The sequence below is a fragment of the Phoenix dactylifera genome, chromosome 7 (assembly GCF_051530095.1).
Source record: "Phoenix dactylifera cultivar Ajwa chromosome 7, Ajwa_hap1_PhDact_Kaust_v1.1, whole genome shotgun sequence".
Lineage (NCBI taxonomy): Eukaryota > Viridiplantae > Streptophyta > Magnoliopsida > Arecales > Arecaceae > Phoenix > Phoenix dactylifera.
The window spans coordinates 23,348,848-23,407,897 of NC_143196.1; the positions used below are offsets into that span (position 1 = coordinate 23,348,848).

General features: G+C 37.3%; 2 protein-coding genes across 4 annotated transcripts; one reads left to right on the forward strand and one right to left on the reverse strand.

Annotated features, from left to right (window-relative positions):
* Window positions 1–7,691: 7,691 nt before the first annotated feature.
* Window positions 7,692–34,390, forward strand: LOC103723783 (polyadenylate-binding protein RBP47-like). Of its 3 annotated transcripts, none has more exons than XM_089924338.1 (7): window positions 7,692–7,927; window positions 8,079–10,400; window positions 26,178–26,631; window positions 32,819–32,874; window positions 32,955–33,085; window positions 33,210–33,306; window positions 33,925–34,390. In XM_089924338.1, exons 2-7 carry the CDS (start codon window positions 10,098–10,100, stop codon window positions 34,078–34,080), a joined length of 1,197 nt encoding a protein of 398 aa, XP_089780464.1. In that variant the 5' UTR covers window positions 7,692–7,927; window positions 8,079–10,097; the 3' UTR covers window positions 34,081–34,390. The 3 variants fall into 3 exon arrangements, with proteins under 3 accessions (XP_089780464.1, XP_008813039.3, XP_038975364.2); XM_008814817.6 differs by lacking the exon at window positions 7,692–7,927 and adding an exon at window positions 33,706–33,745 and having other exon boundaries at window positions 9,812–10,400; window positions 33,925–34,063; XM_039119436.3 differs by lacking the exons at window positions 7,692–7,927; window positions 33,925–34,390 and adding an exon at window positions 33,517–33,699 and having other exon boundaries at window positions 9,812–10,400.
* A 3,848-nt stretch (window positions 34,391–38,238) lies between these two features.
* Window positions 38,239–42,073, reverse strand: LOC120106510 (serine carboxypeptidase 1-like). Its single transcript, XM_039119437.3, has 8 exons — window positions 41,618–42,073; window positions 40,957–41,064; window positions 40,429–40,703; window positions 40,107–40,358; window positions 39,259–39,377; window positions 39,071–39,157; window positions 38,853–38,958; window positions 38,239–38,620 (listed from the first exon to the last, which is right to left on the reverse strand). The coding sequence occupies exons 1-8, from the start codon at window positions 41,991–41,993 to the stop codon at window positions 38,477–38,479; spliced, it is 1,467 nt and encodes a 488-aa protein (XP_038975365.3). The 5' UTR covers window positions 41,994–42,073; the 3' UTR covers window positions 38,239–38,476.
* Between the last annotated feature and the right edge of the window lie 16,977 nt (window positions 42,074–59,050).

A 59,050-nucleotide genomic window follows, 5' to 3' on the forward strand; every position in this document is an offset into this window, starting at 1 on the left:
TCAGGAGAATGTCATCTACGTACAGTACGAGAAAAACGACAGCACTCCCACTAACCTTTTTATAAACACATGGTTCCTCCTCGTTTTTGATGAAATCAAACGTTTTGATTGCATCATCGAAACGAGTGTTCCAACTCCGAGAGGCTTGCTTTAGTCCATAGATGGATCTTTGCAGCTTGCAGACCTTGTGATCTCCATCACTGGAAGTGAAACCCAAAGGCTGTTCCATATAGATATCTTCATCAAGATATCCATTCAGGAAAGCAGTTTTCACATCCATCTGCCAGATTTCATAATCATGAAATGCTGCAATGGCAAGCAATGTTCGGATGGATTTTAGCATGGCTACTGGTGAAAAGGTCTCCTGATAGTCAATGCCTTCGCGCTGACTATACCCTTTCGCCACAAGCCTTGCCTTATAGGTCTCTACCTTTCCATCCGAACCTATCTTCCTTTTGTAGATCCATTTGCATCCAATAGGTACAATACCTTCTGGTGGATCTACTAAGGTCCAGACTTGGTTGGAATGCATGGAGTCTATCTCTGACTTCATAGCTTCCAGCCATTTCTCGGAATCGATATCAGATATCGCCTCGTTGTAGGTTTTGGGATCCTGTATGTGATCCCTATCTCCCACTAGGAACATTTCCTCAGTATCCTCTTCAAGTATACCTAAGTATCTATCGGAAGGATGGGAGACTCTACTAGATCTACGAGGTGGTTGAGGGACATCGTGTACTGGCTCCTTATGAATAGGTTCTATAGGATCCATGACTCGTTGCTTTTCAGAGACTTTCTCTTCAAGCTCAATTTTCCTCCCACTGCCTCTATCAAGGATAAACTGATTTTCCAAGAAGATGGCATGACGGCTCACAAACACATTGTGATCCTCTGAGACGTAAAAATTGTATCCTAATGACTCTTTAGGATATCCTATAAAACGAGCGCTTATGGTCCTAGCCTCTAACTTGTTCGCCTGTAGTCGTTTGACGTGGGCCGGACATCCCCAAATCTTGAGATGACCCAGACTTGGTTTCTTACCATGCCATATCTCATACGGTGTGGTAGGAACGGATTTAGAGGGAACTCTATTCAATAAATAAATCGCTGTGAGTAAGGCATCTCCCCAAAGGAACATAGGTAAATCAGTGAAGCTCATCATGGACCTGACCATATCCAATAGGGTCCGATTTCTCCTCTCTGACACCCCGTTGAGTTGAGGTGTACCCGGAGGTGTCCATTGTGAGACTATGCCGTTTTCTTTGAGATAGTCCCGGAATTCCCCACCAAGGTATTCTCCTCCCCGATCTGATCGAAGAGCCTTAAGAGGTTTTCCAGTTTGTTTTTCTACTTCATTTTTGAACTCTTTGAACTTTTCAAAGGATTCAGACTTGTGTCTCATAAGATACATATACCCATACCGTGAATAATCATCGGTAAAGGTAATGAAGTAAGAATAACGTCCCCTGGCTAGCACATCGAATGGGCCACATACATCTGTATGTACTAGGGTAAGTATTTCAGTGGTCCTCTCCCCATGTCCTACAAAGGGTAGTCTGGCCATCTTTCCTTGAAGACAGGACTCGCAAACTGGATATGACTCGGAAGTCAATGAGCCTAAGAGCCCATCTTTATCCATTTTGTTCATTCTATCTTCTCCAATATGGCCAAGTCTGAGGTGCCACAAATATCTTTGGTTTATCTCATCTCTGGATCTTTTGGATCCTTTGGCACTCACATCTTGCTCGGTAACATTCACAGATACATCCATATGTAAATGGTAGAGACTGTCAATCATAAAACCACGTGCGACTATTTTATTTCTCAAATAAATAGAACAGCAGTCTTTGTCAAATGTAAAAACATGACCTTCCTGTGCTAGACATGAAACAGAAATCAAATTTCTGCTAGCAACAGGTACATAATAGCAGTCTCTAAGTATTAAACTAAATCCAGACGGTAGTCGCAGATGGTAGGTGCCCACAGCCACAGCAGCAACTTTTGCCCCGTTGCCAACCCGAAGGGTTACCGCACCTTCCGCCAGCCTTCTACTTTTCTTTAGACCCTGCATGGTAGTGCACAAATGAGCACTAGAACCAGAATCTATAATCCAACTAGAAGTAGAAGAAATCGTTAGATTAGTTTCAATTATGAGCAAGTCTATACCTTCTGAAGGTGTGTCACCTTTCTTGTTCTTCAGGCTCTCGAGGTATGAAGGACAGTTTCTCTTCCAGTGGCCTTCGACATTGCAGTGGAAACATTTTCCTTTGTCGTTAGCCTTTTTCTTTTGAACTTCCTTCTTTGGCTTCTTGTCTTTCTTCTGCTTCTTTGTAGGCTTCCTTTTCTTCCAAGTAGACTTTCTCTTGGAACCAGAAGTCAACTCAGCAGCGAGGACATTGCCCCTTGAACCTTTCAAGGCTCCCTCAGCAGTTACCAACATGTTGATTAGTTCAGTCTTAGTGCATTCAATCTTATTCATGTGGTAGTTTACTATAAACTGACCAAATGAATCAGGAAGTGACTGTAGGATCAAATCCACTTGCAATTCCTTGTGCATGTCCATACCGAGCTTCTCAAGCTCCTCTAGGTCCTTGATCATGGTCAGACCGTGATCATGGACAGACTGCCCTTCGCGCATCTTCGCTTTGAAAAGCCTCTTGGACACTTCAAAACGAGCTGTGCGACTCTGCTCACCATACAACTCTTGTAGGTGTGCCAGTATGTCCCTAGCAGTCTTTATATTTTCATGCTGGCATTGGAGTTCATTAGACATAGATGCCATCATATAGCATTTTACTCTAATGTCATCATCCAACCACTTTTTATGCATCTCACGCTGAACATCAGTGGGACGTGCTGGTAATGTGGGGATATCTGAATCGAGTATATAGCCTATCTTCTCACAGTCCAAAACTATTTTGAGATTTCTAAGCCAGTCCTTGTAATTGGTTCCGGTCAGTCGGTTGGTCTCAAGAATACGGGTCAAAGGGTTTGAAGCCGACATTGTATCTGCAGAGAGTAAAGATTCTAGTTAGACTTTTGTACTTGATCCTAATCTGTCCTAAGGTCTTTTAGAACAAATGTGACTCCCACTATTTTCTCGAATTCCTCACACTCTCCTGGTAGGAAAACGGAAATCCCACACGACTAGGGTTTCTAGTGGGTACTGCGGTCCCACCAATTTACATGCCACCTCACCTAACAGTTATTGGTGACACATAGATGGATGAGTGTACAACTCTTGTACAATGCTTCTCAAGCATGTTGCAGTGCAACTTGGTCTCTAAGCCATGAAGACCTCACCTAACAGTTATTGGTCTCATTTCTTAGTTAAGTCAGACCCACCGTATAACCGTAGGAATAAAGTCGTCATTGGGTCCTCATCTAACAGTTATTGGTGCCCAACCCCACCTTTACCCTACAACATCTCATGTCTATAGAGAGGTCCAGCCCCCCAATGCAACTTGACCACTGTATCCAGCCGAGACAAGTCAACATCAGAAAGGCCTTAGCAGCTCTACTACAGTGGAAGACCTATTGACTTAATATTGGTTAATCAGGTCTTAGTGTTTGCAACTTGAGCCTTTCATAAGAGGTAATCGAACAATTGGCCAGGTAAGTAGGTGGGAGGCTCCCCTTACTCAGAGAGTAAGGTCCTAATTAAGTAACCACCTTTCATGCTTTCCTAGACACCAATTAGATCAATTAATCTAATATGACTTGCTCATGTCGGTTCACTCTCGACTTGATTGAGGAGGTTTTGATTTAGGTCTCAATTGGGTTTGCTACATCACATGTAGACCTATCTACCCGACTCTCATTCACATCACATGCAAACGGCGCATTGCAGGCAGTTATAATCGCGGCAATAATTAAAGCTAAACTTTAACTAGGTGATGATCATGGATTCTAATTAGGTCGTATTACAAGCACATGCACATCAATCGATCAAGTGGTCTTCAACTCTTGAATTGATTCCAAGCTTCCTTGATTCGATCCTTGATCAACTCTTGATCCCATCGCCATCAACCGCTTAGATCACCTTTCATCTCATGCCTTTGCTTCAACTTGATCGTTGATGTACATCACATCACAGAAATACAACCAGATGTAAAATAAAAATAAAAATAATTTACATCTCCTTTTAGGAGGCACGCAGGCCTCTCAAAACATCAAATAAGATGCATGCAAGCATCTGAAAAATTACATGACATCGCAGATCACATCGCAGGTCATTACATTTGATACCAAAAGGGGTTGAATCCTATGATCATCACCGTATGCTACAATTATAATTTTCAGATCTGAAACTTAACTGATTATATCATGACATAGGTCGCTGATCATGCTAATCATGATTCTAAACTTTGTAATCCCATTAACAATGCAATTATAATCATCTTTTTATCACATAAAAATCAGCATGTAAAAATCAGCACCCCTGAAAAATCTGCATGCAGAATTTTTCAGCATGCATGATCATTTAATTTTCAGATCTAATATGCCTTTAGATATTTAATTCTTACCTTAATCTACGAAGCCTTGGCTCTGATACCACTGTTGGGAACCCGCCCATGCCGCTGATATTTCAAAAATTTTTCAGATGGCAGCGGAATCGGCATGCACGGGTTCGACGTTCATCGCATGAACACTTGTTTCGAGACCTTTCGTAATTAGGTAAGAATTAAAGCTTTTAAAACAATAGGAAGATCAAAATCTTCACCTTGCGCGGGTAGATGATCACCGCGAATCTGAATTCGTGGTTTTGGAAGAGGGTTCGTTTGAAGCCGTTCAAACGTCCGGCCTCTACGGGTATCCACACGAAGTAGAGAACCGATCAAAGCTTTCTTGTCTTCCCGGGGTGCTAGCTCCCTTGCAAAGACTCCTTTGATGGCTGATCTCTTCTCTTTCTTTCAACTCTTGAAAGTGCTTGAGAGGAGGAAGAAGAAGAAGGAACGCAAGGAAGAAGAACACAGCTTCTGCAGCCTTCTTTCTTTTCCCTGCGTTGGAAGAAGGATTGGAGGAAGAGGAAGACGCCAACGCTTGGACCTTGCTCTTCCTTTGCTTGCGGCTGAACCAAGAGAGGAGAGGGGAGGGTGGCGGCAGCAAGAGGAGGATGGCTCCAATATCTAGGGCGCCGGCCTCATGGTGCTTCTTATAGCCATCAAGGGCTCCTCCAAAGTAGGAGCCCTAGATGGTTTTCCAAAGAAAGAAAGGGGGGGTGCGCCGGCCCCTCTCTCTCCTTTAATCCGCACCATCCAAGATGAGAGGGGCTGATGCCCCTCTTACTTGGTTAACCTAATCCTCTTCCAAAGAGGATTAGGTGCCTCTTTCATGGTTTAATCCTAATCTAATTAGGATTGGCCAAATTGGGTTCAATCTATACTAGTCCTAATCCAATTAGGACTTGAATGAACCATGACTCAATTGAACTCTTCAATCCTAATCCAATTAGGAGTCATGTTGATTCATTAGATTAATAATTAATTTGGACTTAAGGAATCCTAATCCAATTAGGATTTGTTTAATTTTAGTCCTGATCCAATTAGGACTCTACTTGAATCCGAAGTCCTAATCAAATTAGGATTTCTAGGAATCCTACTCCAAGTAGGAATCCAATTTTTAATTCAAAACTCCTAATCTCATTAGGATTGAGGAATCCTATTCCAAGTAGGAATCCCAGTCCTAATCCAATTAGAACTCTAGGTATCCTACCCGAAGTAGGATTCTTGTTTCAAGTCCAATTAATTAATTCCTTTTTCCTTCTTCAACTTCTTATCAATCAAATTGATTTCTTGTGATTCCTAATCACGATTTCAACTATCGGATCGGTCAATACTTCTAGTGTGTGTGACCCCATAGGTTCTATTCTGACTGGTAGTGAGATATATTGTGATCTCTATCACTATATCATTGAAAACTCCTTTCAATGGGTTGGAACGATTCCAACTCAACTCATTAGGGTTTATCGATCATCAAGATAATCCCTATGAGTCCCACCATCCACCAGTGACACCTAGCAGCATGTAGTGGCTACCCAGCAGAATGGAATGATGAACCTCTAGGTGCAGTTAACATGTGATACAGTCCTACTATCGTGGATCCCTACAGGACGGAGGTCATGGACAACTCGTCAAACCCCATCGTCTGTCATATGTCAAGATTTATTCGACTCGAGTTCGATAGTGAAAAACTCTTTCTCCACTGTGCATACTGCCCCGGCCGAGGTCTTACGAACTCAGTCTTATAAATCACATAGGATCTCTCCTTATCTATCAAGGTCGATAGATTCCATATAGGTGCATACCCTACTCCTATAGTGAACTTACTGCAGCCAATCTACACTGCATGGACCCATATGGCTAGAGACCATGTATGTGTGCAGTCAAACTACAATAACCTCACTGTGAGTAGCCGAAGCGCCGCAGGTCAAAGGACCAGTCACACTACTGCAACATCAAGCAAGTCACTGACGAGTGGATAGACATCCAAGTGACTTCTTGTATTGGTCACGCTCAGTACCCTTGTTCTCTAACAAGCACCTGCACTATCACTTCAGTGTCCCTACACTGTGGACTCAAGTCTCGTCCATCCAGAAGGAGAGTGATCTGTGCACTGATCGGATCGATCACCGTCCTCGTGATGATCCTTTGATCAGGAGCATTTAGAAATTAATCACCAATGATACATGGCTCAAATTCTCAACTCTTGAGAATATGTATCATCATCTTATTAATTTCTTGGACGATTCATAGACACATAAACAATATGAATGAAAAAGATGCCTTTTATTTATTCAATAATAAATAGTCAAGTACAAAATTATGTCCCTAGAATCAACAATGTGTCAGCCAAATTGGCTTCTAGGGCATACATCTAACACTTAGTAGATGCTCTAGACACATGACAGAGGATAAATCATAATTCATCTTTCTTCAAAAAAAAGGAGGGGTGGTCATTTTTGGTGACAACGACATAGAAAAGATTATTGAAATTGATAAAACTAGTATCACCCCCTCTGCTTTTATTGAAAATATTATGTCAGTAGATGGCTGTAAATATAATTTACTTAGTATTAGTCAATTATGTCATAAAGATTTTAAAGTTACTTTTAAATCTTCTATTAAACCTCTCTTTATCCCTATTTGCAAATTGATAGCAAATAAAGTTATAATTTGTTGTAATTCATCACTTCTTTTAGCTTGTTATGTCTCTTACAGGCAGGGGCGGCTCAATACATTCTGGGGCCTAAGGCGAATCCAATGAATGAGGCCTTTTTTTTAATATTAATTTTTTAATAATAATTTTTTTAATAAATATAAAATACTAAAAAAAATATATGAAAATAGATAGCTATCAAGTACACTATTTTAACCATGAATCTAACAAAGATAGACAAGAAGCCTTTTCAATTTAATATAATTCTTGAATGGAAGCACATAAAAGTAATTATTCTCAATGAAGGTCATGAAACTGATTAAATAACTGAGATAATGCTTGGCAATACTGTTTACCATGTCAAGCAAGAGCCGAATAGGAAAAGGTCATCCTATGGCACTTCATGGTCAAGGTAAAGAAAAGGATTTGTCCATAAAGAAACCTCTCAATAAAAGAAAGTAGGGTCATTATGGGAAATTCACTCCATCAAATTAATAAAAGTCCCATCCCACCATCTCCCCTTCAAGTGAGTACCCAAGCAGCAACTGCAACATCACGGCACAGCAGCCATTCAACCCCCTCCCTCCTTTTCTCTCTCCACCACCCAAGAGGGGAGAAGAAACCGAGAGGAGAAAACTAAAAGAATCTCCACCCTCCAAGACATCCATCTCCAATCCCCCTATCTTTCTTCCGGATGGCCCAGCTGGATCAGGAGTAATGTGAGGGAGGGAAAACCAAGACCAAAACCAAAAAAGAGAAGGGATGAAAGGTAAGAGGGGTTTCAGGCGTCTATCAAGCCAACCAAATCCCTCCTCTCTCTCTCTCTCTCTCTCTCTCTCTCTCTCTCTCTCTCTCTCTCTCCCCCCCCTCCCACCCAAAACAAAACTTCTGTCCCCAACTTCCAAATTGCCCCTCTGCAGGCCAGGAAACTCTCCACCGATGGAGGAGGGAGGATTCGTAGCCAGCTCCTGATCCCGTTTATATGGGGCCTTTGCTTCCTTTTGATCAGCCTCCCGGGGCCTTCCATTGGCCTGGGGCCTTAGGCGACCGCCTCAGTCGCCTAAGGCTCGGGCCGGCCCTGCTTACAGGAGTACTAAAATGATAATTAAACCCTTATCAGAGTCCACAATTTTACATTTTTTATCTAGGATTGCATGAATCTTGAAGCTCCCCCTTTTATTTCTTTTTCCCTTTCCCAGTTTAGGTAAAACTCCCAACTTTATCATATCAACATGGAGCTAGAGGCCTTCTTTAGGCTCATCCTTTTGGGCCAACAATAGAGGTACAAGATTTTAGGAGGAAGGTGAATGTATAGTTATCGAGATAAAATGATAAACAATAAGGGAGAGATGGCAGGCCAAAGTAGAAGGTGATGGACATGCGGTGGTGGTGGATGATGGTGTGGATCATAGAGTTATTTAGAATAGGGTCATAGGCAAAGTTCTAGTCAAAGGCATGGCATGCATGGCACACGGAAGTCGTAGTGAAAAGAGTAGGAGGAAATAAGGTAGGTGAGGAGGGAAAGGCTAGCATCAAGGCCATGGTAGAGGGGGAAAGCATGGATTTGGAGGAGGGAGAAGAAAGTGGAAGCGATGGGGGGAGAAGTTGAGAGAATTTGTTGGATAAGGGAAGTAGAGCTTCTCTACTGGAACTAGAGTTTGCCTCTTCTTGGCCCATTCTTATGGCCATCTAATGGGTCATTGAAAAAAAGAATACACCGATAAAGAAGGCTTTTTAGAAGTAAAATTAATGATTGTGACTATGGGTTCCTCTATCCATTTATACTCCTTTTATGATGTGAATGATTGGTTATTGAAAAGAGTTTTCATTGATTTAGGATGGAGCAAGGCGTCAAACAAAGTAAAATTCCAATGAAGTTTCAAGGTAAAATGATAACAACTATTAATTATCTCATTTATTAGACTTAAGATGGATCAGGAAAGCAAAGGGAGATAATAAATTTCATAAATAACTAAATCATTATATAATCAATACTGGATTATTTTTGTTGTATCTCCAATCATCAAGAAGTACTAATTAGACCTTGAATTCACTTCTAGAGGAGGATATGGTAGTCATTAGTTGCTCCAACTTAATGGTGCTCCTTGGTGCCATTCAAGGCTCCTAGCATATGCTAACCAATAAAATTGATCCACATCTTGTCATATATCCAAGTCTCACTTCCATTTACTACTTCAACTTCTGTTTTTTTTTTCTTGAGAAAAAACTACTTCAGCTCCATCAATTAGTAACTTTATTTTACAATCTTAAATTGATACCATTAGGTCATTTTATATGCAACTTTATGCTGGAAAGTGGAAAGTATGATGTTTTGTTTTAACCTTTGACCTTCTCATTCAGTAAAACAATCCATTGGAGAATTTTTAAAATACTAATCTAATCAATAATTTCTCTCTGAATCCACATATTTTGGATAAAAAAGATATAATAATTACTCATCACATTGCTTTCTTTTTCTTTTAATCTAGTTTCCGGCAAATACCTAATCAAAAGAACCTTCAGTAATGAACTAATGTTACCTAGGCTTGAAAGGCCCAGTCAAGTACAGGCCGGCCCAGCTCTCCAATCCCCAATTAATTATCTTCCATTTCATATAATATATTTTTAATTAATTTAAGTCGGAACAGGTGGGACGACGCGTAACCCGGAGAGAGCCGAGCCCAAGAGGAGGCCGACATCAACGTGGATTCGGTCAACCTCATGCTTCCACCCTCGAGCTCTCATCCACGGTCAAGAACTGTTCCACCATCTCGATCCAACGGCCCATATCCCTCCTCGTCTGGAAGCCGCCCCTCATATATCCCCACCCCTGCCCATAACCCTCGTCCCTCTCTCTCTCTCGCCCCTCGGCCGAGTTCTCGCCTCTTCGCCACGCCTTTCCTCCGGCGACGAATCCCTGCGGCGAAACAGCAGCGACGATGCAGCAGGCGGCAGGAGGCGCTGATTCCCAGCAGCAGCAGCAGCAGCAATGGGTGGCGATGCAGTACCCGCCGGCGGCGGCCATGGTGATGCCGCATCAGATGGTGGCGGCGGTGCCGCCGCCACCGCCTCCGCAGTACTCGCAGCACTTTTTGTCGTACCACCAGCCGCCTCCGCCGCAGCACCACCAGCACCAGGCCGGGGCGGCGGGGGGGGAGGAGAACAAGACGATCTGGGTGGGGGACCTGCACTACTGGATGGAAGAGAACTACCTCCACAGCTGCTTCGGCCACACCGGCGAGGTTAGGGTTTTCCTTCCCTTCCTTTCTTTTTTTCTCGATATGCCTTTGCTTAGATCTTATCGAGATTTGCGCTCAATGAGTGGAATAGAGAAAAAATATGTTTTTGTTTTTTAATATCAACCTGAATAGAACTAAGGATTTCGTAAAGAAAGGATTGTAGTTGTTTAAAATCTTGTAAGACGCTTGTTTAAGAGTTTGCTTTAAAATTGTTAGTTGAGGAATACAGATCTTAAAAAATGTTGGTGAGTGTTTGTTTAATTTGCAAGATTATCGATTGTAGATCTAAAAAAATTAAATCTTTATTCATATTTTATGAAAAGATGCAAATTGGGAATGTAAAAGTGGCCCTTTTTATAAGTAAACCATCGGAAAGTCGGGTTTAGAATGCATAAGACATATATGGGATACAATGACTATAGTACAATTGAAATTTAGACAGGATTTTGACCGCTAACTGGCTGTTGTGGTGAAAGATTGGTGGCAAGAAAGTGCGTCTCTGCATTTAGTTTGTATTAGAGCTCTTATTATTTCATCAGTTTGAACTCTTTTCTTAGATATGGGCTGATGATGTGATAAATTGTGGAATAATGATTAGCCCTTTTTCTTTGTTGCGTCTATCTTCGTCCAGTCTATTGAAATTAAAATCATGTTTATAATTGCTTTCAGTTTTCTTTTTCTTTTTATTTCTTTTAGACAGTAGTATTCATTAGACTTCTAAAATTGTTTGAAGTTCAAATTGATCTAAGTTGAGCTGAGACTTGTGCATGCCACCACTTGGCCTTATATCTTTCTTAAAAGTCATGTTGTCTTATGCCATTGTACATGATAGAGTTGTCTAGTGGGTTAAATTCAAACCAATCTAAGCTATTGTAATATTTACGCGTTATATGGCCCATGACCAAATTAGTGATCTCTAAGTGTATATATATATATCCTTTGCATGCTCTGTAGAGTCCAATTTGCTCTATAAGGTATTTTCCTTTCACATGTTTTCTCCACCTTTTCATTGCATCCTGCCATTGTTAGGCCTCAATCTTTTGTGGCTTGTTTACTTGTTACAGAATTATGCAGAAGGTAACATCAGTGATAACTCAACTGCAGTTAAAACGAATACCTAAGACAATCTAAGATTCGTTCTATTCACTGTTTGATTCTTATGCCTATATATCTTGTAGTTCTTACTTCATTATTCAACATATTAGTCAACCTACATTAGATTTAATTTTTTTATTCTTTATAGGATACTGATTTTCTTGAAGAAAGATGGTTGCTGCGTTAGATGGGGTACCGATACCATCACTTTGTTGTGCCTTTAAGTCTCTACACTCATTGATTTATTAGTTAAATAAGTCATCTGAATCCTTTGTTAAATTTAATATATTGCCTTGGTTTTGAGTTTTCAATCACTTCTGACTTTTGACTGAAAAATACAGGCAAGATATGATAGTTTCATGTAATTTAATGAAATAATGCTGTGTGAATAGAGGTTGTTATCCTAACTTCTATGTACATGTGATTTGATCTTGATGGATAGTGCTTGCTTCAATATTTAAAGCACAAAACAACATGTTTCGCAATTCTAGATTGAGTAGGCTTAATGCACTCTTTAGCATATCGAGAGGCTTTGAAGCTTCACTTACCTGTTCATTATAATTCCAAGTGCATATGCATTTAAGCTACTATAGAAACTCATTCTTTGTTTTTTAGTTATATCTCTATGAAGTCTAAGAAATTTTGAAGCTGAGTTGTAATAATGCAGGATGGGTATTTTACTACCATGTCAGGATACATGCATTGGATAAGTATAGACCATACCAATGCTATTGATTGTTGAATTCTTGTAGTTCATTAAAATATAGCCTTGTATTATGTAAACTAAGTCCATTGTTTCATGAATCAAAGTTTTGAAGAATCTGATGCATTCCTTTACTTTTTGTTACCTTTCCTGTACAAGAATTAGCAAAAAAAAAATTATAAGAAACATTCTTGTCTATAACTAAGGTCCTAGACCTGCTAAAAAACCATCCTCTTGCTTCCTTCATCGTCCTTTTCAATCATGCTGTATTTTTACAATTTGTGTCAAAGTCTGTCTTTAATCAATAATTGCATTATCTATTATTTTATAATTTACTAGATCCTTTACCATATATTTCTTATAAATGTTGCAACCAACTGATAATTTGTAACTTTTTTTATGTATTTTGTATAAATATTCACATTCTATTTTTTTTTAGATGTCTTTGCCATCCTTGCTTTTGATTTGAGTTCTCTTTCACATCTGCTTTGGAGGGGAAACCCGCTTAGGTCCACTATAGTAATGAGACATGGATGGTTGAGGATGCATACAGATTGATATTGATGTTCCATGTCTTCCATGAAACATGTATCATTGTTGTTTAATTATGTCACTATGTCACCATCTTCATTTTAATGTCATAGTTCAATGCGATATTGTTCACTGTTATATTTTAATAAGAAATGTACTAACAGTTAATCTTTAATTATTTAATTTGCTATAGGTTAATACATTTATTCACATGGAGATATATAGTTGTATGCAACAAAACATATTAATTAGATTTGCAGAAAGCGTCTTGTCCAAATAAATGCTGGCAGTGAACTGCTAGCAATGCAGCATAGACCTCATTGAAATATTCAAATTCCAGTTTATATACTACAAGGCAGTTAAGTTTTGAATGCCTTGATACCAATCAGTTATATGTGGTCAAGGGCTGATATCATGCATTGCATGAATCTATATGATTTCCTGGCCCTATGGTTAGCTTTCTGGAATGTTGATGGAGCATGTTCTTGAATTGGTGCATTCAAAGGTTCAAAATATAACAGTGTTACAAAAGAATTAGACCCCATAATCCAAATTATGGATTTGCTAGGTCCCTTAGTACTATTATTTATAAAATAGCTTTTCCCCCTTCTATTTTACTATTTAATGGCTCAATCATATATTGTTAAAGAAATAATTGCTTCTTGACAATTTTGAACAGACATCCAAGTACTTCAAGAGTGTTTAATAGATGAAAATAAGATTTATGATCTGAATTGATGCCTTCTCCATCACAATTAATTTGAAGAGACATCTGAAATAGCTAGTTGATGACTTCTGCCTCATTGGAGTATCCAAGAGCGTCAAAGTCCAGATTTGTTGAATGATAAGGGCGTTTTACTTAAACCTCAAGTTCCTATTGGATTTTAGGAAGATCTGTTTTGTTTTACAAGCCTTTGTTTTTGAAATGTTTTCTTTCACCAGCACTGTTCATGCTACAGCATTTTAAATAATGAAAAGTTACTTGGTGAGGATTTCTTTCCTCTTAATATCCATATCAGGAGTCAGATTCTAAAAGAATATGTGACTAGTTAAATGTAGACTAGATAAGCTTAGATTTTGTTTTTTGCCTAAAGGACTCACCTGACCATGCTTTGGGGCCATAAAACTAATCTTTCTAAAAGCCCTATAATTAACCTAGTAATGAATGTCCATGAGTTACTAACTGAAAAGAAGTGAAGGTTTTTTTTTGTTTGGATTCTGCTGTTCCTAGCATAGTACTGGCTTTACAATCTTTTCCCAAGCATCTGGTCATTCTTGCTGCCTTCCATTCCCAACTTTGGTTTCCACCAAGCCAACCAAATCTGCTTGGTCGTTTTCTCTCTCATGTCTTTCTTCCCTTTATCTCTAATATTTCTCCTGTCATATATATATATATACATATATACAAACATACATACATACATGTATATATATACACACACATATACATACTCTCTTGACATTTTTATTTCACATTTTGTTTGTCGTAATTTTATTTCTCTCTGCTGTATCTAATCACTTATATGATCTTAGTACTAAATTACTAAATATTGATGTCTGATTTATCTTTGGGTTAAAAGTCTTGTGCGTTATTATTTCTTCCCTTAGGTAATCTGCCCATAACTTTTATTTTTGCTGGTTTACTGTACCATAATATAAAATCTGCAGTTGCCGCTCAGAAACTGTCAACCTAAAATATAGCCTTTAAATTTGTACCCTGAAGTATCTAACACATTAAAATCTGTAGTTTAGTACTGTTCAAAACTGCATATTTCTCTTGCTGCCATCTATGATTTAATTTAGGGTTAACTAGGAACTAATAAACGGATAACCAAGTGCTTGCTTGGATGGTATTAACTCTTGCCACTTGGCAAGGAAGAAAAGAAGTAAATGAACAAAAGCAAGAAAAAAAGAAGATAAAGAAAGAGCAAAGAAGAATGGTAGAAGGGAAAGGAAAATAAGGATAAATCAGAAAAGGAAAAGGAGGAAAAGGCACAAGAAGATTTTATGGGGAACCCATCCATGGCAAAAAAACATTGGTAATTCTAAAAAACTTTGTGTCCGTACCTCTTTTACATGCATATTTGAAGACCCCAAATGTGACAATGGTGACAATCTTAATGAAGTTATTCGACGAAATGAAAGGTAGGCACTACTATTTCATACGAAGAAGAGGAGCAGGGAGTTGTCTCTTTTTCAACAGGGTAGGAAGAACAGGAGGCTTCCCCAACTCAATGTAACAATTATATTTTCTAAATCAATTTTGATATGGGGATCCCTATCTTTATCTCTATCCACGGAGATACCTATCTATATAGAGAGAGATCTAAACATAGCTAACCTGATACGAAACAGAAACTCTTTATACTATCGTTTCACTTGAAACAGAAATCTGTGATAGTTAAAATTATACAAGGAATCCCAAGTAACTATGACTGTCATCATGCTAAATCTCTATACTTCAATAAATCCAAATTTACTTAAAAGAATTAAATAAGTTCCTAAAACATCTTACTTCTATCAGTTTGCATCAAATCTAACTGGCTATATGATATATTACTATACTTAGGATATTGTGTGGTAATGTTTCCATGTTGGATATCTCAGAGTTTATAAGAATCTTTTGGATGACTTGACATAACTATTTGCATCACATGTCCTTGTGTCATTATTTATTTTTTCTATGGATAATAATTTTATGTTCCAAGTGAAATTTCTTGTTAAATTTAATACATCATACTGGATTTTATCTAACTATAGATGTTTTCTTAATACTGAATTCTTGTAGGTGTTTTGATCTCTACATCTAGGTTCAATAGTTACTAGCATAAAAGTTTTATTATAAATTCAAAGAGGAAAATAGTGGGTAGACAAGAGGGCCACTTCTGTTATTTAGTAGGTTGCAATCTCCAAAACCTAGTACCTTCCTAAACCAATTGAATTTAACTTTAGCAATTGCAGATTGTGGTGTTTTGGACTTCCTCAGCCTCATCCGCTCCAAAATACTGTCAACCAATACTTCACCAGAGCATTAAAATCTAGCAATCATAGAAATTTGAGTAACTATTATCTATATATGCTTCCCCATAGAATTAATCAGCCAAGCCTAGACTCTTGTGCACACCTCCTATAATGTCCTTTTATACTCTCACGTGCAATAAATGTATCTATCAAACCCTATTCATCTCATCTTTAGAACCCAATTTGTTTGCCTTTTCTGTACCCAATTTGCCCTCGCAAGTCCACAACAAGTGTGCAACAACACTACAGATGCTAGTTGATCATTAAGTCTTCTCCATGGCATGTTAGCTTGAGGATTGCAACTAAACTTATTGTTGCCCAAGAAGACAACCCAAGAGGGGGGGGGGTGAATTGGGTTTTAAGTAACTATTACAAATAAAAACTTAATGAGTAACTAATTAAACTTTATTGCAAGCGGATTAATTAGTTTACTAGATGTAGTGAATGAAGGGGATGGGAGAGACAATGAATCAATCACAAACACAAGTGTTTTTATAGTGGTTCGGAGCTAATCCTTGCTCTTACGTCCACTCCCCAAGCTTCACTTGGGAGTTCACTATAATCCCTCGGATTACAGCCGGTTGTTTTACAAGTTCACAACCCAACTTGTTGTTTTACGAGATCACAACGAACTCGGTCGGTTTTTCCAGGCTCACTGACTAAAACCACCCGATTGTTTTTCCGGGATCACAATCGAACCCTTACACTGTTGGTTTTACCCTTGGCTCACCAACTAACCTTAACACGCTTGATTCAATCCCCTGATTGAATCAAGTAAGAGAAACAGTTTGGAAAGAGTACAAGGATAGCTTCTTAAAAAGCAAATATGACAAATATGAATAGAATAGAATTAGAAGCCCTCAAACAGTTTTTGGAAAGGGAAGAAGGGGCTTCTCGAACTCTGAGACTCCTCTTGGAGTGTGTTGAAGATTTGCTGTCAGATGGGGAGCCTTGAATGCGAGGGAAGAGTTCGTAGGATGGAGTTGAATGCACTTCTTTCTTCTTTCTCTTGTATTTACTCTTGAGAGGCTTTGGTAGGTGGAAATCACTTTTGCTTTGAATGGAATCTCTCTCTTGATGTCTATTACTGTTTACTTTGGCTATTTAAACAGTCTCCTTTGAAAACTAGCCGTTAGACACAACTTTAGAGCCGTTCTGCACAATCTGCAACTCCTGACAAAGTGTCCGTTGGGATCAGAGTCGACTCGTTCGATTTGGAGTCGACTCGGCTGTTGTTGGAGTCGACTCATGCTTTACTGGAGACGACTCGCCCACTGTTCAGGATTTGAATTAAAGTGCTGTCCCGTTCTGGAGTCGACTCGGCCAAACTTGGAGTCGACTCGCCAGTATCCGGAGATGACTCGGCCCTCTGGAGACGACTCGTTCTCAGGATTCCAGAGATCTTTCTGTCAGGTTTACTCCCTCGAGTCGACTCGGATTCTCTTGGAGTTGACTCGGCTCTCAGAGACCGAAAAACTGGTCTTCTGTCTTTGGAGTTGAACTGCCTCGGAGTCGACTCGGATTGTCTTGGAGTCGACTCGGCTCTCAGAGCCCGAAATTGGTTCTCTGTCTTTTAGTCTTGCTTTCCTCTGAGAGTCGACTCTTGCTTGTTTAGGAGTCGACTCCCCAACCGTTGGAGTCGACTCGAATTCTTCTGGAGTCGACTCGGTAACAGGATTCAGAAACCACTTCTCTGTCTCTCTGTCTGTTACTCCTTGGAGTCGACTCGGAACTATCGGGGGTCGACTCGGCAATCATCGGAGTCGACTCGAATTCTTCAGGAGTCGACTCGGTGACAGGGTCTGAGATTCATCTTTCTGTCCTGCTGTCTGTTCTCAGTCGGAGTCGACTCGCAGTGTGCCGGAGTCGACTCGAGCCTGTGCCAGAACGTCTGAAACACTTGGAGTCGACTCGAAATCCTCCGGAGTCGACTCGAGTTTCAGCCTTTGACTTAAGTTGATTTCCACATGCACTCAAAAGAGGATTCTTACAAATTTTGCCTGATATACTGGATTGAATTTATTAGTATAACATAAAATATACTCAAATGCTTTGGTCTCATCAAAATCAAATTGGGGTATTATCAATCACTCCACACTTATGCTATGAATTTACAGTATCAATATCTTATTATGTCCCATTATTTTCTGCAATAAATCAATCTGAAAAACTACATCACCAAATTATGTGTTCCTCTTGGGTTACCAAACTTTGTTGCAAAGTGATCAACAATTTCGTTACAATATATATCATAAGGTAAGCAACCGCCCCCATTGATTTATTTTATATTGTAATTGTAATCAAGGAGGCCATAGAAGATTACATTCTTAAACAAGTCACTAAATTGATAGAGAATAATGAGATTAAAATTTAATTTTAATGTTGTCTTTATAAAATAGGAATTTATCATCATGTTGAAAATTGGGAGTGGACTACATCTATCCATCGGAGAGCCATAAATAATGTTTACCCTTTTGAAGGGATGCTGGTGTGTAATCATCATGAAATATTGAACTTCCTAAATAGCTTAAAATCAAGATCCAAGAAAATCTTCACCTTTATCCATAACAAAAGAAAAGAAATAAGCTTCATAATATAACTGGATTGTCGGTGGAGCGAAAAGCTTATAATTTTACTTTTTTCTATATTTTCAAAATTATATCAACATTATTTCTTGGGAAGTCTTTGTGGGTCAATTTGGTTGCTTAAGGCTTAAAGTTAAGGCCTATGGTTTTATCTAAGCAGGCGAAATCTTATATTTCTTTTTTTCAATTAACTTATTATTTCTGTTGGGTAATGAGCCCCACGTCCTTGTGAGTGCACTTAGATCTTTCTTTTAATAATATTTAGATAGATCAGGATCTTTTTCTTAATTACGGATGGATATGATCATGTTGATTGGCCACAAAACCTTTCACAGTTCATTATTTTTTATATTAATTTCTTGATTGTATGTTGTGAATAGAAGTTTTAGTTTCTTTTGTCACAATGCATTATCTTCCTTACTTTGATTATGGGCTCAAAGACAACTCTTTTCTTTGTTTCCTTTTCTTTTTCAAATCGAATTTCAATTTGCATTAGATCGTTGTAGATCAGATTTAAATATCAGTTTTACACTTCCTAAAAAAATTCACAACACTAGTCTAAAAAAAAATTTCAGTAATATATAGAGATTGCATTTGTCTTTCTATTTCATAATTCATAAGTAATCTATTGAGAAATAGCATCATACATCATCCTAAATATTTATTCTATTTTTTCTAACATGTATATTTGCACATTTGAAGTTACAAACTTAGCTCACATTCATTTGCATCTATACATTTTAGATGTTAGACATGTGTTCTTGGTACTCTGGAAGCTCATATGCTATCAAATCTGTGGGTGGCTTGTACACAACTATTATAGACAAGTCGATTAAAAAAAAATCCAAGGATATATTCTGAACTTTTGAAATGATCGCATGCTTTATATTTTGTACAAGTATTGCTTGTACCAAGGTTTGCTATACTGGTGTGTACCGCCCCAGACCAGTGTATCGTATCTTACTAGTATTGAACCGAGACTCAATACAGGGCAAGATCCGCCAAACCAGTACCATGACTCGTACTAATCGGTGGCTGGTTCGGTTCGGTATCGTACCGGTTCAGTACCATACCGAAACTGGCACGCCATTTTTTTCCAATGTTTTTTTGATTTAATTTATTGGTAATCAATTCTTTTAACTTTTTTTATGATTTTTAAGTATAATTTAATGTTTCTTGATTTTTTTTTGATGTTTTTTTGATCTCGATATAACCTAAATGATTCATTTTGATGCTTTTGAGTGATGCAAAATATAAAATAATTAGTGAAATATTGCATGCTACAAGAAGTAGTATGCAATATCTTAAAATGAATTAGTGAGATACAAAATATAAAATGATACAATCAATTACATATATTTAAAATGCAACATACATACTGCTATTTAAAATCTTGTCGAGTGGCGATGCCTCTTGTAAAAATTTAGATCGTTAGCATAATTAAGAGGCACATCAACATATTCCTCTAATCAAGCGGCAACGTACGCTCATTCCATAAGGAACGTGCTGTGGGTTCAACCATTCTCGGATCTCTCATTGAAGCACTGGCTTTGAGAGGTGTCCTCTGGTTGATAATACTGGTGTGGAGGGGCCATCCAAATATGCCGACAGAAAAATTCAACTCGTAAGATGCTCCGGACTGCGTAGGATAGTAGCCACCGGAAGACGATGCTTCAGATGCATAATTTAAATATATGTATCCGTATGGGTCGGAAGCTGCTTGTGGCTATGGATAATAGAATTCAGTATACAACTCGGAATCCGATATGTCTATAAATTCTATTCTACGTGCGAAGTCATCTGCAGTTGCATCGTATCCTTCTGAATAACCTCAAGAAGTTTATCTCTTATATACAATCGTATCTTTGTGGGCTTTATCAGATCGTGCACTGAGGTCTTTATCATATATAACATGTGTAAAGTGAGACTCACTGATGAATCAAAGACCATCCTGCGACTGTCTCATAAATGGTGGTCTCATATCTACTTTTTCTCTGGCCAACATATCTATGACTACCAGAATTGTCATCGCCGCTGCTCTTGGTCTTTGAATTTGAGTGAATTGACTCCGCACTTTTTTATCGGGGCTGCAACTGCCTTTTTTTTTTGCTTTTTTGTTGCACTGAGCAGCTAACTGCTTATTCTTCGTGCCCCTTTTTCCCTGGCTACGTTGGGTGGATGGATGTCGCTCTCCTGACTGAGTCGACTTGGTAGAATGGTGGCCTCGTCTAAGCAACTCTCGATCATATCTATGAGAGGATGTCTCAGACAAGGAGTTATGTGATGATCGGCTTTCCGGTGACCCTTGTGGTTGTGGCTGATTAACTGGAAGGATGCATAAAATATTGCAATTTACCCATTGCCCTGCATCGACCTTAGCTTTGTTGCCTATGAAATTGGCCGATCGTGGGGGCAATTTTGGCTCATCAAGCTCTGCCTCTTGCTGCTGGCTCACAAGCTATCAGATCATAGGATCATTATCATCGTTAACGAAAGCATTATGAATTGGATTCATAGATTTTAGCTCCACTTCCTTCTGAATGAACTTTAGCCTCAACCTCAGATTTTGGTGAACATATACAAGGTCATTGAGGTGCTTCCATGTCAAATGGTTTCTTTGTTTGCTGTAGATGAGGGTGAAGGTGGACCAGTTGTGCTCATAGCCACTTGAAGAGACCATTTGGGAGAGGATTCAGATAGCTAGCCGTTTAAGATTTCTCGCGGACAAACCAAAATGAATCCTCTATTCAGCTGCAAAAATATTGATAATAATTATATATAAGATAGTATCATATTAGTAACCATCTAACGCCAGATAATAGTTATCGTTAATATGTAATATATTTAGATTCATACTTTTCTTACTTACGATAGCTGCTGAGACTTCCTAAATATTTTCATCTGTGAAAAAGAACCTTGTAATATATTAATCATTGAAGATACGAGTTAACTTACGCATGTTACTTAAGTTAATTAATCTCTTCTAAATATAAGGCCATGACTTCTGGATTAGGCTCCATCTTGTAAATCATATTGCGCAGAGATATTTGTCATCTATATCGATTTCATGTACGATGTACTGGAACTTCGGATTTAGGTAGTAAGCTGCAGATAGATCTCGTAATTATTTTAGTAAAATTGTATAAGTATAGGAGCAATCCAAATTTTAATATTTTTGCGTACTTGGTTGATGCAACGCCTTACCCATCTGGTAGTCCCACTATCGCTTAATGATGTCGATGTACTTCTAGGCATGCGTCGAGTCTGTCTTCCTAATCTAATTGTTTGTCCTCTCCATCATATGATACAAGAAGACCATCTAGGGATATCTTCTGCTATCCAGGCTTGAAGCACTTCGTGTAATGGCTTGATAGCCTTCACTATTTTTTCGACCCATTGCCAGAATGTCTGTCTCGTCACCAAGTCCTCCACAATGCTTCTCTCAATGTTAGCCATCGCAAATCTATTTTTTTGCCACTTGATACAGACAAGCATCTCTTTTCCTCTCAATGAGGCTATTAAGTGCAACGTAGTTAGTAGCAAATCGTGTCACACTTGGTCTCAATATCTTTTCTCCTGCATACCTTCTTATCAGTGATAGGATCTATGTATGGTTATAAATATATATCGTGATGGTTTGCAGCCCATATCTTTCCTCAATATCTCCCCAATGACCTTATATTGCGGCCCATGATCAGTGATGACCTGTACGATATTCTTCTCTTCTACCTGATGAATCACTTCCTTCATCAATCTGAGGATGTACATGGCATCATGCACCTGATTGGAAGAATCAACCGGCTTCTTAAAGAAAGTCTTTTATCACAGTATGTCAAGAAGTTGATGATGCTTCGCCTGGTAGGACCGGTTGAACTATCACACATCACCGTCAGTCTATATGTGGTTCACTTGCTCTTGTATGAGAAAATCTACTTCTTTAGCTTATTCTTATTATTATCAAGAAGCTTACCATAGATGTTCTTCGGGATCGGCAGTTTATATGGAGGAAATAATAGACCTATAGTATGTGTTGTCTGTTGCATTCGCTGGGATGTGGCTAAAGTGGTATCAGAATTCAATAGCTCCCACATATTCTTCTTATAGTTCTTTAGTATTGTGTCAACCCTCTGCTGCTTTGAATCATTGCTGGGAAAGACATAGGGATCTAAATCATGGTTGGTGGCTCCTAATAGAATTTTTTTGGAGGATTTTTTTTCTGCCACCAAAAACTTTCAGTATAGATGCAATACAACCACCGCCTCTACTGACGGCCTCCTTAACTAAAGAGGCCTTCCTAAACTTTGGATCTGTGCTGCTGGTCACAGAATCGGAGCCTGACTTGTAATGTGAGGGCCTAAATCGAGCCTTATACCTAGTCACCTTATCCTGCTATCATTGATCATTCGGGCTTGCCTAAATGGCAGCTTGGATCTATGCCTCCTCATCATCTGGAGCGGATGCCTCTTACTCTGGAGTGATAGAAAGGTGCCTCTACTGCTCAGTAGTTCACCTTTATTTTCTTCCTAGAAATTCTTTCCTTCGTTGTTTTGAAATCAGGGAATGCTTCTTCATTAGATGTCAGACCTCTTGTGGGCATTTTCGGCACATAGATATATCAAGATAACCATTAGCTAGGTGCTGCTTCAATCTAGTTGCTTTTTTCTTGGTGTTGCATCAGTTATACCTTTAGTGGAGACAACCCGAGAGCATTTGCCCATGATCTCAATCAATGTCACGCTCCAAGTTCTTTTTTCTCGATGGTTTTATTCCTGCAGGTTTATCAGGTACGCCAGTTTATTAATTATTTAAAAATAACAAAATTTTGTTATAATGAAAAAATATTTTCTATCTCAGAAAATATATTTGACTTATCTAATAAATATTTTTGATTTATTTATATTTTTTAATAATTTTTAAATTTAAAATATATTTAAATATCATAAATTTAGAAAAATATATTTTTTACTTCAAAAATTACTTTTGAAATATGTAATGTGTACTACTAATTTTTTTATAATTTTTTGTATTAATTATATATTTTAATTATTTTTTTAAATATAAATATTTTAGAAAATTAATTTGAGCTCAGCTCCATAGTAGAACCCTACCATAGATTCTACATTTATATTTCGAAGTCCGTGGGCATGTATCAAAGACTATTTATTTCTTTTTTTTAATTTAGGTCCGGGCTAATGTATGCATGATCGCGTTAAAACTTGAATAAATCAACACCAAATTTAGCTAGAGATTAGTTTGCATTCTTCTAAATAAGCTTCTAATTTTACAGTCATTTTTTGAGTTTTATTTTTTTTAAAATTTTTAATTGAAATATATATTTTTAATTTAAAAAATTATATATAATCTGACAATTAAAAATTTAAGTGGTTTGTGTAGATCATCCATATATCTACAACATATTATGAAATCTTGCCAAAATCGAAACTCTTTACATGATCTCTCCTTATTTTGGAAATTTTGAGGCATTGTTTAGTGTTGAAAAAAAGAGGAGGAAATGAGATAGGGGAGGAAAAGCATATCTTATTTTGGGCTAGATCCTCCTTGAGTGTCTTGAATCGTCGTGTTTTTTTTTTTTTTTTCCGAGGGGGGGTGAAGAAAATTTGAGTGAAGGTCTGAGAAGGCTTAGGACCGGTTTGGATTGGTTCTGTGCGATTCAGGGCCGGTTCCGACCAGTTTGAGGTCGGCTTCGACTCCCACAACCGCATTGACTCGGTTCCGTGCCAGGTCGGCTCGGTACGCCGGAACCGGATGAAGCCGACCCGACATGGAAACGGGCGGTTCGGTAGACCATGATACAGGGGGCATATTGAGTCTTGTATGCCAAACCGATTCTCGTATTGAGTGTGTTGATACTGTACTTGTGTTATACTAGTATAGGATCTGATACTGAGATGGCGAACCTTTGCTTATACCATATGAAGCTGTGAACTTGCAATGCTATTAGAAGCTCATATACTATGATCTACCTTGATTTCTACACTTGATATGACGTAGAATATACAGTTTGTTTTATTGTTATGTTAAATCCTCAATTAGGCCCTTAAAAATCTACATGGAAAAAGGAAAAATAATGGGAAAGATTTATTTGTGGTCCTTAACAGAAACAAGGCTGCCAGGAGTGGTCAGGCAATGGCATGAGAAATTAAATATTGGCATATTATATTATACCTTGCATACTGTCAGCAATCTGCACTAGTACAAGCTAATGCACAATGTTGCAGGCCAATGTACAAGATACAGTGGCATGCACTGTTATGTATCAATAACCTACTGCTATAATAGTGTCAGACACTTTGAATGTTTTTGTCCTTCTGGGCATTAATATTGGACTAAAGTAGGTGCTGTCTGAAGAGACTGGAAAATCTGAACCTCAATAAAGGATTTGGGGTTTGTCTGGTATATGTTTAGTGCATAAAGATCAGGCTCTTGTGCATCGGGATGACTTTTTATGCCTATTCCAAATTTCGGAATTTATGAGAATTTCTTTATACAATTTCAATGGAAGGTTTGTTCTGCCATCCTCAGTTGCGCAATGGGATAGATATGTATATAGAAGTTAAAAATGGAAACTAAAATAGGAATATATGATCTTTAAGGCCTACTAGGATAAAGGAGTATAAGCAGGAAGGAGTATGATAGAATTTAAGGTGAAAGGAATGCTTTAGTGTCTTATGCAGTGGAATAGAGGAGTTTTGATGATTGATTTGATATAAAAACTAAAAGAGGCAGGAAGCATATGGAGTGAGGATTATTTTCAGGGTTTGTGGTCCTAAATCTTAGGGTAGAAAACTTTATTATATCTTGCTCATAATAATTCAAGAGATCACCAACCTTTTTTTTAATAAAAAGAGTGGGAGAGTCTAGCTGTTCATAAAAGACCTTTCTTTGAAATTACAAATTTGGATTCCCAACTCCTCTCATGGTGCAAGCATGCTTAGAATTCTTAAACTAAATCCTGGTGACTTTCGAAACTTACCTCACCCAGCCTATATCCATAGGATAATGGTTTGACACTAATGATGCCCAACGTTCCTGCCCAAAGTATGACTTTAAAACTATCCCAAATAATAATCACAAAATTTAACCCAAATTAAAATAAAGAAGAAGCCAAATTGCACCTGATGGAACTTGGACTAAAACAAGGACAATTCTAATAAGTAAAACAATCCCCCTGCATCTCAAATGCAAAGCGGAATCTGTATAAAATAATATGTGCACGTATGGTAATGAGAGTCTGTATGGTAATGAGACTCTGTTTCTAAACTGGTGATCATCTTTAAGACATACATAAGCGTGCTTAATGTAGTACACCTTTTTTAGGTTATAGGTGTAGGTTTATTTATTTTTTTTCTGTGCTTGGATAAGGAACATGCACCTGGTTTGAGAACCCTGCAGATGATGAAATACACTATCTAATATTGATCAAATACGTAAACAACTCAGACAGTCTTGCTCTCATAATTAACTGCCATCCCTGTTCCTAGATCAACTTGATAAATTCAGAGCTTGCTTATCATTCTCTTCCTCTATCTCTTATGCTAAAAAAAAGGTCATGCTTTCCCTGTCTTCAATATCAAGCATCAATATTCGGTATTTTCAATTATGGAAAATAGTTTATCCTACATTCAATACTGCTGCTTTCTTGCACCTCATAGCCAGACGCTTATAGTAGTTTATGGTGATCACTTAATGACTTAATTGGTCTTGATCTTCTTGTCCAACCCATCATTCACCTTGTCAGCTATGATTTTTACCATTCGTTGATTACATGAAGTACATCTTGTTCTTATCATGTTTTCTGTAACCTCCCTTTTAAACATTCTGCAGGTGGTCTCTATTAAAGTTATCCGCAATAAACAAACTGGACAGTCAGAGGGATATGGTTTTGTAGAGTTTTATACACGTGCAGCAGCTGAAAAAGTACTTCAGAACTTTGTTGGTCATATAATGCCCAACACTGATCAGCCTTTTAGGTTAAATTGGGCATCATTTAGCATGGGTGATAGGCGTTCAGATGTTGCTTCTGACCACTCGATATTTGTAGGAGATCTAGCTGCTGATGTTACTGATGCAATGCTGCAAGAAACTTTTGCTAGTAAGTACCCATCTGTAAAAGGTGCAAAAGTTGTTATTGATGCAAATACTGGCCGTTCAAAGGGTTATGGATTTGTAAGATTTGGTAATGATAACGAGAAGACACTTGCCATGACTGAAATGAATGGTGTATACTGCTCTAGTAGGCCCATGCGCATTGGTCCTGCAACCCCCAGAAAGTCATCTGGTAGGTTTCAAGCATACCTAGTTTTGTACACTCATTTATTTTTTGAGATTTCACCTATCTAGTTAAGCACTGCTGCTTGATAGCTAATTAAAACTGTTCTTTGCATTTTATGTTGTCCATAACTCAGGTCACTCTAAAATGTTAATGTAAATCACATAATAGTTTCCTGTTGTGTCAAGTGTTAAGTGAGGTTTAAATGTTTTAGTAGTTGCAATCCCCAATTTTCCTTACTATTAGCATGATCTGGTAGCTGGCACATTAAAAAAACACTTTCTTATGTTTGATCTAATAGAGATGATCTTTTCGTTCATTCATTTAATAATTTGTTCCTTAATATCATTTTGATATCCTCTTATTGCAAAAATCTACCCATTCTAAGAGATACGACTATTTTCTATGTTGTTTTTGTTTATTGCATGTATTGTAATTATACTAGACATTGACAAAACTAGTAGAATTTGTTATAGTGTAACACACAATAAGTTGGCTTAAACAAAGTTTCCATTTGGGGGGAGGGTCACTTTGTGCTTGGGACGACATGCTACAATATGGTATGCATGACATTGTTTTTTTAATATCAGCCATCAGGATCAGGACCTGATGCTGCTGCTTCTGATTGGCAAGTGTATGTGTTGCTTTGGTGGTGGAAGGGGAACATGTCATTCCCATTATAATGCAATATTTATTACTGAAGTTTCTTTATAATTTAAGGTGATTCGAATTAGCATCTTACCATGGCATGGAATAGTCTATCCATGTAATTGTAAGAGCTCTTTATATTTGAAATGGGTGAAAAATAATACGTTTTGAATCAGTAGTCCTCAATAATAGCAATTTGACAGGTGCTGTGAGTTTTATCATTAATGATACTGTAGAATTTGCTTTATCGTGTGAACTCAGGACATCAAAATTAGGATAACTTGACATTTGTTATTGTAATCTTGGTTAATCTAAGAGTATAGACAAAGTGATTTCCAGGTTGGCCTTTTATTCTACTAGTTTTCCTTTCCTCCTGGGTGGAATAAGGCAGATATGGGCTAGTGAATACTGTTTCTATGCAACACATTTTGTGGATCTTCACATAGCAGCATTTATAAGATGCAGACCTTAGAAAGATAATTATTGTTTTATCACACAAGTTTAAGGTTGTGGTATTTTTATCATAGCACTGCTATCATTGTTTACTAGATAGCTGTCGCGCATGTTACTACGTGAATTACACAATCTTTGCTCTCGATGTTGATCTCATTCCATTCCTTGTGGTAGATGCTTGATAGTGCATTATCAAGTTATTCTTCACAAACTTGTGCTTTATCTGGCGTGTACCCTTGAGCAAAATATGCCATTAGTCTCAGGAATACATTACTGTTTCTGGCATGATCAAGCCTTAATATGTATGATAATACCATCTGTCGTGGAGCTTTTACATTGTTTTTTTTCTTATATTTCTTTCTCTCAAATTTTCTAGGTTATTATTTGATATTGTATTTTTCATGGATAGTTCTTAATACTTGATACATTTGCATATTACATTTAAAAGATATAATCTTACCATGAAAATTACCACATGATGGCAAATAAAATACTAGATTTCCTTGTTGTTTTGGAACTTTTGTTTAGGTAATTTGTAGTATAGGTTTTAGAGTACTATTTATAGTACAATTGATTGGTGCGATGATTAAAGGCTTGCGCTGACAAGTGCAATAGTGCGAGGTTCAAGTCCTGAGGCACCACTTTGCTCAAAAGAATGCCAAAGGTTAGATCAGTCCCCATTTTGCCCTTCTCAGAACACCAGATTACCAGGACAGACTGGGTAATAGCCTTATTTGAAGTAGGATTGGTATGCAAGAAATCTACTTTTGGTATAAATTGGTTTGAGAAGTGATGAAATCAGATATGATATTTGGCTGTTTTATGTGTCTTTCTGTATAGGGTTATGTGGTATCCCAATTTTGCATTTTCTTAGGAAAGTTTTGGGCATAAATATTGAGTTCTTGGTTTCCAAGAGTCCAAGTTTGGTTGCACAAGTAGTCATGTGAAGTCTATAAGGGCTCGATGAGAAGAGCATTGCACATTATGTCAGGTTTGGCCTTTCTTTTCTCTCTCAGTCTTCTTCTCTACTGTCTCTTTTTTATCTAACTTTTTTTGTCTAAACCTCTATTGATATTATCTGTTTTTTCTTTTCTAAACCTCACTTTATTATTTTTATCAATAATTATAAAATGTGTGATCAGAATTTCCACTACAGGATGACTATGGACCACCACGAATTTACAAGTTTTCTTTGGAAGCTTCTTCTTTGGACTCGTATCTCATCTAAAGACCTAAAACAGTTTTTCTTTTAACCTTATTGAATTTTCCAATTGCAAAAAAAACAAAAAACATTGCTTCTGCCCTTTATTCAGGATGAGATTTCTTGACCCAAGTCTTTGTTTGATCTCATCCCTCGGTCCACTTACATGTTGTACAGCATTCCCAATTGGTCCTACATCACCATGTCTCCTTAGTTCTGTTTAATCTACCCTCTGTTTGTTCCTGTCATATCCAAAACCAATATGTAGTGAGTAATTCTTGGATTAGAATCTTTGCAAATTGGAGAATTTATCATCCATATTTGTGTCTGGATCTTTGTAGCGATTGTGCATCTCAGCATGCCTCTTGATTTTCTCATTGACTCTGTAGTGGTTATCAGATCTTGTAGTCTGAATATATGTCTTAACAATAATTTATAGATTTTCCTTTTTAAAACTCAAGAAATCTTTATTTATATGTATATGCTTATCCTTTAGGTAAATACATACATGTACGAGATTTATAATTATCCTAGTTAATTATAATTTTTTTCTTCTATTATCCTTATTTTTCAGAAGTTGTCTATATGTTTACATAAAAAAGTACATCATGTAATAACACAGTGTATGCATTTGGGAGAAAGGTATATATAATAATACCAATATTTACCCATCAGGGCATAATTATTAAATACTTGCTGGTTTTTAACTTCCATAAGTTGGTCATTCACTATGAAGTCTAGGTATAGTTAAGTACTCGATGGACTTCAGGAAGGTTTTGGAGTTTCCCCGCTCCCAAGTCTAGTAGTACTCCTGATCATACTTTAGGTAAACACAAATGCTAAATTCTTAAAATCTATATTGCCTAATGATATGATTTTACTAATGGAAAGTGTTGCTTAAGCATCATTAGATTCATCTAAATCCCATATCTAAGGGTAACTTTCCTTGATTATATTTCTTAGAGCAGTATGGGACCTTTGGGACAAAACAAAAATCATGCTATGGACATTTGGGTCGGCAAAGGCTGACTAAAAATAAGAGCAGTATGGGGGTGGTTAAGTCGGTTCAGGCTGATTTTCCCACAAGTTGTTCCTCAGGGGGTGTTGATCACTAGTCCCTGCCCAGAACACGCAACATTTTAAGTCTTGGATTTAACATTTTAATGTGCACTAGATTATTTTTAAATTGGCCGGTATGCCAATCCATAGTGATGTTACCCTGGTTAAAGAGAGAATGTTGATCTCATTTAATTTTAAAGATATTAATTTCCATAACAGTCTTTTGCAGTAAAGTTTCTAATAGTCCTTATTCAATTATTGTGGGAACATACTATCTGTTGATAGTCACTTTTTTTTTTCTTTTTGGTGTCAGACATCTGACAGACATGAGCTCATTTGCTTAGAGAAGTTTGGAATGGAGATGCTGATGGTTTGTAATCAACTTCCAACACAGCAATGAATGAATTCCAAGGTTATCCTAAGAACCTTGGTTGCTTTCTTTCTTTTCCATCTTTCTCCACATAAAAAACTTAATTGTTTTAGGAGCATGGTGAAAACAAATGCAAGGGTATGCTTGATTTAGGGAGACTATCAGTGAAAGAGCATTTGGTAACTAGAACAAGAATGATACAAGGGATACCATTTGCATGGGCAAAGAAAATATGTAATAGGACTAAATGGTTGTTTTATGCCTATATGCTTGGTGGTTGAGTTTCATGAATGGATTCTTTTGAAGACTTGAACTGATCTCCTATAAGTATGTTACTTATTCTACCATTCACCTTAGAGTGATTTCGGATCATAGTTGATGTTGCTAGAGCAAAATCTCCAAATACAAGTTGGTGAAATGAACTCATTGTTTTAAGAAGGTTGTTTTAATATATTAATGTGTTTTATTTTCATGGCTCGCATCATTTTTTGTGAATTTCACCTTCTACCATGTCATTATGGGCATGGAGTTTGAAGAAGTTCAAAAGATATTGATCTTTTAAAGGATAGATTTCTTTTCCCAGGAAAGATTGTATTAGTTCATCCCCTTTTAGACTTCCAGCTTGCTATGTTGATAAAAACTTCTATACTGTCGTTACAGATGCTTCTATAGTCACATAATGAGACGTTGAGATTTGGATAGATATCAAAGTTTTGATAAATGGTTGTGCTGATATTCAGAAAAGAACCATCTCTTTGGATTGGGGGAGGGGATATCATTGCCAATTGTGGGCCTAGATATTTACAAGATTAAATGAACTAAATGGAAATTCTTCAAGTTAGAATGGAACAATTGGTAAGGGAGTAGATTCTTGTGTTAGAAAAGTATAGAAAGTTTGATTTTGGTAGAACTTTTTGATGGGTGTGGTAATTCTTTGACATGTTTCTGCTAATGGAGGTACTGTTTGGAATACGATATTCAGAAGGAACTTTCAGAAGGTGAATGTTGTGACTTGTGAGTTCATAAAATTCCTCTTTTTTCTTAGGAGTTTAAAATTTTTTGCCGAAAGGAATGGCGCTTGAGCTAGGAAGGGTTCTTGGAACTAGATTTTCGTATGTGTGGAGAAACAGGGCTCACACGGGTATGATTTTCTTCTATTGGTGCTGATTCATAACATGATCTTGATATGTAATTATTTATCTTATCTGTTATAATGCAAATGCTTGGAGCCTTGGAGTTGAGGCCCAACTCAAAAGCTTGAAGCCATCTGCTTCAGGATCAAGCAGGAGGGTTAGGTGATCTTGCCTATCCCAGTATGTTTATGCTTGGAGAATCAAGATGGGGGTTGGCAAGAAGGAATAAGAATTCAACCTCTAAAAGTTAGGGAAAGGTAATATGACTTGGCTGATCTCTACTTTCTAGGATTTTAAATATGCGGTCAACAAAATTACTTCCAAGCATCCTATTTAGCGAGAAACTTTGCTTATTGGATTAGAAATATTTATTATATGCCAGTAAAAAATATATAAAGCCCTTCTGCCATCATGAGTCTTATCTCACCTACAGTTTCCTGTGATTTCTCACGGGAGAGTTACGATGACTCCCAGTTATAAGGACTATTAGATTGCGCTATGGTCATAGATCAATGATCGATCAACTCAAGTGCCCCAATTAGGGAAATTTCCTTTCTCACATGCTTTGCATGTGCGAAATTCTGGTAATAGAATAATATAAGGTGCTTAAGTTTGTTCTTCCTCATACTTGCATGATGTGTTGAATTGGCTTTAGTTCAGATAAACAGATTTGACATCATTCTGATTAACACATTGGGGTTCATCTTCTAGTACTACCATGTATTCCTAGGTTTTTTATTGGTTATGACATGAACATTTTCTTTATAGCATTGAATGGCATCTCTTTGGGTGCCTTCGCTGGAAGGGAAGCTTATTCCAATGAGAGGATTTGGGGATCAAGTTGGATAGTCATCAAAGTCTATTTGAAAGTAATCTCAGGGCATGCTGATTATATTCTGGTGATCATGTATTCTGAAGGTTCAGATTTGTGATCGTTTCTTGGACTGATTGGGAGGGAGAGTGAAGGGATTATTGCGAGGGAACAAACAGGCTATCCTGTTCATCATTAGGACAGGTTATGTTAGAATCCACTTCTTAGTTTTGCTTGGCATTATATTTTGAACCCTAGACCAATTATAGCATGAGAAAATGTGATAGCCTGGAATGTTGGTTCAAGCAACAGTGAAGGCTAGAAATTTGTTAATAAGCAAAATGTTAATTTTTATCCCCTAGATTCTATGATGCAAGGAAAATATTTATTTTGTACTTTGGCATTTTGTTGCTACTGATTCTTGAGTCTGCCATTAAAGTATACGTGCTTGTTACATTGCACGTGGAGTCATGGAAGTGGTGGATGTCTTTTTCTGAACTGAACTAGCATTATCATTCTAGGTGGATCTGGAAATAGTGCATCTGGACAATCAGATGGAGATTCAACTAACACAACAGTGAGTACAAATTTTTCCCACGCTGCTTTCTGTAGTCCATATCTGTACTTTTTCCATCATTCTGATGATTCCTCTTGTAGGTTTTTGTTGGAGGACTGGACCCAAATGTCAGTGAAGATGATCTCAGGCAAGCCTTTTCTCAGTATGGTGAGATTGCCTCTGTGAAAATTCCAGTTGGAAAACAATGTGGATTTGTGCAATTTGTTCAGAGGTACAGTTCTAAGTGCTCTATTGTATACTGTGATTGCGGCAGTGCTTGCTGTAGTAACTTTTATTAGTTGCTGCACTAAATTTGTGAGGATTTTATGTGTATTGCACTTTATTGTGTTTGGTAGAAACAATGCTCAAGAAGCATTGCAGGCGTTGAATGGAACAGTTATCGGGAAGCAGCAGGTTCGTCTTTCATGGGGTCGTAACCCTGCAAACAAACAGGTATATCTAGTATAATTAAAATATTACGTTCAATACTAAACCATTTAAAGTGTCTTTTCAGCTTAGGTCACAAACCAAGCAACCAGGTCAGGTTATAGACACCCACCTATTGTTAATTTCACAGAGTTTTAGTGGACTTGGATTATGTTCATGACCCAAAATAAAGTATGGCCTTCCCAGGATGATAAACATGGGAGATATTTACTGCAGGTATTTATGCATAAAGAGAAAAAAAAGGCTTTGTGATGGATGCCCTGCTAAAAGATGAACAGAGTTAACTGAACATTTGATGATGCTCGGGTTGCCCTGCTAAGGGATGACCGATGATTTGCTTTAGAAATCTAATTGCCTGTTTTAATACCACTTCTTTTCAAGTAACATTAGGTCATATTGAATCAGATTGTGTCTTAGAATGCGTTTTATGAGGGAAAGTTAAAAGGTAATGACTGCTAATACCATCCTCGCACTGGAAATTCTATTTCTTGGTTATGTTATTCTGGTGTTTAATGGAAAAGGCATCCAAATAACACTTTCTAGCTGAAATATGAGAATGAAATTCCAGGCTTGATTGTTATTGTTATTATTATTTTTCTAATCTGTTTGTTTTGTTGTTGACAGTTAAGAGGTGATCATGGTAATCAATGGAACAATTTTTACTATGGAGCACCATTCTACAACGGATATGGGTATGCTGCGCCATTTCCAGACCCAACCATGTATGCTGCTGCTTATGGGGCTTATTCCTTCAATGGAAACCAACAACAAGTGAACTGATTTGGATATCACAATCAAAACTGGCTTAATTGCACTGAGTGACTGATAAAAGGTAGATGACTTTAGGAGAGCTAGTAGGTTGACTGGTAATGTAACATAATCCGGATTTAGCACTTCCCTAGTCACCCATTTTCATCTAAGATTTTTGCCATTCTTTTTTATAAATTTTGACTCGGTGATGAAAGTAAACTAGATTTTTTTAAGCCGTGATTATGTGCTTCAATTTTATATGTTGTTTTAAGATGCTTTATATGCACGATAACAAAATTAACTTATAAAATTAAGTTCTTGGATGGTGGTTTTGGGACAATTTTCCATTAGATTGTTGGATTCGGTAGAATTTATGAAGTTATGGCTGTCCCTGTCTAGCATCATCAGGATCCTCAGGCTTGTTTTGGATCAGCCTGTACAGCATATTGGCAGAGTTTCTCCTTGCTGTGTATGTGGGCAGTGTTTATTAAACATGGCATATACTTGGAAGTCTTTTAGAGTAATGCGCCACCGTAGTGGCATAATTGTTGCGAAAGCAGATACAGTATCATGATTTAAGTGTCACAAAACAAGTGTTGATGGACGAAATAAAGTGTCATCGGATAATTTCACATTAGACAGAACTTATAACTTTCCATCAGTGTTTGAAGAATATATAGATGTTATTATAATGTCCAAGGATACTCGGTCAATCTTTCTATTGCCAATTAGTAATGTCTCCTCCATTTATACCAATATATGTGCAATATATGCAGGATAGGCAGAAAATGATAAAAAGGTACAACACATGGAATGAGAAAATTAAAAAATAAATAAGTATTTTAATTTACTGCCATGTAATTTCAATCTTCATTCAAAATTTCATGAGCACTCCCCTTTATAGACTTGTCATTTCATGTTTAGCATTGCAAAGAGTTAAGGCTACTGTTCCTGTTTTGCATAGCTGTATCTATATTGCACTGGTACGGTCTATATAAAGCCAAGTACTAAACGTGCATTAATAGTGAATTACAACTTCATTATCCATGTATTGGATATTAGAACTTCAAAAGTTATAACTATATAAGTTTTATATTACTTAATTACAACTTAATTACAGTAGATTGCTTTCACATGTAGAGTTTTTTATAAGAAAAAACTCATCATAAAAGTCAAAAGCCAACTCCTCTCTCGATAACATCTATTACAATTTATCTTCATCTTAACCTATTCCTCGAGATAAAAGACAAAACTCTTCGCTACTTTTCGGTCAAACACTCTAGTAATAAAAACTCATATCTCTATCAAATATGGACCTTCCACAGATACTGACTATTATGTCCTTCAATATAATACATCAATCAAAATGTATGGCAGGGTATAATATTGCTCTAGAAGCAACAACACCAGCTCTCATAATATGACAACCCTAATTCTAGTAAAGTTGATTGTGCTAAAATTTCTAGAAGCCTTTGTGTAACTGAGATGTCTCTCCCTTAATCTTGTGGGCTTCCTTTTTGGATCCCTCTTTGTGTTCTTTGCCATAATAAATTTGGTTGGAGTAACTCCAATTTTTCTCCCAAAATAAAAAGAACCTAGAAGTCTTCATAACAATAATAGGAGCCTTTATGTAATATGCTTAGAGATACCTTGAATCATAATCTTTATCCCTCAAGTTCCAAGCTGACTTAAAACTGATGAATTTAAAAGAATCTTACACCAAGCATGAGGGGATGAACTGGTCGCTACGGTTATCATACATGGCGAGTTGGTCATGGGCCACCTCATGTTTGACTCAAAATTTGGTTCAAAATTTGACTCGTCCAATTAGCAAATAAGTGGAGCTAGAGCTTAACTTAGCTCATTCAAGCTTAACTCAATTTAGCTTGATATATATATATATATATATATATATATATATATATATATATATATATATATATATATATATATATATATATATATATATATATATATATATATATATATATATATATATATATATATATATATATATATATATATTAATTCAATATTTGAGATAAAAGGAGAATATGTAGCTCAAAATATAGAAACTAAAGTCTAAGTTCTTATCAAATCTCTTAAAGTAGCTGTTCATCAACTGTATATGTTCATCTCAAAACTAAATTATAAGCTAATTTCAGTATGATTACAAAATGAGTCGGGCCTGGGCTAGGCTTAGTCTACTCAAGCCGGGCTTGTTGACAGTCCAGCTTATCATTTCATGCAAGCCCCCACATGAAATAGGTATTTTTGGTTGGTCCTGCATGTCAAATTTATTTTCAAACAAATATTTTGTCTTTTGCCCCTCACATCCATCATTTTCCTGCTGTCTGTGTATTTGGTGAAGCTGTCTTCTTTTCAGGCCGATAAAACTCATTTGCTCCAACCAGCCCCACTAGTTGTCAAATGAGATGATACCTGGTCTTCTATAATTATAGTCTTGCACTACTGATCGTAGAAAGTTAATGGTCAAATGAATGATATATGACATTGATCCTGGTGTTGCCCGAGCTGCACTCTTCTTGACAATAGCAAAAGATATAATATTTGATGGAAGAGATAGCATAGAGTTTTATCCAATGTTCCCCAAAGACTAGATAGAATGTGGCTTGAAAGAATCACAAGGAAGGCCAGCTTTGACGAAGCCTCTTTGTGTGGCTCACATTGAGAGTTTCTAAAAGGGAAGTTAGTTACAATTACACTACTTCATGCAAGTTGGGAAAGTCATGCAGGCCCACGTTCGGTAGTGGGCACCTGGGTATTGGTTGGGTGAAGTGGAGATGGAATGTGCTGAAATTGCCTGAGTTTCTTGCGTGCCACTAGTAACAAGTAATGATTAAGTGGCCGAGAGAACTTCCACAAGGGTTATCATTGAAAACTTTGATGATATGTGGAGCATTCAACTTGCCATGATTCAATTCAAAGACCCAGTCAAGGTGGTGTCTAGCAGTTTGGCCCACTTTTTGCTAGCTTTCTTGGTTGCATGTCTTTATTTAACCAACTCGAGTCTTTGTTTCCGACCAATATTCTGTTGTCATTTGACGAGAGGGCGAAAAAAAAAGGTGCTCAAATGATACCAACTCAAGGTGCCAGCTTTGATTTCAATATATTATTTGTAGATAAATTTGTTGTGACAATAATTGTGAGGATCCACATGGGCATATCTTTACTTCCACATCTATAGGGAAGATCTTTGGTACTTATATTAAATAAAAAAACCAATCATACATTCCAATTAACTTTCTTAGATGAAGTCTTGAATTGTTACATCCTGAATGGTTACAAATGGCGTCAGAATAGACCCAACTCGTAGCTCATGTGGATTAGGAACTACTGCAACATGAGCTTGTTTAGGCCGGACTATGGGCCGATCATGGTATATATGTTTCGATTTTTTTGAATTTGAACTCTTAAATTGATTTGGATGCCAAAAGTGTATGACGATATGTACAAGTGTGTTTAGTCTTATATGGGTTATACGCTGAAGAGATCTTAAGTAAATCTATATGGGTTTTTTTTTTTTCCTGAAAAAAAGAAACATAGCTTGTCATGTCCTATTTTTGAAAATTTTTATTATGGCTTTGAAAATGGTCGAAAAATCTCTTAGAAGAAATTCTGATAAATTTTGCTATAAAAAAAGGTATTGTTAATTTTATCTTATTTTGTGTAAAATGAGATCATGCATTTTGGATTCTAAAACAAATTCATAAGCTAAGGATTTTGAGTTGGGCATGTATCATATGGCTACTTAAACCCCTGACCGAAGATGCATGAGCTGGGTTAACAAGAGCATGACTTTGGTAACATTGAGTGGATTACACTTGTGCATAGTAGTGAATGAGATTATAATTTTAATGTTAAAAGATGCCTTAAATAAAAATTTGTTACAACATGATCACCGTGTGACTTTTTTTATTCATTTTTTTATATTTTTATTTTTTCTGTAAAAAGGGTACTGGAAAAGCAAAAGTATATATATACTATGTATAACATCTTAGCAAACAGCTAGAAGCTAAAACTGGTCACTTCCCAAAGTTGATGGTCATCCAGAGATACAGATCCAAATTATCTTGTGAGTGCAAGAGAATTCTATAAACCAGAAATTTGGCATAAAATCACAGAAAAAGATCTAATTATTATAGTTTCCTCATCATTTTTTGGCAAATCTCTCTTTCAACCAACGCCCTAGCTTCACAGATCGAGTGGATAAATTTTCACTCGCCATGATCCATCATGTGTTCATAAAACTTTGGCATTCAGAGGGGATAACTTTTAGAGTTTGTTTCATAAATTCTACATGTCACAATCTTAGATAAACAGAAATAAGTGAATATTAGTCACAATCTTAGATACATGCCCTCAATCCAAACAAAACATGGTTTTATTTTGGTTGGTGAAGATATCAGGAAGCAGGTGGGAGCTCTCCTTTGAGGAATGAGGAGATCATGGTGAGAGCTCTCTCAGGTTGGTAGCTTGGTACCATGTGCCCAGCTCCCCTAACTGTTACAAATGCCAGTCCTTCATATCCCACAACATAACCTCCAACCTGTCGCATTAATAGATTATATAAGCATAAAAAAAAAAATCATATTCCTCATCAACTATTTCGATTTTAGCCTGACAATAACATTTTAGTCCTTCTAAAGAAACAACACCAAAGTTAGAACCATGGGCTACATAAGGTATCTGCTGCACCCTGCTAAAATTTTCATTGGGCTGTTTCTGAAAACAATTAGAGACATCAAGATAAGCACAAGAGATCAGTGTAGTGTTTATACCTGGCTTTTGGAATACCATGCGCGCCATGAACTCTTGATGGGGAGGTTAAGATTTCTGACTGCATACTTGGTAGCCGTGATAGAAACCACGGTATCAATATCACCACTAAAAGAAAGAAAAATTTCTCAGTTCCATCTAATATGTTTTCTCTTACTGTGAGTCCATTGTGACTACATATCATTGGATTAAATGAGGATGGAAGCAAGAAAGGAATTACCTGAACAACCATAACCTTATTCTGCTAGTAATGAGTTGTTTAATTGTCGGCAGCATGGTTGGAGCCATGTCAACCCATGCCAAATTACTGAATGAAACTCAGGGAAAGAAAGGAGAGTAAGATGGAAAGGAAAAGTTGGCCATGTTAGTGGACGTCTTATTGACTAGGTGAAAAATGTAGTTTGTAACCTGCAACTTTGCCATGGATTTGGAAGTTTTGGAGCTTTTATGTGAAGAGCCTTCTGCACTTCGAGGTTGTTCAGATAAGAGTCGACATAGGAGGTGGAGCAGGGATCGAAGTCTGCCATCTGTTCAGTTGAGGAAAGTACATATTTTCAGCATGCAAAATATTAAATAATGATCGAAGGATGAATCTATTCTCACAGGCAGATCTCAGTTTCCCCTTCAAACTTCTTCACATTTTAAGAAATTAAAAAATGCCATATGTGCTGCACAAGTTGTGGAGTTCAACATCCACAAGCAAAGCCTCAAGCACAACTTTCGAGTTTGCTTTTAATAGCAGAAAAGATATGAACTTGGTATTATATATGACAAGGGAAAGAAATTCATTATCCTGTCTGTTAATTATTTGAAAATGTTTTAGCTAAGAATTTGGCATATATTGCAGACTAGTGTACATTCTAATGGTTGCATTCCTCTGCATCGCAGAAGGCTTTTTCACGTTTGATTCTTCATGTTGTTGTTTCCAGTTGCATGACTTTTGTGATTACAATTATTTTGATGCTGCTCCAATTCTTAATCACCAAATAAACAATCATCAACTATAACTATATTAGCTTGAAACTCTCTGTAATCTCTCAAGAGAACCTTTCTGACAAGTGTAGCACTCCATCCATAAAGAAAAAATCAAAGACATTGTGAAATAATCACTAGCCTCCAAAGCTGAAGCTAATAGGGAATGCATCAACAATGTATATAAACAGTCACCGGACGACAAAATTAAGCTTGAGCTAATAGCGAATGGATCGATAGTATGTACATCAGCTTCACAGGTATGGATGATGAAGATTTCTTACCGCGATGCCGGACATGGATGTGGTATTAGAGTCATCACATTTTGGAGCATAGATATTGTAAGGATCAATGTCGCCAGACTCTACATAAGCATCTTCTGTAGCAGCAGCACAGTCGACGGTGCTCTCTATACCAGAAAAATTGCATGCTTTGCAAAATTTGGCATAGGTCTCATCGGAGATTAGGTTATGATTCCACATAAATTCATAGCCAGCTTTGTCATTCGTCGCGGAATCAACGAAAGCATTGCCAATCTAAAAGCAGAATTTGACCCATCAATTGAATTGAAGCATTTATAAGAGTTCATAGATCTTGCTCACTTACAGCAACTCCTTGAAGATTGATGACAGTCTGGTTGGTCTGTGTGTTGTGGTGAAGTATGGTGGATGCAAGCTGGGGCACGTAATGGCCGGCATAGCTCTCTCCGGTTATGAAGAACTCATGATTTTTGTAATGTGGGAATCTCTCAAACCAATTGACTAGAAATGTATATGAATCTTCTGCAGTTCTTTGATCTCCATTCATATCATAATCTGAACTAGTGTTCGAGTATGAGAATCCTACCCCTGCTGGAGATTCCAAGAAGAGAACATTTGCCACTGACACAATTGCAACAAATAGTTAACAAGAGAACATGATGAGTTGCACTATAACTTTTAGTATGCATAGCTAATAAAGGACCTCCAATCAAGTAAAAAAGATTTCTTTTTTATTTTTTGCTTTCTTTTGGAGAGAGAAAGAGTTGGGTAAGACTACCAAGCCAACAACTTCCAAGAAAATGGGAATAGGATAAGAAAAAGAAAGGTTAGGAGGGTGATTTCATCTTCAAAGTATTAAATTTGGATCTCTCACCATTGTTCCAAGCATACTTGTTTCGTTGAAGTGTTTTTCCATCACTATGCACTCTGAAGGGGCCTAGTTCCTGCATGGCTCCATATCCTAAGGAGGAGCATCCTGGCCCTGAGGATCCCAACATTGATCAAAACAAACCCAATCAGTTCTTTTTCCTTTTCTAAAGGAGAAAGAAGAAAATATAAATTTTAGTGATTGGTGATGGCAGCAACATATATTAAAAAGAACAACAAAACAATATGATTCCCACTTGATTAAACACTCTAATCATCATTAAGGCCACGCCAAGAAATGTAACCAGAAAAATGGTAATAATAAACGGAAGCAACAAATATAGAATAGGACAACATAATTATTTCATTGATTGCTCATCAGCACTGAGGACATTATACAAGTTGCCTTCCTTTTAACATATTACACAAAAAAAATATGGTGTTCATTTAAAAAATTCCTATATGATTCCAAAATCAACAAGCCTACAACCGAGAAAACCACAATGATTGGAGCTTGAAATATGCTTGGGAATCATCAAATATGAATTCTGAATAGAAAACTTTGACATGTCTTGACAAAATGAAGACCAAGATGAGAAGTCATCTTGTTCCAACTCTCATATGGATAACAATAGCATCATTCATGTAAGTAATATTGGACCAGTTACCTCCATTCAGCCACAAGATCAGAGGCTTCGTCGAAGGGTTGTGCTGAGACTCAACAAAGTAATAGAACAGTGCCCTTCCATTTTTTGTGTCCACGGTCACGTAGCCACTATACTGATTAAACTCGACACCTGTGGGTTGCCCAGGCAAAGATTTGATCCTGTCAGCCTCCATTAGTCCATCTTGATTACTAACATAGACTGGCGAAACGGACACGGCGGCATCCAAATCAGCCCATGAATAAGATTGGTGAGGCCATGTTGGTCTCTTAGTTTTGATCAACCTTCTAAGATGATCAGCTTGGTTAGCCTCGTTGTTGTTGGGCAATACAAAGAGGCAACAAGAGATGAGAAGCAGAGAGAAGTATGCAGTCATCATGCTCTTCTTCTTTGGTTCCTTCACTTAGGAATGGCAGGGAGAGATGAGATTTATATAGGCTGGTTATAGGAACTGATGGCCACATTTTTGTACGCATATAAGGAATCTCTTTTATTAAGCATGATACCTCATGGACAAAGCCATTATTGTATCTTTTGGGACCACGTCTCAGTCAAATTAATTTGAGGGTTAGAATAAGGCACCTTACTATTCAGTCGTTGTAGCCAAGTAAAGCTAACCAATTTGCAAATATGGACCAAGGTCTCAATGGAAAATTATAGGCTGCACCTGCCATAAACCATTAGATTACATCAAGCATTCTCCAAAATATCAAAGTCCAATTGGGCGCTGAAAAAAATTTGGGATGATTCTTGCCATCAACGTTCAAAGAGACTCCTTAAAAAAGATTACTTGAATTAAGGATCTCCTTCCCATTTCTCTTATTGTTTATTGCCATCAACCAATCTCCGACACTGCATAATGCGTTTAAAACATTCATATATTTCAGATTTGGAAAGAGTAGAGCTGTCAGAACTTATTTACATCCCTAGCAATTTTTCCTACTTATTTTCTTTTTCTTTTTTTTTCCTTCTAATATTTGAACATCAGTTTAGGTCTTGGATCTTTAAGCAGTAATATAGAATTACACATCTCGAATGTGGTGGAGAAAGAGCAAGAGAATGTGTGAGACTGTTGAATAAAACTTGCATGCTTTGAGGTGTGTGTGTATATATATATATATATATATATATATATATATATATATATATATATATATATATATATATAATAGATGTTATTTTAATATGTTAATCTCTTTTTATCAATATCTGAGTTTTCTAAGGAACAGCTGCAATTTATTTACATCTCTTGCAATTTTTTCCTACTTATTATCTTCCCTTTTTTTTCCTTACATGCTTTTTAGGTCTATATATATAATTTTAATATCTTAATATCTTTTAATCAGTATCTTAGAAAACGTATATGTGGATGTTATTTTAATATGTTAATCTCTTTTAATCAATATCTGAGCTTGCTAAACAAATTCTTTCTGGGAATTGCAACTATCAAAGCTTAGAAGCTGTATAAATCCTCTTGAAGCTGACAACTTCTCTATAGATTTCAAAAGAAAGAGCAATAGAAGGGAACAAGAAGTTAAAATTTCATACCATAACGGAAACATAAAATTTTGAAGGTTGCCATAGAATGGATGCAAGTTTTTCTTGAATGGAAAAATAGCTGTCATATAAAGATATGCTAAAAGGAAACAACCGTTGAGAGAAAGAGACGGTCAAATGATGTGACTAGGGACTCCTCTCCCCCTCTAAAGTAAGGAACACTAAGTTTTTTTCCATAGGCTTCCCGTTTGATGTGGCTAGGCCAGACAAGGGATTGTAGAAGAATGTGTTAGACCAGTGGTTTAAAATGGTTTAAAATAGATCGGAAAACTTTGCTCTGAGGGTGAAAGAAGCAAGTCACATGATATGTATGATGTAAAAATAATGCATATGGTGTGCGTCTCATGATGTTCATAGTTTTTTGAGAACAGGAATTCAGAAATTCTCTTGTAAACCACCTCTCCATGCTATTGCTAGGGAAGCACATGATTTTCAAAGAGAACTGCAGATACAAACGTAGACGAGACAAGTGAGACTTAATTATCTGTGTGAATAAATGAGCAGTAAAGAAATGGCCAATAGTTTCTCTCTCTCACTATGTTTTTTTTAACATATGAAAACTTCTAGAATAATTCCTATGGTTAATTACTTATCCGTTGAATTGGTTTTGCTAAGGATTGCATTGAATTTTATTATGAGAAAAGTGAACAAAGTTATTATTGTCATGTACCTATTCTAATCATCTGCTATAGTTATACTCTACATTGGTATAGCCTCCTTTGCGCTCCCGCCAATCTAGTGGTAGAATGTAGAAGCTTTTCTTCGAAAATTAAACTTTAGTTGGTCCTGGCAACTCCTTAAAGTGCATACTACCATTAGCAAAAAACCGGCTTCTTTGAATTGAAGGACTGGGAGGCCGGTGTTTTGCTAATATATTTGTTCATAGGCTAGATGGCTACTCAAGCTTAAAGCATTTTGGCTGGGCCTCTACATGGATTTTAAGTTCGACAAGTCGGACCAGGCCTAAAATATAAGCATGCCTGTCAAAATGGGTCGGACTTAGGTTTTGCTTGCCGTGGCTGGAGCCTACTCTTCCATCCTCCTCCTCCTCCTCCTCCATCCCTTTGTCCTCCTCCTTCCTCCTCCATCCTCCTCCTCTCACTCCTCCTCCTCCCCTTTCTTTCCTCTTTCCTTCCACATTCAACATTTAAAAAAGAAAAAGGAAGTTTGAAGCCGGCCAAAACCGAGGAAGCTAGCTTGGGCTTGAAGGTCGAGATGGGCCGGGCCTAGGCCTGACTAATTTAGTTATATTTTTAGCTAAGCTTGGCCAAAACCTTGCCTGACCTATCCAATGAATAGTTCTACTCGCTAAGTGGGCATTAGAGCTTAAGCCAACTTTCTCTTTGCTTGATGTTAAAGTGTGCCTACCATAAACATGAGTGACTTGGTTGGATGGATCCTATCCCAACAGGCATTTTGGGAGAAGGATATTCTAAGTTAAGTATTTAAGTATTGGAAGGGTATTATAGAATAAGTTTAGAAAATTTCAAATATCTAAAGATTAATAGAAGCATTCCGAGAAAAGGAGGTATTTTGAAAATAGAAAAGCTTTCATATAGGATAGTGGCACACTTATATAGTTCTTAGGATATATATTTATGGATGCTGAAGTGTTTGCATGTCAATGTGCTGTCCTCTACTTTATCTTTTAAATTTATTTTAATGGTATATGTTCCCATCATAGAGAAACAATATCTCAGCAGCCGTCAATCATTCAAAGTATAAATCTAATTAATGGTGCCATCTAAACTAATATTTTTCAAGAAAGCTATGGTGACTATTCCAAAATGTTATATTCAAATATTCAGTGTGTTATGGATTTAAAATGTTTGCCCTATCCAAGCCCTTACGACACCCTAACTACCTCCTAATAGCCATGCGAAGGACCGATCCAAATAGACCCGGCTTGGAATTAGATGAGATAAGCCATGCTGAGCGCGCATATGACAGCGCTGGGCAACGACTCTTGAAGGGATTTGGATTTTTTCCGTGGACTCCCTTTGCGACTCGGATTTTTTGATGACTCCTAATAGGAATCGATCTTCTGGTATTGCTAAAGTCAGGAGTAAAACTTATTTCCTCTATTTAAAGCCTTTTCTTCTTTGAAGCATCCATTGCCGCTAGCTACAAGCCCTTCTACTTCTTGTTTTCCGAGAGGTTTTCTCACTTATACCCACCGAAAATTAGGGATGTGGCGCTCGTCGAAGCTAACGTCAAGCTTCGATATCCTCTTTGCTTTCCCCATCTTCCTTAAGCCTTAAACCACCATTGTTGGCTTTGATTTCACCAAAAAATGACTAAGAAGAAAGCCCCTATTTCGCTCATATTTCTGGCTAATTTCTTTTCTTTTCTTGATCACCACCACCACCGCTCCTTGTAGACGAACCCCTGATCAAGCCTTGGATCCCTACATGACCTTCCATGGCAGAAACCGTGTTTGCCGATGAGTAGGCTAGCGTCAGACTCAATCAAAGGCCAAAATCTCTAGCTTATTTATTTTATTTTTTTAGCTCTTTTTCAGTCGGTTACCTATCGTTGCCACCTGCCACTGTAGATTCTAGCCTACCGGCCATCGACACCCACTAGTCACCATCCTCTTCCATTATTTCCTCTATTTTGAGGAAGGATCTCTTCCTCTATTTCATCTCTTTCCCTCTTCTTCTTTCTCTCTCTTCTTTCTCTCTTATCTTCTCTCTTTCTCTCTAGCAAATCCATCATCCATGGATCCTAGTAGAGGATCCTATCCCCCTTTTGCTATGGATCCAAGTTGATCCCGATAACGGAGCCTAGAACTATCCTATTAGTTGAGCAGCATGTCGATCCATCACCTTGATCCTTGTTGAGTATCATTAGAACACATCATTGATGATCCTCGCTGAGCAATGTTAGCTTTAATGGAGTCCCTGCTTTATGATCCACCGATCGAGTAGCTTAGATCAAACTTACCCAAAGCCACTGAATACCATCACTTGGCCAACTATCCCTTTGGTTTTCCTTCTTTCTCTTTATTTCTTTATCTCTTTCTTTTCTTTCTATCTTTCTTATCTTTCTTTCTCTTTCTCCCCCATTTTCTTTCTTTCTATCTGTATTTTCACTCTTTTTCTCTTTCTTTCACTCTCTTTCTTCTCTCTTTTCTTGTTGTGCCTCCTACATTATTATGCTACTAAGAAATTGCAAGATTGGAGGGATTTTCTTCAAAACATGAGGCCATCTAGCATGCATCATGTGATGAAGATGTGATTTTTGAACATCTTGCATGAATATGTGAGTGCCAAAGGCGAAACAGAGGTCCATCCCTAGCCATCCTTATCGGAGGGAGAGGGCGACGGTGGAAGATCCACCTTCATCCTTCCCCTCTTTTCCTTTCTTTGTCTTCATGGTTGTCCAATATTATTCCTATCCGATGATCCTATTCGTTATCCACAAACTCCTGCATGAATCTCTTAAATAGCTATTCTAGTATATATATATATATATATATATATATATATATATATATATATATATATATATATATATATATATATATATATATATATATATATATATATATATATATATATATATATATATATAGACATATACATATATATATGTGTGTGTGTGTGTAAGCAAACAATGTGGTATATGATATGCTTGCCTGAGACACTCTGAAGAACATTCATATATTATATACCAAACTGTTCAAACCAAGATTATAAACACAAAATTAACTATGAACTAACTTGTGAGACCCCATTTTTATTTGGGCTTGGATAGGCCTGGATTGAGCTTGGTTGGCCATTGGGCATCCGCGTGCGTGGCACATGGGACAGGAGAGGAAGACGCTCGATGGAAGTCATCTTCTTTTCTCGATTCCAATAAGGAAGAGGAGTTCAAAGGCATACTAGATTCCAATGAGGCCCTAGGACTTGATCTATAAATTTGGCTACCCTCTTTCCTCTAAGCCTCGAGCTCACAAAATCCTGGTCGATCGTTGATGATTAGCATCAATTTCCTCTATTTTTCCATTGAGACCTCTAGCCAAGCTAGCATTGATATCTTGCCGAAATCAAGGTATGGATCTCCGATCCTCTTCCACAACCTTCTTCTAGTTCTAAAGCCATCATCAATGGACTAATTTATGTTGGCTGGTGGCTAGATTTAGCCATGAGGAGGATGCCCTATTTTGAATTTTTCTTTTCCTATTTTGCTATCGATCACCGCTCATATTGGGATGGCCATCGCCGCTCCCCTGAGCGCTTTGTGACACGAGTCACCAACTCGATTGAAGCTAGCTAATCGCTTGATTTCAAGAAGAAAGGGCCTCCTCTGTTTTTTCTTTCTCTTCTTCTTTCCATCCGGAGTCACTACTGCTGCTACCGCTGTTGTCGAGGTCGCCGCCATCAGGTGGGCCGACCATGGCTCTCTCTCTCTCTTTCCCTCTTGTTTTCTCTCTTGCCTTCTCTCTCTTTCTTTCTCTTGTATTCTCTCTCCTTTGTATATCTCTTCATCACTCTCTTTCTCTCTCTTCTTGTTCTCTATTAACATATTTTAGTAGTCTAGTGGTGGGTCCAGAGTTGTCTTGTGGATTCGGGTTGACCTTTAGAGGGGTCTCAGGCCAGCATTGCATGACTAGGGGCTCTGATCTGGTATCAATCCTAGGCCAACACTGTGCAACAAGGGGTTCTGAGTCAGTATTGCGTAACTAAGAATATTAGGTCAGCATTATATGGCTATAGAAGGGGTCCTGGGTCGGCATTATGTGACCGTAGGTGGGGTCCTAAGTTTTTGGACCAATCTTGTTATAATCATCTACCATAATCCATGGATGATTATGATTATTCTAATGATGAGATCTGATTCTATAGAAGAATAATCTTCTGGGCAAAAGGATGTCGAGCAAGATTTTGCACACTCTGGTTTATTGATTGTGGTGTAGATAGGTGACTCGTTTGTTTGGGTTGTTGGCGTGGAGGTAAGAATCTTTATACACCCTCCTGTATGTTTATAGATATTTCTTGCTATATATCAAGATAAGCAAAATGCAAGAATTCTTTTATGATGGTTTTTGTATCGACTTATATTTTGATTATGTATTGATAGAATGATGGATGCATATATAACTTACATTTGCATAATTGGACTAATGGATGTAGTGCTCTAGACTAACTATATTATATAGATTGCCCCATCATAGGCAGAAAATGTGACACTTATTGATTGCCATTTTATGGGCAAAAAATGTGACACCAATTGATTGCTACATCACATGCAGAAAATGTGACCGTGGTTAGTCTAAAGCTAGAAATAAAAAATATTGATTTGTGAATGTAAACTTGATTGAATAAACAAGGACTCTGAGCTAATCTCATTATCATCGATTGTCCCATCATAGGCTAAAAATGTGGCACCATTGATCATCTTATCATGGGAAAGAAATATGACACCAATTGATTGCCCTATCATGGGAAAAAAATATGATCCAGATTTGGCCCAAAGTCGAAAAGATAATTGATCTTGGATCACAATTAGGTTAAAAAGGAACGGAATGATAAGCTACGTAAAAATACTATTGAAGATTTGTGAGATATTGTATGATATGTCACTCTTGAGTGATTGAATTTTTTTATTAATATTTGATGTTCATATGCATATCATTTATTCGAGCATTGTTGATAGTCAGTTTGTGATTTCATGATATTTGTGTAATGGATACTTGGTATTTTCAAACTATATTGTTATGTTAGTGTGGATATATGGAGATTCTTACTAAGCTCTGAAGCTCACATGACCTTTTTTCTTTTTCTTTCAGAATTGCAAGATGCTTGGTACTTAGCTATGGTTGGAATCACAAATGAAAAGACAAATAGATAGATCATCATTGATACTGATCAGATGATTCAATTTTGTAATTATAAAAATTTTATTGTTTATTATGAATTGAGATCATTATTGTTCAGTAATATTGAGGTTGTAATAAATTTTCAGTCCTTGCAAATTCTTTGGAGCCTTGCCCTAAGAAGTATGTGGCCGTGTCATGTAGTCGACTTGGGTATTGGGTTCAGGGCGTGACATAACTACAACTAACTGCTTTAAATGAAATGGACTATGTATTATAATTAATCCAATGATAGCACTACTAAGAATAACTTATTTTTGTAGTATTAAGCATTATGTGGCCATAGAAGGGATCCCAGGTTGGCGTTATGTGACCGTAGGAGGGGTCCCAAGATTTTGGTCCAATCTTGTTATAGTCATCTACCATAATCCATGGATGATTATGATTATTCTAATGATGAGATCTAATTTTATAGAAGAATAATCTTCAGGGCAAAAGGACGTCGAGCAAGATTTTGCACACTCTGGTTTATTGATCGTGGTGTAGATAGGCGACTAGTTTGTTTGGGTTGTTGGCGTAGAGGTAAGAATCTTTATACACCCGCCTGCATGCTTATCGATATTTCTTGCTATATATCAAGATAAACAAAATGCAAGAATTCTTTTATGATGGTTTTTGTCTTGACTTATATTTTGATTATGTATGCTTGTGATTGATAGAATGATGGATGCATATATAACTTACATTTGCAAAATTGAACTAATCGATGTAGTGCTCTAGACTAACTATATTATTTAGAATTTTCCATCATAGGCGAAAAATGTGACACTTATTGATTGCCCCTTCATGAGCAAAAAATGTGACACCATTCGATTGCCTGTCACATGCAGAAACTGTGACCGTGGTTAGTCTAAAGCTAGACATAAAAAATATTGATTTGTGAATGCAAACTTGATTGAATGAATAAGGACTCTAGGCTAATCTCATTATCATCGATTGTCCCGTCATAGGCTAAAAATGTGGCACCATTGATTATCTTATCATGGGAGAGAAATATGACACCAATTGATTGCCCCATCATGGGCAAAAAATGTGACCCAGATTTGGCCTGAAGTCGAATATAATCGATCTTGGATCAGAATTGGGTTAAAAAGGAACAGAATGATAAGCTACTTAAAAATGCTATTAAAGATCTATGAGATATTGTAGGATATGTCACTCTTGAGTGATTGTAATTTTATTAATATTTGATGTTCACATGTATATTGAAGGGTTTTGGTAGGATATTAGGGGGCAGCGGAATCGCGGAATTTCAAAAAAAATTTAATAAAATTTCGTTACATCAAACCCTTATGAGCCAAGATCACCTTAATGGTAACAATCAAATAAATAAATATAAATATAGAATTAAAAGAATACCTGCAACGCTATATCCAATATGCATAATTTCTACTAGGTGCCCAAGTGTTCACCCCCAACGTTGATCCACACAGGAACTTGCTTTAAGATTCTAATTCCGAAAGATCTTGATTCTTGATGTTGAATTCTTCCAAAGAATTCAATTGGCTTGCTTTCCTTACTTTCTAATTTTCTTCCTCTTTCTAAATCTCCTTCTAAGCATCTTGTTCTAAAGAAGATCTCCTTGTCTTGGCTTAGGACAAACTAGGAAAGAGACGTTAGAAAGATTACTTGTAAGAAAGAAGGGATAAGAGAGAGAGAGAGAGTTGGTTTTAGAATTCGGATGGAATGAAAACACCAAGAGCGACTCCTATTTATAGATGGCGTCAGGATGTGAGGATCTTGACGCTTCATTAAGAAAGAGGCGCCTCATCAAGAGGCGCCACCCAATCGGGAAGCAAGAGGCACCTCATCAAGAGGCACCACCTTTCATCACGCCATCCCTTTTTCATTCCTCTCACGCATGAAAAGTAGGAGCCATCCTTATCCATTCATCCAATGGCTGATGATGATCCAAAGGCTATAAAAGGAGGCGCCTCATTTATCTTAGGCATGAGGATAAGAGGAGGAATTTAAATGGATAAGATTCTTTTAACCAAATGGTTACTTCATCGTTATCCATTCCTGGTTCCATGAAACCCAATCCAATTGGGTTCAAATCCAAGGCGCCACATCATGATCTCATTATGTCTTCATCCAATAGCTGATGAAGATCAAATGGTCATGATTAAAGGCTCTATCTAACTCAATCCAATTGGGTTCAAATCAACTCACCATTATATCTTCATCCAACGGTTGATGAAGATCTAATGGTCAAAAATGAATGAGTCATCAAACCTAATCCAATTAGGTTCAAACCAAGCCAATTAGGTGCCAACTCTTGGCCAACCCAAACCAAGATATAATCTAATTAAATTAGATCAATCCAAATTAAGAATCAAATTCGAATCCAATTCAAATTAGGAGCTAGAGTTTGCAATACATGCTAGCATGTTCATTCTGCAAACATGATCTAATCTAATTAGATCCTTAATTAGTTCTCTTGTGTGTGACCCATTGGGTTCCATATCTAGCTAGCAGTAGGTCCAGGTGCAAGTTGATCAGATTTGATTAGAACTCTTCTAATTGATTTAGGTCCAAACGGTGCAAACCCAAGCTTAATAATTAGAACCCTTTCTAATTGGTGATCGAATTAAATTATTTAATTCGATCAAACCTACAAGACAAGATTGACGTCTAGCAACATATCATATCTATCCGAAAAATATGAAATTTGGTGGAAATACCAAATATACCCTTCAGTGGCAAGTTACTGTGCAATTCAATCTTTCAATCAATCTGCATCCCGAATATATATATGAGTATGGATCTATGTCAAACTCAATTATATATTCATGTCTCTCTCAATCTTTTAATGATAATTCGAATAATGAAACATTAGAAACTCTTTCTAATTTTTATTCTGCTTTGATCAAAGACTTTCTGAATTATCATACGATTAGAGTAAATAGGATGCAGTCTTCTCTTACTAGAAGTGATTGATTCTTTGTTGACCTACTTACAACCTTCGTACACAATCCACCATATCTAGAAGATTCCATACACGACATTAGTCATGAATGAGCATAAACCAAAACATGGATTCATGTGCACAATATATCATGGTGGTCTTAGGTCAAAGGATCAGTTGTATAACTTCCACTAAGAGAATCATCTTTTGATATGTAAGTAAGACTTCGTAAGATATTCTCCTGGCAGGTCAATTCAGTGAACTCATTCCTCTAATGAGCACCCATATCTTTGTATTAATGTCTCCACATAAGTGATTGTGAGATCAATCACCTCTGCATCGAGCATACATAAGATGTGCCAGTCTTTCCGGTAGCATTGATCCCCGACTCAATGTACCAACAACTGAAAAAATCTTAGGTTAAGGTTTTAGGATTTTAGATCTCACTGGCATGATCTCATCATAGCCCTAAAACTATTGCCCTAATCTATGGGGTTTATCACAAATATAAGATGCGACAAATGATGAAACATAATGCCTTTTATTTATAATCAAAATGTCATGTACATAATCTGAAAAACAAAAGAAACCCTATCGCAATACAGATTGCGGTTGGCTTTTAGGGCACTATTCTTTCATTCTCTCACTTGTACTAAAGCCAATCGTCCTTAAATTTTAACCCCACACAATTGAGGTACCGATCAAACTGCTGCTGAGGTAAATTCTTAGTGAATGGGTCTGCTAGGTTGTTCTTTGTATCTACTCGTTTAATCATGATATCTTGTCTCTTGACAATATCTCGAACAAGGTGGAAGTGTCTTAGAATGTGCTTGAATTTGTGATGAGACCTTGGTTCCTTCGCTTGAGCAGCAGCTCCATTGTTGTCACAATAAACTGGCACTGATTCAGCAATCACAGAAACCACACCCAAGTCAGTGATAAATTTTTTCATCCAGACCACTTCCTTAGCAGGTTCACTTACAACAATGTATTCTGCCTCAGTGACTGAGTCAGCTACAGTCTGCTGCTTGGAACTCTTCCAACTTACTGCACCACCATATAGGGTAAAGACATACCCTGAAATGGACTTGTTATCATTTGAATCTGACTGAAAACTAGAATCAGAATATCCTTCTAGTTTCAACTCAGATCCTTCATATACTAGAAAAACATCTTTAGTCCTTCTCAAATACTTAAGAATGCTTTTTCACTGCTTTCCAATGATCCTCTCCTGGATCAGCCTGAAACCTGCTTGCTATGCCTAAGGCATAAGCAACATCAGGCCTGATACATAGCATAGCATACATAATTGACCCTACTGCCAAAGCATAGAAGATAGAATTCATTCTATTACTCTCTTCAAATATCTTAGGAGACATCTTCTTAGAGAGACGTATGCCATGACCCATGGGTAAGTAACCTCTTTTACTTCCATCCATGCTGAACCTTTTCAGCACACGATCTATGTAACTAGATTGGGACAAGCCTAGCATCCTTTTAGATCTATCCCTATAGATTTTTATACCAAGTATATAAGATGCTTCACCCAAGTCTTTCATGGAAAACCTTTTTGATAGCCAAGTTTGACCGATTGTAATATTGGAATATCATTTCCAATGATCAGTATGTCATCTACATACAAAATTAAGAAGATAATGGCACTCCCACTTGTCTTCTTATACACACAAGGTTCATCCACATTTTTGATAAAACCAAACTCTTTGACTATCCTATCAAAATCTATGTTCCAACTCCTCGATGTTTGCTTTAATCCATAAATGGATTTCTTAAGCTTACATACTTGATTTGTTCTCCCACTTGAGACAAATCCTTCTAGCTCATGAGTCTTGTAAACCTCTTCCTCAAGATGACCATTAAAGAAGGCGGTTTTAACATCCATTTGCCAGATTTCATAATCATAGTATGCAGCTATTACAAGCAAAATTCGAATAGATTTAAGCATATCAACTGGTGAAAAAATTTCATCATAGTCAATTCTTTGCTTTTGCTTGAAACTTTTTGCCACCAATCTAGCCTTGTAGGTTTCTACTTGGCTATCTACTCCAATCTTTTTCTTATAGATCCACTTGCAACCTATAGAGTTTACATCCATTGGTGCATCAACCAAAGTCCATACTTGGTTGATGTACATTGAGTCTATCTCAAATTTTATGGCCTCTAGCCATTTGTCAGAGTCCCTACTCATGACAGCTTTTGAATAGGTCAGAGGATCATTGTTCTCAACGATGTGGGCTTCATTATTCTCAATGATAAACCCATACCTCTCAAGTGCTCTTCGCACTCTATCTGACCTTCAGAGAGGAGATGTGTGTTATGGTTGTACCTCATCTATGGGTACATTTAGTTGAGAAATATCTTATGTTTTTATTTGTAGCGGTTGTACCTCATCCATAGGTACATCTGGTTGAGGAATATCTTGTGTTCCATTTGTAGGTCTTGAACTTCTTCAAGTTCAATTCTCCTATCTTTGCCCTTTTCTAGGATAAACTCTTTCTCTAAGAAAGTGGCATGCTTACTAATAAAGATCTTTTGTTCAGTAAGATGATAGAAGAGATATCATATACTCTCTTTAGGATAACCTATAAATACACACTTATCTGATCTAGCACTTAGCTTGTGTCCAAAATTTCTTTTGACATAAGCTTGACAGCCCCATATCTTAAGGTACTTAAGATTTGGCTTCTTACTTCTCCATATCTCATATGAAGTGCTAGATACAGGTTTAGACGGTATTCTGTTTAATACATATGCAGCAGTTTCTAGGACAAAATCCTAGAAGAAAATAGAAAGGTCTGTAAAACACATCATGGACCGTATCATATTTAATAAAGTATGATTCCTTCTTTCTGCTATACCATTTAACTGTGGTGTATGCGGAGGTGTCTATTTAGAGAGAATATCCTTTTTTTAAGATGATTTAAAAACTCACTAGAAATGTATTCACCTCCTCGATCAGATTGAAGAATTTTAATATTCTTTCTAGTTTATTTTTCAATCATACTTTGATACTTTTTAAGCTTATCAAAGGCTTCGGATTTATGTTTTATAAGATACACACATTCGAACCTTGATAAATCATCAGTGAATGTGATGAAGTAAGAGTATCCACCTTTAGCTGGAGTTGTTATAGGACCACATACATATGTATGCACAAGTCCTAATAACTCACTTGGCCTTTCTCCATATCCAGTGAATGGAGACTTGGTCATTTTTTCCATAAGACAAGATTCACAAGTTTCTAATGATTCATAATCATAAGGATTAAAGAACTTTTCTTTGTACAACTTGTTTATTCTTGATTCACTTATGTGACCAAGTCTGCAATACCAAAAGAGGGTGTTATTCGCCTCTTCTCTCTTTCTTTTGTTGCTTTTATCAATATGATAGATATTATCATTAAGAGACAGAACTAGAAGACCATTTTTCATAATGCTATTGCAAGAAAATTTATTAGAAAAAGAAATAGAGCAACCATTGCTCTTTACATTAATTTCAAATCCTTCTTTTAATAATAAAGGAATGGAAAATACATTTCTAATAATTGTTGGCATATAACAACGGTCTTTCAACTCCAAGAGCTTTTCCGATGGCAACTCCAATCTGTAGGTTCCACCAGCTTCAACCTGGATGGACTCTTCTCTAGTGCCATCAAACTCGAAGTCACCTTTCTTCAAACTTCTAATTCTCTGTAGTCCATGTAATGACTTGCATATATGAGCACTACAGCCGGTATCCAATATCCATGAATTTGAATTTGAAGAACTTAATAACAAACTAGCATGTAACATAAATATACCTTTTGATGCAACTCTTGCATCAGGCTTTACAGTTACAAAAAAACTCTTGCAATTTCTTTTTCAGTGGCCTTCCTTGCCGCAATGGAAACAGTATTTGATCCGGAGATTTTCTTTCCTTTCTTCCTCTTCATCTTGCAACTTTTAGGGTTCAATCTTTTCTTAGAACCCTTACTGCCTGACCTTCTTTTATCTATAAGAAGGAGTGGACCCTTATCTTTCTTGATATAGGTCTCGGTTGTCTTGAGCATATTCAATAGCTCAGGCAAAGAGGTATTCAGTTTGTTCATGTGATAATTCACAACAAACTTAGAGAAGGATTCAGGGAGTGATTGCAGGATCAAATCCCGACTTAGCTCACCATCCATAGCAAAACCTAATTGACTCAATCTAGTGATCAAGTCAATAACTATAAGAAGATGGTTTTGCACGGATGTCCCTTCATTCATCCTTGCACGGAATAACTGCTTAGATATCTTATATCTAGCAGTTCTACTCTGCTCTCCATACAGCTCATTTATATTAAGAAGTATAGAGAGAGTATCTATGCTATCATGCTGCCTTTGCAATTCATTGCTCATGGAGGCCAGCATGATACATTTGACAGTCAAACTATCATTCTTCCACATCTTGTGTGTGGCAATCTTTTCTTCAGTAACATCATCCCCTATCGATCCAAGATCAGGGGTTTCGAGGATGTAAGAAAATTTTTCCTAAGTGTCAGGATCAAGCGCTACCATTACACCAAAACCCGTAGGTGTTAGTGAAGGCGCAACTTTATTTCCTTAAACTAGCGCAGGGGCCCATAGCGCCACGAGTCGACTCCGACCAAGCCTCGCCCAACTCCGGACTCCGACAGGGCCTCGCCAGTGGGTTCAGGGACCCCCTAGTGGTATAACCCACCCTACTCCTCCAGCGCATCCACGTTGGCAGGCGGCAGGACTGACTCGGCCCTCCAAGCCTTCGCCAACGTTGACTCGGCCCCTCAGGCCTCCGCCAACAATCCCCCCCCAACGTGATGCCTGGGTTTCGAACTCGAGACCTATGGCTCTGATACCAATTGTCAGGATCAAGCGCTACCATTACACCAAAACCCGCAGGTGTTAGTGAAGGCGCAACTTTATTTCCTTAAACTAGCGCAGGGACCCATAGCGCCACGAGTCGACTCCGACCAAGCCTCGCCCAACTTCGGACTCCGACAGGGCCTCGCCAGTGGGTTCAGGGACCCCCTAGTGGTATAACCCACCCTACTCCTCCAGCGCATCCACGTTGGCAGGCGGCAGGATTGACTCGGCCCTCCAGGCCTCCGCCAACGTTGACTCGGCCCCTCAGGCCTCCGCCAACACTAAGTGAGAACAATCTTAAGATTCCTCAACCAGTCACATAGTTTGGACCGGTCAACTTGTTGGCATCCAAGATGCCTCTCAGTGATAGTGAAGAAGCCATTAATTCAGAATTTAATTCTGCATAATCAAAGAACAAAACTAATATAAGCAGATCAATTATTATGACATACATACAATTAGATAAGGACTTTTATCTAATTGTTACTCCCACTATTTTTTTTATATATATATCGAATATCATAGCCCTCTTCTATGATAAACAAGAAAACCCTAATTGATTTTTCTTAGTGGGGTTGAGATCCTAATTCCTCATAAAGGCATTATGTTAGCACAACAAACCTTTATGAATTCAGAGATAGGAAACTTTTTCCAATTGCATCTTATGCAATTCTCAACATAAGATAGAAAACTCTTTCCAATTGCATCTTATGCAATTCTCAACATTACCTTGTCCTCTAGAATACTTATAGCCTTGTGTTAGCACAACAAACTATAATGTTTTAGTTAAGTCAAACCCTTCGTTTCCATACAATCATATTTGAATAATGCTGCCTTTGTGTTAGCACAACAAAGCAATACATTAAAATATGCCAAAAGCATCTTAATGCACCAAGATAATATTATATCAGTCCCTATAGCAAACCTTGTGTTAGCATAACAAACTAGCATGGATCTTGACAAAATAGTATCAAGGCATGAAGGAAGGCTAGAAGTAGTGTTTTTCAACATTAAGCTATCCATAAAAGACAATTAACCAAATTGGCCAGGTAAGTAGGTGGGAGGCTTTCCGTGCTTTTGCAACGGTCCTAATTAAGTAACCAGCTTTGATACCTTCCTAGACACCAATTGATCAATAGATCCAGAATGGGTCAGCTTAAAGTATTTTGCACTACAACTTAATATAATTTTTATGAGTGCTTTCTGGTCTCTTGCATATTCTATAAATGTAACACATATATAAATAGCATTTCTATAGACATACTACAACATATAACATTGCTATCTCTTAGCATATAACAATCATATAATATTGCTATCTCATAGCATATATGAATTCTATATCATGCATGTTCATTTGATTGAACCAATAAAGGTTGGCTCTGATACCACTGAAGGGTTTTGGTATGATATTAGAGGGCAGCGGAAGCGCAGGATTTCAAAAATTTCTTAATAAAATCTCGTTACATCAAACCCTTATGAGCTAAGATCACCTTAATGGTAGCAATCAAATAAATAAATATAAATATAGGATTAAAAGAATACTTGCAATGCTATATCCAATATGCAGAATTTTCACTAGGTGCCCAAGTGTTCACCCTCCAACGTTGATCCACACAGGAACTTGCTTTAAGATTCTAACTCCGAAAGATCTTAATTCTTGATGCTGAATTCTTCTAAAGAATTCAATTGGCTTGTTTTCCTTGCTTTCTAATTTTCTTCCTTTTCTAAATCTCCTTCTAAGCTTCTTGTCCTAAAGAAAACCTCCTTGTCTTGGCTTAGGACAAACTAGGAAAGAGATGTTAGAAAGAAAGATTACTTGTAAGAAAAAAGGGAGAAGAGAGAGAGAGTTGGTTTTGGAATTCGGATGGAATGAAAACATCGGGAGCGACTCCTATTTATAGATGGCGTTGGGATGTGAGGATCTTGACGCTTCATTAAGGAAGAGGCGCCTCATCAAGAGGCGCTATCCAATCGGGAAGCAAGAGGCGCCTCATCAAGAGGTGCCATCCTTCATCACGCCATCCCTTCTTTCATTCCTCTCACGCATGAAAAGTAGGAGCCATTCCCATCCATTCATCTAATGGCTGATGATGATCCAAAGGCTATAAAAGGAGGCGCCTCATTTATCTTAGGCATGAGGATAAGAGAAGAAATTTAAATGGATAAGATTCTTTTAATGGTTACTTCATCCTTATCCATTCATGGTTC

Excerpts from the sequence above, each read along its gene's own strand:
- LOC103723783 (XM_089924338.1), top strand. The coding sequence starts at position 10,098 with ATGCAGCAGGCGGCAGGAGGCGCTGATTCCCAGCAGCAGCAGCAGCAG. Across the intron at positions 33,086-33,209 it reads TTTGTGCAATTTGTTCAGAG|AAACAATGCTCAAGAAGCAT; the intron begins GTACAGTTCTAA and ends TGTGTTTGGTAG. Across the intron at positions 33,307-33,924 it reads GTAACCCTGCAAACAAACAG|TTAAGAGGTGATCATGGTAA; the intron begins GTATATCTAGTA and ends TGTTGTTGACAG.
- LOC120106510 (XM_039119437.3), bottom strand. The coding sequence starts at position 41,993 with ATGATGACTGCATACTTCTCTCTGCTTCTCATCTCTTGTTGCCTCTTT. Across the intron at positions 41,065-41,617 it reads GATCTTGTGGCTGAATGGAG|GGCCAGGATGCTCCTCCTTA; the intron begins GTAACTGGTCCA and ends TGGGATCCTCAG. Across the intron at positions 38,959-39,070 it reads ATAAGGTTATGGTTGTTCAG|TGGTGATATTGATACCGTGG; the intron begins GTAATTCCTTTC and ends TCTTTCTTTTAG.